The following is a 71,775-nucleotide window of genomic DNA, read 5'->3' as shown; positions in this document are numbered from 1 at the left end:
ATGTGTTTATTTATTTAGTTAGTTAATCATTGATGCATCGCCATTCATCCGTTCACTTACACAACTATCAAACTCGCCGGCAAACAACAAAAAGCGGCGGTTCATGTTCTGGAAGCGAGATACACACACACCACATACACGCCACACACACGCGCCACACACCCGCTGCAAAACACGAAACATTCACTCGAAACAGTTAGCCCCCCCCCTTAAAAAAAAAGTAAAAGCATCAATTACTAAATGCGGCAATCAATTCAGGGTAAAAAAAAAGTCATGTAAAAAATGTTTCAAAATATGTTTAAAAAGAGTGTGCGTATGAAAACTGTAGTTCGGATAAATTGATTCAAACCTGTTGACCATATCTTTTACGAACACAACACCTGTTCCTTCATCTCTTCTTCCCTCTTTTATCGTATCTAACTTGCATTTCCTCTTGTTACGTCTCCTTTTAATACATGTAACCCCAGATAAGTAAATATGAACCTGCTGACCTAACTTTTACAGACTTGATACTTATTTCATTTATTCTTCCCCCTTTTATCCTTTCTCTCGCTTCGTCTCCCTCTATTAACGTTTCTCTATTCCCTCATATCCCATTTTCTTCTGCAATCCTCCTTGTATTTTTTTTTTCGTTTCTTCGTATTTTCTTTTATCCAATCTAAGTTTTATTTTATCTTGTTTCGTCACCCTTTAACGTTTCTGCTCTCCTTCACGCCCCGTTTTCTTCTCCAGTCCTCCTTGTATAGATATTCCTTTATGCCTTTTTTTTTATTTTATCTCCGTTTCATTTCGTTTCTGAGCCTCATTTCCTTTTGTTTCTCCCATTCTTTTCCTTTTCATTCTGTGTCTGATCTAACCTTTACAAACATCCGTATTCATTTTTCTTCTTGTATAGTTTCGTAACGCTACTCCACCATCACCGAGTCTCTCCGTTAAAGTCAAGCGGGTGAGAGAGGCGAAGTATAATAATTCAGACCAGAGCTACCTGCGTGTTCCTCGGGTGCGAAGGTGAACTCGGGAAGGAAAAGTAAGGCCGAACAGGCGACGTAGGAGCAATCTTAATAATGAAGCGGAAGTTGGAGGTAGTGGAGGGAATGTCTGTGTTTCTTGTTTTCTTAGTCTTTTTTTCTCTCGTTATGTTCTCTGTAAAAAAGAAAAAGAAAAGGTAAGACTGAACAGCTGGCAGTAGAGCGGTCGTAAAGAAGCGGGTCGTGGGGGTATAGTGTAGAAAGTGTCAGTGTTTCTTGTTTTCTTAGTCATTATTTTCTCTCATTTTGTTCTCTCTATTAAAAGAAAGTAAATTAAGGCTGACCAGGCGGCGTAGGAACAAAAGTGGAGGTATAGGTGGGAGAACAAAAGTGGAAGTGCCTGTGTTTTCTTCCTCGTTTTCCCAACCGTCATTTTCTCTCGTTTTGTTCTCTCTATTAAAAGAAAGTAAATTAAGGCTGAACAGGCGGCATAGGAACAAATGTGGAGGTATAGGTGGGAGAACAAAAGTGGAAGTGCCTGTGTTTTCTTTCTCGTTTTCCCAGCCTTCGTTTTCTCTCGTTTTGTTCTTTTTCTCTTCCAGTGTTTCTTCATTTCATCTGACCTTCACGAAGCTACCGACACCCTTTGAGTCTGGCTAAGGTTATAAAGGTCAGGTTTCGAGGATTACACATGCCACAGCGCCGTCACGTAAATGGAAAATGTTGTGTAATGAATTGTCATCGTCCATCACGTTTGTCAGATATAAATACCCAAACAGTAAAACGTTAATGCAGTTATTGTGCGCTATAGTAAGTCCCTTCCTGAATTTCACCTGTTAATTCAGCGAAAGAAAGTTATATGTAAAAAAAATGCCTCAAACTTATTTAAAAAAGAGTTTATGCGTATGAAAACTGCACCCTAGATCTATTTATACGGAGCTGCTGACCTAACCTTTACAAACTTTCATATTTAGCTTCCTTCCTCGTATATGGTTTCGTAACTCTACCGTCACCTAGCCTCTCTCCGTGAAGGTCAAGCGGGTGAAGAGTCAAGGTATGATCATCCAGGCCTGAGCTACCTGTGTGATCCTCGGGGTATTAATTAATCTGGGAAGGTGAATTCAGGACGGAAAAGTATGGCCGAACAGGTGAAGGAGGAATTTTAAAGAAGCGGGAGGTGGAGGTATTGGAGGATGTGGCTGTGTTTCTTGGTTTCTTCGAGTCTATGTTTTCTTTCGTTATGTTCTCTGTTAAAAAAAAAGAATGAAAAGTAAGACTGACAAGGTGGCGGAAGAGCGGTCGTAAAGAAGCGGGTCGTTGAGGTATTGGAGGATGTGTCTGTGTTTCTTGGTGTCTTCGAGTCAGTGTTTTCTCTCTTTTTGTTCTCAATTAAAAAAGAAAAGAAAAGTAAGGTTGGAAAGGTGGCGGAAGAGAGGTCGTAGAGAAACGGGTAGTAGAGGCAGAGGAGGAAGTGTCTGTGTTTTTTGTATTCTTAGAGTCTTTGTTTTCTCTCGTTTTGTTCTCCATTAAAAAAAGTTAAGAAAAGTGAGGCTGAACTGGCGGTGGAGGAGTAAAGGTGGAGGTAAAAGTGAGAGAACAGAAGTGGAAGTGAGTACGTTTTCTTTCTTGTTCTCTCCGAGCCTTCGATTTCTCTAGTTTTGTTTTCTATATTAAAAAAAAAGTAAGGTTGAACAGGCGACGGGGAAGCAGAGCTGGAGGTAAAGTAGACAACAGAAATAAAGTGCCTATGTTTCTCTCCTCTCAGCCTTTCTCGATTTCTCTCGTTTCGTTCTCTCTCTTTTCCAGCGTTTCCTAACTTTCTCTGACCTTTGTGTAGTTGCCGGCAGCCCATCACCCCTTGAGTCAGGCTATGCTGCAGTCTGGTTACAAGGATAATATTTGCTACAGCGTCATAAATGGAAAATGTTGTTTGATATGTTTTGATTCATTCTAAAAACAATAACAGAACAAAGATGACCAGAAGTATTTAAAATCGATCACATAAAAGGATAATACACTGCAATAAGTCACTTTTTCTGAAGCACTGTCCGATGTATTTCTTTTACAGTAGAGGAGGCAGCGCAAGCCCTCCCAAAACAAAACAAAACAAAACAAAACAAAACAGAAACAAAGCCCGCTAGCGCTATTCCTTTAAAAGTTTGATAGAGTAACCGAAAAAGGGTTGGAGAGCTTACCTGCCCTGACATGTATACTGCACACGGCCGAAGCCCCGCCCAGCACCATGTACAGCCCGCTTCAGCAGCCAAGGTGATGAACGCTGACCTGCTTGTTTTTCTCCTCTACTACTGCTTCTCGTACTTGTGGAGGCGGACTTCGAGGGTTTTATTTTTCAGTCTTTCTCCTCTTCCTATCATTCATAGTTTTCCCCCCTCTTTCTCCTCCCAGTTCTTCTTTTTTCTTTTTTTTTGAAGCCAAACACTTCTTCTTCAATCGAGTCGTTAACGTTTGGAATTCTCTACCCTGTGATGTTGATAGTACAACAGTTTCAGCCTTCAAAAATAGATTAGACAAGTATTTTGAATCCAACCAGCAACTAAGATATTACTCATTGTCGTAATAACGTTAAGTTTTTTCGAATACTGGTGGCCTTGTCCGTTTTTATCGCCCGGTTAGTGGTAGTAGTAATGGTATTTCTTTCCTCTTTCCTACATAATTTCCATGCAGTTTTTCCATGCTGCATGGTTCTTTTTCCTTTCCTGCCAGCTTTGGCTGGAAGGATGGGGGGGTGGGGAGGACCCTTCGCCTTTGCTGTCCTTCATCTTCCACCTTTGATTAGATAGTTAGTGTAGCTTGTCACAAACAGCCTCGTAAGGACCAGCAGGTCTGCTGTTGTTTGTTCTTCCTTTGTGTTTCTTTGTGTTCCTCCTCCTCCTCCTTTTCCCCGCGCCATCCATCATCGTCCACCCTCAGCATCAATCTCCCTCCATCTCCCTCCATCACACTAGAGGAATATTCCTGCCAAATTCCATCAGCTCCATCATCCATTGGTTGGCTTCGGCGGTCCTCTTTTACCCTCCATTTCTCCGTCTCCTTAACCCCCTCGTCTCTCGGTCTCTGTCTGTGTTTGTATTTGCTCCCCCCCCCCCCCAACCCACCCCTCTCTCTCTCTCTCTCTCTCTCTCTCTCTCTCTCTCTCTCTCTCTCTCTCTCTCTCTCTCTCTCTCTCTCTCTCTCTCTCTCTCTCTCTCTCTCTCTCTCTCTCTCTCTCTCTCTCTCTCTCTCTCTCTCTCTCTCTCTCTCTCTCTCTCTCTCTCTCTCTCTCTCTCTCTCTCTCTCTCTCTCTCTCTCTCTCTCTCTCTCTCTCTCTCTCTCTCTCTCTCTCTCTCTCTCTCTCTCGTTTTGATTGTTTTTTCTACTGCTTCGTCCTCCTTTTCCTCTCCCACTCTCTTCATTTCTTCTCTTCTTCTTCTTCTTTGCTTTACTGTTTCTTCCTTTCCCTTTTTGTTCCTTATACTTTCATTCTCCTTATTTCCTCCTCCTTCAATCTTCTCTTCGTTCTCTTTCTCCTCCTCCTCTTCCTGTCATTGTTTGTTTGTCCTTCATTCCTTCATCTCCTCGTTCTTTTTCTCTTCTTCCTTCTCTTTTCTGTTTTTTTTCCTTCTTTTATCCCAAGCATCTTTCTCCTCGAATTCATTGTCTCTCTATCTCCTATGCCTCCTCCTCCTCCTCCTCCTCCTCCTCCTCCTCCGCAGTCACCCCGGCTTCCTGTCACAGTTATTCTTCATATGTTTACTCCTTCAGTCGCTGTTTCTTGTCGTTTCCATGTTTCTTCTCGACGTGTTTCTCCTGTCTCTCTTCCGGCCCATTTATCTTCGTCCTGCTTGCTACTTCTTGCTCTGTGTGTGTGTGTGTGTGTTTGTGTGTATCTGTTGTTATCTGTCATTGTGTGTGTGTGTGTGTGTGTGTGTGTGTGTGTGTGTGTGTGTGTGTGTGTGTGTGTGTGTGTGTGTGTGTGTGTGTGTGTGTGTGCCCATCTTTCATTTTCTTCCTTTTTTTGTGTGTATTCGAATTTAATCTCCCCTCATCTCTCTCTCTCTCTCTCTCTCTCTCTCTCTCTCTCTCTCTCTCTCTCTCTCTCTCTCTCTCTCTCTCTCTCTCTCTCTCTCTCTCTCTCTCTCTCTCTCTCTCTCGTTTGTTTGTTTGTTTGTTTGTTTGTTTGTTTCTCTCTTTCTTCTCTCTTTCTCTCTCTTTCTCACTTTCTCTCTTTCTTTCTCTTTCTTTCTTTCTCTTCCTTTCTTTTTCTTTTTCTCTTTCCTTCTCTTTCTTTCTTCGTTCCTTCCTTCGTTTTTCATTCATTCATCCATTCTCTCTCTCTCTCTCTCTCTCTCTCTCTCTCTCTCTCTCTCTCTCTCTCTCTCTCTCTCTCTCTCTCTCTCTCTCTCTCTCTCTCTCTCTCTCTCTCTCTCTCTCTCTCTATCTTTCTTTCTTTTCCTTATCTCATTCATTCATCCATTCATCCATTCTGTCTCTCTCTCTCTCTCTCTCTCTCTCTCTCTCTCTCCCCCTCACATCCAACGTCCAGGTGTCGCCAAGAGAGCGTCGCCGGCCCGTCACCTGCCAATTAGGGTGCCCAGGTGGCCGTGCATGAGCCTCGGCGCCGCACACTCGCCGTGACGAAGAGCCGAACTGAGCAGCGCGGGGAAGAGCAGCCTTGAATCCTACCCCCTAGAGAAGACTTTTGTTCAGTTCTTAGTCTTTTCTTATTCTTTGCGTTTTTTTTGTTTTTGTTTCTCTGTGAGTGTGCTTGCGTATGCATCTATTATAACTATCTTTCTATCTATCTGTATCTGTCAATCTATTTAACACTTTAAATATCTCTATTTTTCTATCTCTCCATCTATATTTGTCTATCTGTTCACTTATTTTTTGCATCTAACTTCATTTATCAATCTTATCTGTGTATCTCTATCACTTGCCTGTTTGTGTTTGTCTATCTATCAATCTATCTATCTATTTCTGATTATCTATTTATCTGCCTATTTCTTTGTCTCTGTCTATCTATATATTTATTTACCTATTTTTATCTATGTGTAATTATTTCTCTATACGTTTATTATTATTATACGTTTGCATTGCTGGATGATATTATGAAAGCCATTTTAACGGGATTATTATGATAAAAAGCCTAAATGAGCAGCATTATTTGTAGGAAGGCACGCACTATTAATCATTGTTGTTGTTGTTATTATTATTATTATTATTATTATTATTATTATTATTATTATTATTATTATTATTATTATTATTATTATTATTATTATTATTATTATTATTATTATTATTATTATTATTATCATTGTTGTTGTTGTTGTTGTTGTTGTTTAATATTTTTTGGTGTGTGTTTATTTGTTTGTGTTTCAGTTTGTGTCTTGTTTAGGCTGTCTCTCTCTCTCTCTCTCTCTCTCTCTATATATATATATATATATATATATATATATATATATATATATATATATATATATATATATATATATATATATATATATATATATATATATATATATTTACAACTTCAGTAATATATTTCAGTGATTAAGAGGCACAAAAACAAATATAGGTTTGACCATCTGATATATATTTTTTTTACTTCCAATATATACTGCATACGTTTTGCTGTGGATCGTTGTGAAACTGTTATGCAGATGAAGGGTTCTGAAAAATTGTAATTAATTGATGTGTAGTCGAGGCGGAACGTAATACTTCACACAAACACACACACACACACACACACACACACACTAACACACACACACACACACACACACACACACACACACACACACACACACACACACACACACACACACACACACACAGACAACCAGTCCCCCCCAACCTCAACCCCAACACAAATCCCCCCACCCGCACACACGCGCGCACTGTATGTATGTGTATGTGCTTGTGTGGCCAGGAAGCTTCATTACTATTCATAGAAACTCCACATTAAAGAATTGGAGGCAAATGCAGATGACGCTTATATTTTATGCAATAATTGAGCCGATTCGGTAATGTCTGACAGGGGCGATATTTCTGGCTTGGCTTGGTTTGCTGTTACGCTTATTCTTTTTTTTAATGTATTTTATGTGTTTTATCATCGCATATTTCCCTTATCTTATCCGTTTTATCTTGGAATTCGTGTTTTTTTTAAGGGGGAGGGGTTGAGGAGAGGAATGTTGTGATGGTGATGTAAGATGCTATTTATAAGTTTGATCTGTTTGGTTGTATGTTTTTTTTCATGTTAGTGTGTTTTTGTGTGTCCAGGTGAAGTGGGCGCGTATGTGTATGTATATGTGTGTGTTACCTTTCTGCTTTACATACATAACATTAAACACACACACACACACACACACACACACACACACACACACACACATTCATTCACGGCACCAAAGTGACAATCAGGGGTGGCGCGGGCAGTATGTTGTCTGTTTAGTATGAGACCCCTTTTTTAGGCCCTTTACTCTCATCTCTTTCCCTTCTCCCTCCCTCCTCTCCCCCCCGTGATGTTCCTCATACCCTGGAGGTGTGACGCAAAGAGGTGGAATTATATGGTGAAGGGGTGTAACCGTGGTGGTGTAATTCAGGGAGGGAAACGCTGGTAGAGATGTGGTGTGTCTGGTGCTGTGGTGTGACGATGTGAATATGGTATGAGAAGACGCTGGTATTAACGGCGTGTGTCTGTAGCAACGTTGCCAGATTGTCGTACTCAGCCTCCTATGTTTGCCGATTTACGACCCCAAAACTGCATCCTCGACCCCAATAACTGCCTTCATATAGAGTTATCGTTAAAATAGTTAATTATTGATGTCTTTTGGCAATAGCTATGGCTCAGAAACCGGTAAATACGAGGCTCTGAGTACGATAATCTGGCAACGGTGTATATTGGAGAACATAAACAGGTGATAGAGAGATACACTGACATGAGTAAATAAATGAAATTAGATAAATAGATATAAGTATACAGTTAAATTGACATATAGATTGATGGGAGGCGTTGGTCTTAAGAGTATGACTTCAGGGTGATGTGACGTGACTTGGTGTAAAATGCGGTACGAGGAGACGCTGGTATTGTGTGTGTGTGACTGAACTATGATGTGGTTTGACTCACTTATATTGAGAGTGTGGCTTTAAGGTGAAATATGTGGTCATGGTGGTGTATGCAGGGTGACGATGGTGTAGTGATGATGTGGTATGGTGATGGTGATGTGTCTGGATATAGTGGTACTACTGTGTTATGTGTATGGATAATTTTTTTTTATAATAATCCAGTGTGACGAGTATGAGTTTGTATTTACGTTGCGATGTAAGAGTGTTGTATCATAATAGCTGTGACGCTCTAGTGATGCTGGTGTGTGCTAGTTGTTCTGTAGGAGTATGTGCGTTTTTGTGTTGTGTTGTGTTTTGATCGCACAAGAGTCTGGTTCGGTCAATCCCTTTAAAGAATGTATAGTGCAATTCATCTACAGAACTTGTACACATAACAATTTACACACACACACACACACACACACACACACACACACACACACACACACACACACACACACACACACACACACACACACACACACACACACACACACACACACACACACACACACACACACACACAGAAAGGAAAAAAAAAACCCCGATGCTGTTCATTGTTTTAAGTGCATTCTTTAGCATAAAATTCATCAGCAAAATGACAATGTTAATACACCAATGGAAAGACACTCTTGCCTTTTATGTCTGTCCGACTATCAGTATTTATCTCTCTTTTCATCAATCTATCTATTTATCCACCACTATCTCTCTATATATCTATCTACATTTTTGCCACATCAATTTCCTATCATTTGTTAATACGGAAAAAAACTCACCTATTCTCTCTTTTCTCCCCTCAGGTAAGCCTTGACTTCACTTGCTTCACTGTCGCACCTGAAATACGTGGCGGCCTTATCCATCCAGGTGAGTGGGTCGTGACGGCGTGGCGGGCTGGTAAGAGGCTCGGGTAGACTGTCAAGGGAATCACAGAGCTGGTATTCACGATGAAGGATTATATTTTACTTGCTTTTTCTTCTTTCTCCCTCTCTTTTTTTCTCTCCTTCTCTTCACTTTTCTTTTCTTTCCTTTTCTTACCTTTTCTATTTCTTTTTTTCTTTTTTCTTTTCTTTTCTTCTCCACTTTATTCCTCTTTTTTTCTCTACTCTTTTCCTCTCTTCTCTTCTCCCTCTCTCTTCTCTTTTCTCTTCATAACTCTACTCTACTCTACTCTCTCTCTCTCTCTCTCTCTCTCTCTCTCTCTCTCTCTCTCTCTCTCTCTCTCTCTCTCTCTCTCTCTCTCTCTCTCTCTCTCTCTCTTTTTTTTTTTTTTTAAACCAAGGGTATAGTACGAAGAGGAAGTGGGTTGGTGGTGAGGTACAGGTGGGGAATAGGAAAGACAGTAGGAGTGTACAGTTGTATGGTGTAGGTCCGTTAGTTGTTCTGGTGTAGTTATTGTTTATCGGGCACCTTATTTGTATACCCCCGGCGTGCTGGGGGTGTGTGTGTGTTTGGATTGTTTGTGTGTAGAGAGCTAAGCTAAGCTATGGCGTCACTTGTGTGAAGTGATGTGTGGGCGGTTGTTCTCGTAGTGACTTCAAGCTGCGCGGAAACCAGGGGTGGACCAAGTTCGTGCTGCCGTCAAGCTCCTTGACGTGGGTGTAGTTCACGTCGTCTTGCTGGTCTAGCTTCTCCCATATCTTTCCGGCCGCCTCCCGTAGCCTTGTGCTGACTAGTTGTACTCCGAGTCTGCGGTGTTGTGCTGCTGTGTTTTCCGTGTACGGGTATTTCTGTCCGGTGGCAAATCTCAGCGCTTTGTTCTGCAGCCTCTGAAGCTGTAACATCTTGGTGTGGGAAGCCATGTGTGTCGGGGTGGGTGAGTAATCTAGTATAGGAAGTATCTTAGTCTTTAGTAGATACAGTTTGAGCCGCTCTGTGAAGTGCCAGAATCTGTTTAGTGATGTGAGGGCTGTTTTAACTTTCATGGTTTTGTCGTTGACATGTTTAACGATCAGGCCGGTGGATGTCACTGTGTGGCCTAATATCTGGCATTGTTTTTGGTGGGAGATGGTGTTGCCCTGTATTTGTATGTCATTTAATTTTTTCCTGCCGAGTGCGACCACAGCGAACTTGTCTATGTTTGTTTTGATCTTCCATTTTTTTTCAAATGTGTTGAGTCTGTTCGCCTCCCGCACGACCAGGGCGTCATGGTGGTCTAGGGTACCGTTGGAGGTCACTATTTGTGTCGCGTCGTCAGCATAATATATATCCATACAGCTTCTGTTATCAGACCGGGGCATGTCAGAGGTGTAGGTGATGAAGAGCGTTGGTGATAACACGCTGCCCTGTGGCACGCCGCTGTGCAGGGGGAACGGGGAGGATATTGCTGACTGACTCGAATGGAAGCTGAGCGCTGATCAAGGAAGCTACATAACAGTTTTTCCGTTAGCTCTGGCAGTCCGAGTTGAAGTATTTTGTATTGCAGGCCCTGTAGCCAGACTTTATCAAACGCTTTGCAGATGTCGCGTTGGATAATAGTGCAGTTTAGTCCTTGTCCTTTAGTGAGTGCTACCTTTTCGCTGGCGATGGAGATAGCTGACGTAGTGCGCCTCCCTGCCCTGAAGCCATACTGTGACGGGTTATAAAGGTTGTTTTCCTCCAGGTGACATCTGAGTCGTAAGTTGATTATTCTTTCAAAGATTTTTCCAGGGACTTCTAGGAGCGAGATTGGTCTGTAGTTCTTGGGAGCCGTGGATGGTTTGCCTGGTTTAGGTATCATGGTGAGAGTGGCGACTTTGAATCGTTGAGGGAACTCTCTCTCTCTCTCTCTCTCTCTCTCTCTCTCTCTCTCTCTCTCTCTCTCTCTCTCTCTCTCTCTCTCTCTCTCTCTCTCTCTCTCTCTCTCTCTCTCTCTCTCTCTCTCTCTCTCTCTCTCTCTCTCTCTCTCTCTCCCCTCCCTCTCGTATTGTCTCTTAAAACGTCGATCTCTGTAAGTTGTGCACCGCTCGGGGACGTTGCTGTCGCGTGTTAGGGAAAGTGTGTCAGCATAACGCGGGGTAAGGAGGTCACTGGGTAGGGTTGGCCAGAGAGAGGGAGAGAGAGAGGGAGAGGAAGGGGAAGGTAGAGGGAGAGTGGGGGGGTGAAGTTTGAAGGGGAAAGAGAGAGAATGTGATTGAGAGCGAGGTAAGGGAGATGGAAAACAATGAGAATGAGGAGGAGAATGAGAATGATAAAGAAGGAGAAGGAGAAAGAGGAGGAGAAAGAGAAGAGAAGAAAAGAAGAAAAAGAAAAAAAGTGAAAAAAGATAAGCAAGGAAAAAGAAAAGAAGAAAGGAAAAGATAAGAAAAGATAAGAATATTGAGAAGAGAAGAAGAAATATAAAAGAGGAAGAAAGATAAGATAAGAAGAAAGATAAGAGAGAGAGAGAGAGAGAGAGAGAGAGAGAGAGAGAGAGAGAGAGAGAGAGAGAGAGAGAGAGATGGCGGAAGAGAAAGAGCGATTCGTCTTTTTATGTCCAATATTGGGTGGGTGTAGTGAACCCCCCCTCCTCCCCTCCCTCTTCCCCACCCCGTACCCCCACCTCACCCACTCACCCACATCCACCTCTTGAACGGGCTTGAAAGAGAGAGGGTGGAGGAAAGGAGTAAGAGAAGGGGAAGAGAGGAGCACCTTTAGGGTAGAGAGAGCGAGAGAGAAAGGGAGATAGATGGAGGAGGAGGGAAATTGATAGGAAAAAGAATAGGGGAGGGGAGGAGGGAATGAACTTTGAAATGGTGGGAGGTAGGGAAGGAGGGAAGGAGGGAGGGGAGTAAAGAAAGGAAAGGAGAGGGAAGGAGGGAGCATTATCCACCTGAACTCACTCGAACTCATAAGCAGTTGTTCCCCCTTTAGTATGAGGCCCAGAAATCCTCCAGACAGCCAGCCAGTCAGACAGCCTTTCAACCTGCAATCCATCCATCCATTCAAATAACCACCCAGACAGTCATTCATCCAGCTAGTCGTTCGTTTTACCATTCAGCCATTTACCCAGTCAGCCAGTCAGCCAGTCTTTTAAACACAGAGACATTCGTATTGTCCTTCTGTATCTATCCTGTCTGTTAGATATTTATGCATCCATCTCTTTTTTTTTTCCCTTGAGCTGTAAAAAAAAATGTGTCTCGCTATCTATCTGCCTATCTTTCACTACATTCCACGATTGGATGCCCCCTCTCTCACCCACCTCCATGTCCCTTCCATCCCGTACCTTCATAACTTCTTTGCTTCTACCTTCATCTCCCCTCCTTTCATTCCTCTCTTTTTTCTCTATCTTCATCCCCCTTTCCCATTCCTCCATGCCCCCTTCTTTCCCTTACCTTCATCTCCCTTCCTTCTTCCATCCCTTCTTTTCCCCTACCTTCACCCTCTCTCTTTCTTCCTCCATCTCCCCTTCTTATATCTTCATGCTTTTCCTTACCTTTACTTTCATTCCTCATACTTCTGACTCCATTTATTTTCTCCCCCAAGACCCATCACCTCCTTTTCTACATTCACACCTTTTCCTTTCCTACCGTCATGCTCCTCCTGTCTCCTACTTTCATCCCAAATTCATATAAATTCATTCCTCTTTTTCCTTTAGATATATCACCTCCTTTTCCGCGTTTACACCTCGTTCTTTTCCTACCGTCACGCTCTCTTTCCTCCCGTACGTACCTTCAGCTTCCTTAATATGAAGTCGGAAACAGCCATTAGGTCGTCTTCTCGTGGGAGACAGCTGAGCATATGCTTTTGTATTATTACTTCAACCTGAGAAGCTTACGTCGTCTGCTGCAGCCCGGCAGGATTTGATAAAATGTTTTGTTCGGCGTCTTCATGCTCGGTCCTCTCTGGAACGTATTTTATCTCCTCAGTGTTTTGTGTTGTATATTTTGAAAACTTGTGTGTGAGGGTTTTTCCTCGATGTCTTATACTTACGTCATCTGTTACACGAAAGTATTTATTACCATTATTCTTCTTCCTCCTCCTCCTCCTCCTCTTCTTTTTTTTTCTTCTTCTTCATCGTCTTCGTTCTCTTCTCTTGGATTATTGATTCTTACGGATGCTCTTCAGAGTATTATTTTTCTGTAGCTTACGTGTGTTATTTGTTATTTTAACTTACGTGTTTTGTTCAAGATCTTATCTGGATTTCAGTGTCCTTTCTTATATATATTATGAATCTTTTGCGTCTTTCAAATCATTCTTGAAAATTCAGTATGCTCTCCTCTTGATCTTTTGAGTATTTTCCAAGTCTGAAGTGTGCTCTCATGGTCTTATATTTGTTGTAGCGCGAATGATACTCGCGCTATTTTTTTTTTTGCTAGTTTTCTTGAGAATCTGGTGTTTGTCCTTTTTTTTATCATTCGTGTCATCAAAATCTTACATATAGACGCTACATTTGCCTTTTGAAATCTTAGCACCTTAATTAAATCTAACTCTTCTTTTGAGTCTTAAGTTTTCCTTTTACACCTTTGGCACAGCAAGGCACTTAACTCAACCCACACACTGAGTGGCTTCAGCCTTGGCGAATCGTGCCTCATTAGCGGCGCCAAGTCTTAGAGAAACTGTGCGGTACTTAAGAAAATCTCTCTCTCTCTCTCTCTCTCTCTCTCTCTCTCTCTCTCTCTCTCTCTCTCTCTCACTCTCTCTCTCTTTACTTTTATCTTTTTCTTTTAATTCTCACACACACACACACACACACACACACACACACACACCACACACACACACACACACACACACACACACACACACACACACACACACACACACACACACACACACACACACTCACAGCAAATAAAAAGAAGGAGAAGAGGAAGAAAAGGGGTAATAGGAGAAGGGTGGAAGCGTGGCAAGCTGGATATAGAGAGAGTGGTATTACAAGAGGCGAGGAAGAGGAGAAAGCGATATGAAGAGAGGGAGAGGGTGAGAACGGCCTGGATGAGTGGATGGGGCGAAGGTGGATGCTGGAAGGCTTACGTGAGAGGGCCAGAGCTCAAGAGGAGAAAAGAAGAAGAAGAGGAGGAGGAAGAGGAGGAGGAGGAGGAGATGGTTAGAAAGAGGAAATAAGTGTGTGAAGGTCTGAGGTTGTGAACATATCAGAGAGAGAGAGAGAGAGAGAGAGAGAGAGAGAGAGAGAGAGAGAGAGAGAGAGAGAGAGAGAGAGAGAGAGAGAGAGATAGAGAAAGAAAAAGAGAAGAAAAGAGAGAGAGAGAGAGAGAGAGAGAGAGAGAGAGAGAGAGAGAGAGAGAGAGAGAGAGAGAGAGAGAGAGAGAGAGAGAGAGATAACGAACTAAAAGGAAAGAGGAGTGAAGGTGCGGGGTGGACATGATAAGGGTAGAGAGAGAGAAAGAGAGAGAATGAAAATATGAACACCGAAGAGCCGCGGAGTAAAAGCCGATGAAAGAAAATGAAAAGCTGAGGAAGTACGCGAAGAATGTAGGTAATGAAAGGCGACGAGAGGAAGAATGACGGATAAGCGGCTTCAGAGTTGTGGAGAAAAGAAATTATGAAGAGAAAGATGAAGTGAAGGGCGGAGGGAAAGTCTTAGAGGTTACGAGAAGAAGAAGGGAAAGAGAGAGAGATTGGACCGAAAGTAATATCATAGTGGTTGCGTAAGGACCAAGGGAAACGTGGTGCAATAAAAATGAATTAATCTGATTATATACGTAGGATTATGTTTATGGATGGAAGAAGAAAAAAAATATAATATGCAAGGTTACAGGGGTTGAATGGAGGAATGAAAGGAGAAAAGGAGAGTGTGAAGGAGAGATTCTGTGTTAAGGAAGAAGAGGAAGAAAAGGGGTAATAGGAGAAGGGTGGAAGCGTGGCAAGCTGGATATAGAGGGTTGGAAGAAGCGGAGGAAAACTAGGAGTAGGAGGAGTGAGATAAAAAGCAGTATGGATAGAAGAGGTAAGAAACGTGAGGTTTGGCTGTGGAAAAAAAAAAAAAAATTGAGTACATAAAGAATATAAGATATGACAGCATAAATAAGACCAAAACAACAACAACAAAAAAAAAACAGAAATTGGAAGTAAATAAAATGGAAGAAGAAAAGAAAGATAAAGAAAAATGTGAATAATAAACACATTTATATACTAATACAAAAAAAATATTGGTAAAAAGGAGAGCAAGACGAAAAAGAGAAAGGTTGAGAATAAAAAGTAAGAAAGGAAGAAGGAAAGAAAGAAAGGAAGAAAGAAAAAGAAAGGAAGAAAGAAAGAAAAGAAAGAAACCAGGTTCTATTTTTTAGCTATATAGAAAATTATAGAGAAAAGGGAAATATTCTTTAGCTTTTACTTGGTGAGAAAGTAATAATGTGGAAGACCCAGGAAGTGTTGAAGAGGAGGAGGAGGAGGAGGATGTGATGGGTAGCAAAAGATAAATAGTGTTTTTTGTGGTGTGTGTGTGTGTGTGTGTGTGTGTGTGTGTGTGTGTGTGTGTGTGTGTGTGTACAAAGAGTAAAACACCACAACAATCCCTTCCTGCCTCCCTCTGGCGTGTTGTAGGTCATAGGTGAGACGGGTGACCTCTGACCTGGGTTGTGTTCCCTGTTGCATACTTCACAGCTTGGGTTGACCTTTTCGTCTTATGCTACTCTTCTTATTCTCCATATCCAGTAGCTTATCCTTCTGATCGTTGTTATTCTTCCTCTTTTCTTCCTTTTTCCTCCTCTTCGTCCTCATCTCCCTTTGCTATTCTCCATTTGCAAGAGGTTTATCGTATCCTTTTCTTTTCCTCTTTATGCTTCTTATCCTCCTCTGCACCTAATATTTATTCGTAGCAGTCACGGTTCATAGGGCAACTCCTTCAAGCGTGTTAACCTCTCGACGGCCCACTGTATTCTGCCTCTCTCAGGGCCGGGCCGAGGCGTCTCCGACCCGCCCCCTCCCTCTCGTCTTATCTACCCTTCGCGCCGCGTTATCGATGTACGATGTAAACACGGCTTCGCCACCACCGACGCTCCTCGTTCTCTCTCTCTCTCTCTCTCTCTCTCTCTCTCTCTCTCTCTCTCTCTCTCTCACACGCTGTTAAGCCCCTGCTACACCCTCCTTACACTCACTTTAGCTAAACTTGAAACGTTGTGGTCGTCACTCTCTTCTGCCCTCACTTATTGCTGTAAAACGACCCGTCACATTCATTATTTTTTACACATCTACCGCTATCATGTCCTGTCTCACTATGTTCCACCCTTCCCTTCCCTTCTCTCTCTCTCTCTCTCTCTCTCTCTCTCTCTCTCTCTCTCTCTCTCTCTCTCTCTCTCTCTCTCTCTCTCTCTCTGTGTGTGTGTGTGTTTTAAAACGTTTTTCTTTGATGGTATTGTTTTTACCATCCCCCATCTCGTCCTTCGTCTTTTCCCCTCCTCGCGTTCGTCCCCTGTCCACCCAGCGTCCGCGTCCTTGAATCTGTCATTCCCTCGGACAGCCCAATAATAATCTGCCGTCGTCCATTACCTTTTTGTATGTTAAGGAAAAAGAGTGAGGATAAAAAGCGCTTCAGTTAAGGTTTTGCTCTACACGTTCTGGCCTTCGGTGTATAAAATAAGATAATATCAACATGGCTATAAGAGAGAAAGAGAGAGATAAAAGCTTGAGGAAAGTATAACGTAAGAAAAAGACAAAAATATATTCATGCATTCTGAGGTAAAAATAACAAGGAAGCGACAAACAAGAGAGAAAGGAGAAACGAAAAATATAACAAATAAGAAAACAAAAAAGAAAACAGGTGGAGGAGGAGGAGGAGGAAGAAGAGAGAGGAAAAGAAGACAGAGATAGGAAAATAAGAGGGAAAAGAGGAAAAAGAAAAAAAGAAAAGAAAAGAAAAAGAAGGAAAGAACGAAAATTGAAAAGAAAGAAGATAAAAAAGTTAAAAAGTAATAAAAAAGAAAAGGGAAGAAAAAGGAAAAGAAGAAAAGGAGAATATGAAGAAAACTGAAGTGGGAGGAAAAGAGAAGACAACGAAGAATAAAAGAAGAAAACGTGCTATACTTTCCTTCACGATGAGTATACATAAAGCACAATAGTGACGACAGTACAAAAGAAAAGGGAAAAACACTTACACGATCTCTACAAAGGCGTAACAAAGGCCATTAAGAAACTCGCCTTATAGAGTTCCATTTATATCTTTTTAACAAGCATGACACACTTCTTACAGGGTTTAGAGGTTCACCTTGTTTTGCACTCTTTGAAAAGCTTAATTGAGTTGATATTTCTATAAACGTAACTCCTATCTATCTATCTATCTATCTATCTACCTCTATCTTTCACTCGCTCCCTCCCTCCCTCCTATTCACTCACTTTTCCTTCCCATTCTTTACATACTTTTCTATTCCAAACTCACATTAATTTTGTATGGTGGGAAAAAATATGTCGATACAATATTTTCCCGGCCCGTGTTACCTGTCCAAGGCGCGGCAATTAGTGGGGCCGATGTCCTTGATTGGTCGCGCCCACCTGTTGCTCGCCTCCCTCCCCTTAATGGGCCTGTTTTGCACCTGAGGAGAACGGAGACGATAATGACGGCAGGATGTTTATACAGGAGCGTTGTTTAGAGGAGGAGGAGGGAGGAGGTTAGAGGTTGATAGGGAGGGGGAGAAGGAGGAAGAAAAAAGGAAGGAAAGGAAAAAGAAAAAAAAGGAGTAGGAAACGGAAGAAAATCTATAAAGAAGAAAAAGAAGAAACAGAAGAATATAAGAAAATAGAAAAGAAAAGAAACAGAAAAATATATGTAAGAAATATGAGAGAAAGAATAAATGGAGAAGAAAAAAGAAAATTGAAGAAAGGAAGAAAAGAAAAAAAAAGGAAAATATAAGAAAAATGAGAAAAAGAAGAAATAGGAGAAAATGAAGAAGAAAAGGAAGGAACAAGAAAACAAGAGAGCAGAAGAAAAAGACGCAACATGCTAATGAAGAAGAAGGGAGTATGAAGAAGAAAAAGAAGAAGAAACAAGACAGCAAAAAAAAAAAAGGTTAAGAGGAAGATGAGGAGGAGGAGGAAGAGGAGGAGGAGGAGGAGGAGGAGGAGGAGGAGGAGGAGGAAAGAGTATAATGAGAGAAACTAGGGACGTTGTACTGAAATGAACGAAGAAAATAACATCGAGAGAGAGAGAGAGAGAGAGAGAGAGAGAGAGAGAGAGAGAGAGAGAGAGAGAGAGAGAGAGAGAGAGAGAGAGAGAGAGAGAGAGAGAGAGAAAATTGAAACTAAAGGAGCAGTGGTCTATTCCCCTCTTCTAACACACACACACACACACACACACACACACACACACACACACACACACACACACACACACACACACACACACTCACACACACATTCATAGGATAGTATTGAAAAAGAGTGGAATTAATTTGTTTTCGAAAATGACTTTACCTTTTTCTCATATCAATTTCCTTTGCATTCTCTCTTTTATTTTTAGTGAAATGTAACTAACGGCAATATTTTTTTTAATTTTCTGTATCTCTTAGAATGACGTGGACTGATTAAATACACATAGAATTTCTCTGTCTGTCTGTCTGTCTATGTCGGTCTGTATCTTTCTTTCTTTCTTTATTTTTTTCTTTATTTTTTATTTGTTTGTTGTTCATTTGTTTGTCCGTTTGTGTTTGTTTCATTCTTTCCTCTCAATGGTGGACATTGTGCTGTAGTATTTTTAGTTGATTGGTAGGTTGTGTGAATGACATGGTTGTATTAGGGGTCAGTTTTTGTTGCTCCTTTTGCCTCTGCCCCAGTCCCAAGGCGAGTGTTGCTTTGCTGCAACTTTTGTGTTCCCCATGGGTGGGGGGTGGTGGTATTGGTGTGGTCGAGGGGACGACCGCGAGGAGGAGGGGAGGGCAATGGGGGGAGATGGAAGGAAGAGGTCAGGCCCTCTGCCCCTGGCTGGTGCCTTGGTGCCTTCTCTTTGTGATTGTGATTCATCGTTTGTTTGGGTTAGCCTGCTGTGGGGGGCGGGGTCCACTGCCGGGGTGAGGCAGGTCTGGATAACCGTTAGACTTGGACTAAGAGCTACAGAAGGGTCTGAGCAATGCCAATAGCTGTATTTGCTGATTTCGATCTCAATGCTCTCAATTGGTTTTCTAATGAGCTGGGGGGGGGTAAGTAAGTGTTGTTGTTTACAAGCTACAATACAATTGTTAGGGGTTGCTTTTTTAGCTTGCTGGCATTTACCCTGTTTTAGTGCCTGTTTTCTTTTTCGGGTTTTTCATGTTTCATGGCCATGTGTGAGTGATGCACAGGACACATTTCTGCCCTGCTTTCTCTCTCTCCTTCAATCTGGAATAAATTCTCTGTATGCGTTCAATATCTTGTTTGATATGAAGCACATCATGGTCCGCCAAGCCCTGTACATTCTGATGATAATGCACTTGCGGCATTTGACCTCTGGGGGGGTGTATAGGGTGAAGCCACCATCGACTTTGGTTGTTGTGTTCAGATATATGTGGTCAAATGACTTGTCATCTGCCACCACAAGGAGTACCACCATAGCTCTCCATGTCTGCCACCAAGAAGGCATTCAACATCATTGAGTATTTCACCTTCACCCCTCCTACACAGTCCTAAGCCGGCGGGCCGGATATAGTGTGCCCCAATACGGTGAGAGATTATAGTGCGCTGGGCAGTGTACTGGGTAAGAGGGTAGTGTACAGGCGACTTTATTTTCATCGCCTGGCCAGGCACCCGCCTGGGGCACGTCCTCTCCACTGCTGCCTATCAGAGGCATTATCATCTGATTCCACACGACACGCCTGCTTGTTTGTTATGATGCTCTCAGCCTGGAGGGGTATGGAGGGTGCCGGGGAGGGAGCGTGTGAGGGTAAGGGAGGAAAGGAAGGGAGGAGAATTCAATAGTAGCATGGATAAGTGATGTCTGGAAAAGAGTGGAGAGTAGAGAGAGAGAGAGAGAGAGAGAGAGAGAGAGAGAGAGAGAGAGAGAGAGAGAGAGAGAGAGAGAGAGAGAGAGAGAGAGAGAGAGAGAACCAAAATGCAGAACATGGGTTGAGGTTGAAGAAAGGAACGTTCAGAGGTCATTTCACTGTCTACAGTTAGTTCCCTTAGAGCGCGGGTTGGCACTGATCTTCGACCCTTGATTAACTATTGCTGAGTATAGCCTTGCTAGCAGAGCTGACGTGCTAACAGAAGTCTTCGTTATATTTTAAGATACGTTAGTAATAAAAATGTTGATTAATTCTCAGACTATATCTAATATTTGATTTACATCACTTGGATTATGCAGTTAGTTTTGGTCCTTTACTGCAGAACGGATATGGATTCGTCTGTAGACGCAGTGTAATGAAACATGACAAAAATGATCCGTAGACTGTGAAACAAACTTCGATTAAAATATTTTGTTGGAAACACGAAGACTTCATGGCAACTTGAATCAAGTTAAATGATAAATTGTTTACAGTAAAATATATTTTTACTATTACATGGAAAAAGGTTAAACTTAGCAAGGTTTCTCATAATGAAAGAAACATATGTACTTTACACAGAACCTCCCCCCCAAAAAAAAAACAAAAAAAAACAATTGATAGTAACATAGTAGGTGGGGAAAATTCTCCTTGCTCTCTGAAACAACGCTTAGTAATGATTTACACCGCGAGGGAGTGACGTCAGCTTGGCCTGAATCAATTACGAACGCCTTTAATATTCATGTTCCTTGTGAATCCGCTCACCGTTTCATAACAGTACTTCGGCGGGCGTCACCGTCTTATTGTGATCCCTCGACGCTGTTCACGATTCCCCTTCAACCTTTTCCGGTCTTAAGCCTCACGCGGGACGATCCTTTCAAGGCAAATTAACCTTTCCCGCGAGCAGAAGTCCGCTCTCCCTTGTCCCTTCGCGGTGTATCCCATATTCTCCATAGGGGCGGCTTGCTTCCCTGGTCGTGATATCTAGTGCAGCAGATGTTTCTCTTCCTTACAAGTAATATCATACTCTGCAAAAAAAAAACAAAAAAAAAAACACCTTCATGTATAGGATTCAGTTTCCTCGAGGGTTCCTCATACGCCATCCCTTCCCTTTATTGCTATTTCTTCGTGTGCTGCTTAGAGTAGGGCATCCTTACTTTCCCTCTCCGGCAATATGCATTACGGCCCGACTCAGAGTAGCGAAAAGTGTCATCTCGAGAATGGATATGTTATGTTTGCTCTTACACTCCATGCCCCTTGACTGAGAAGATCCCGGTTGTCACGCAGTGGAGGGCCTCATCGCTAACCTCCTCCAGTGGTAAATATTCCGTGTGTATCGTGTTCTCAGGGAGGATATCGAGTACCTGTCGTTGGGAATCGTTTCTCCTTTTCTGAGTACATACTTGCATGCTTGAGGGCTTTATCGCTATGCTTTTGTTTTCCCTTAGTGTAGGAGTGAATTGAATGTTGCCTCGCCTAATGACGAGACTCACGTTACGGAAGTGGTAGTCTATTTTCAGGGCACAAAAATTAACTGAGATTGAATTACATCCCTTTACGACTTTTCATGTCAGCTCTTCTTCCACGATTTCATGTTTCCTCCTCCTACTCCTTTTTCTCCTCCTACTCCTTTTCTTCGTCCTCGTCCTCTTCATCGTCGTCCTCGTGTTAATCGTCCTCCTCGTCCTCGTCCTCGTCCTCCTCTTCCTCCTCCTCCTCCTCCTCCTCCTCTTCCTCCTCCTCCTCCTCCTCCTTTTTCTCGTGCTCCTCATCTTTGTCCCCGTCCTCCTCCTCCTCCTCCTCCTCCTCCTCCTCCTCCTCGTCCGCACCTCCCTCACCTCTTTTCTCCACATGTTTTCCCAGTACCTGTCTGCCTCCATTAATCTTTCCTCACCTTCCTCCCTCCCATCACCGTCTCCTCTCTCCCTTCTCTTGTCTCCTCCGTGATTTGTCTTCGCTTCCCTCGCCTGGCTTCCCTTTGATTTTTCTGTCGTTCTAAAAGGTCTTGTTGTTCATTTTTTATTTCCTTTTTGTTTGATTTTTTGTATTGTTTTAAAATTCTTGTTGTTCCTGTTTGGTTTATTTTTTTCGTTTAATTTTTGTTTCTTTCTATAAATGTTGTCGTTTCGTTTTTTATTGTATGTTTGTCTGTTTTTTATATATCGTTCTAAAAGTCTTCTCGTTTCCTTTTTACTTTCTTTTCTTTTCACTGAGTCTTCTATCGTTCTTAAGTCCTTGTAGTTTCCTCTTTAATTTATTTTTTTCTTTGATTTTTTCATCGGTTAAGTCTTAGTTTATTTTTTTTACTATTTTTTTTATTGTTCTAAAATCATTGTAGTTTCCGTTATGATTTTCTTTTCTGTTGACCTTCGTACTTTCGTCTTCTTCTTCTTCTTCTTCTTCTTCTTCTTCTTCTTCTTTTTCCTTCATCATTCTTCATTCTTCTTCTTTTTCATTCTTCTTCTTCTTCTTCTTCTTCTTCTTCTTCTTCTTCTTCTTCTTCTTCTTCTTCTTCTTCTTCTTCTTCTTCTTCTTCTTCTTCTTCTTCTTCTTCTTCTTCTTCTTCTTCTTCTTCTTCTTCTTCTTCTTCTTCTTCTTCTTTTTGTGCTCGTGCCTGTGTGTGTGTGTGTGTGTGTGTGTGTGTGTGTGTGTGTGTGTGTGTGTGTGAGAGAGAGAGTGTGTGTGTCATTGCTACTTTTAAAGAACCATATTTTTTCACAACTTGAAGGAGGGCGACAGTATTTTCTTTCCTTAACGCTCTTTTCATTCTCCGTTTTCTCTCCCTCTCTCTCACCTGTTTATCTCTCCCTGTTCTTCATTTACTCCTCCTCTGTCCCTCCCTTTCCCAGTCCTCACTCCGCGACCTTACATCTCTCTCCCTTCTTTTACTCTTTCACCTCTCGTCTCTCTTGTTCCCTCCCTCGTTCCTCCGTGTTTCCCTCCCTTGCTCCCTCACCTAATCATCCTCATGGTCCAGGGTGGGTGATCAATCAGAGGGAGGGAGAGAGGGAGGCGAGGTAAGGAGAGGGGAAGGGAAGGGGTGGGAGAGAACGAAAGAAAGCAAAGGGGAGGAATGAAACGGAAAAAAAGGAAGGAAGTGGTGAGGGAGAAGGGAAAGAAAGCAAAGAGGAGGAAAGAAAAGGGAACGAAATGAATGGGAGAGAGGTGAAGGAAGGGACAGAAGAGAGAGAAGGGAAGCAAAGGGAAGGAAATAAAAGGGATTGAAAAAAGGAAAGGAGGGGAAGGGAGGGATGGGAGGGAAGGGTAAAATAGCACGAGAAAGGAAAGAAAAGGGATTGAAAAAAGGGAAGGAGGTGAAGGAAGGGGTTGGGGAGAAGAGAAAGATTGGCAAAGAGGAAATGAAATGAAATGAAATGAAAGAAAAGGGAAGGAGGTGAAGGAAGGGATGGGAGAGAAGGGAAAGAAAGGGGATGAAAGAAAAGGAGGGGATAGGAGGAAAGGGTGGGAGAGAAAGGAAGTAAAGCAATAGGAAAGTAAATGAAAGGAAATAAAAGAAAAGGGAAGGACAGAGAGAGGAGAAATCAGGGAAGGAGGAAGTAGATGGGGAAAGGAAAGGGAAAGAAAGTGAAGGAGCGGAAGAGTGAAAGGGTAAGAAAAGAACGGAGTGAGTGAGGTAGTTAAATGGGGAGCTAAAGGAATATTTAGTGGAAATGAAGGGAGGGAGTGAGATAGGCAGGTAGGCAGGGATAGAGTAGGAAGAGGAAGGAGATGAGGAAGGGAACGAAGAATGTTAGAAACTCTTCTGAGGCATTGATGGGTGAGAAGAGTAGGATGGGGCGAGTATGTAGCATGGTTATTTTTTTTTGTGTGTTTAGACCGTGTTTGTGGATAAGGAAGGATGACTCTTTACGTTGTTGATGTTGGTAGTTTTGGTTTTGATGTTGTTGCTGGTTATGAAGGTGGTGGTGGTGGTAGTGGTAGAGTTGGTAGTGGCGTTGGGAGTCAAAGCAAATAATAGATTTAGTAATTATCCTTATTCATTTTCTTATTCCTATTCTTATTCTTATTCTCATTTTTATTTATATTCTCATTCTTCTTCTTTTTATTATTAGTGAATTTATGGTCTGAAAATATCTCCATCATTGCTACAACCTCAGAAAATTCACCACCACAACCACCACCACTACCAACAACAATGACAATAACAACAACAACAACAACAACAACAACAAGAGCCGTTCAAGTAATCAAGGAAGTGGCGAGCAGTGCGCGGGTGATAAAGTTAATGATGATGATGATGATAGTGAGAGCAGATGAAATAACCCTACGGCGAGAGAGAGAGAGAGAGAGAGAGAGAGAGAGAGAGAGAGACGAGCTGGATATACGTCTTCATAGTCGTTAATCGTGGCCGTTGAAAAAGTGGGAAAAAGGACAGAAAATGAAGAAACCAAAGAATCTCAAAGGGAAAGGAAATAAAGGAAGAAGGAAAGAGAAAAAAGGGAAGAAAAAGGAATTCGAATGCTTGGAAAATACGAAATGAAAATAAAACATTACTAAGGAAGAAAACAAACTGGCAAAAAGACATCCGCCACCACCACCAGCACCACCACCACCACCACCACCACTACCATTACCGTATACACGCACCCTTGACTTTGTGGCGCCAGAAAACTATAATTGGTGGTGGTCGTGGTGATGGTGATGATGATGATGTTTAGGCCTTTTTTATATTAATTTTTCACACCAAAAAAGTAGGGAAATTAGAGGTTAAACTTTTAGACTTATTTATTTATTTTACTTCACCAAAAAAAAAAAAAGATAGGGAAGGGACGCAAATAGGGGAACGCAAAGTAATACAAAGCAAATGAGTGTTGTTGTCTATGCTGTTGTTGTTGTCGTTGTTGCTGCTGTTGTTGTTAGTGTTGTAGGTGGTTGTGGCGCAGAGAATGCGATCAATTGAGTTGTTGGTAGCTGCGGTTAAGTAATGTCGTAATTGTTGCTGTTGCTGCTGTTGTCGTTGCCAGGCGTGGGCGTGGCGGCGGGGCGTAGCAACAGACCATCCCATCATTGTCATTCCACAGACGAAGAGCGGCCAGAAGTAGCGGGTTGTCATCGGCAGGGGGAGAGGGAGGGAGAAACGAGGGAGAGTAGACAGACAGAAGGATGGGAGGGAGCATGGGAAGAGGTAAGGAGGGAGGGAGGGAGGGTGGGGTTAACGAGGGTATGGTATGGAAGAAGAGGGGGACGAAAGGGAACATGGTATTGAGGGAGGGCGGGAGAAAGGAAAGCAGAATGGGAAGTACTGAAAGATAATAGTGTGCGAGTGAGGGAAATAAGGAAGAAAAGGGAACAGGGAAGGAAATAAAGGGATGTAGGGAAGGAAGGAACAACGGAAGTGAAACAAGGCAGAAACTAGACGTCGAAGTAAATTATAAAAAGGGAACGGAGTAAAGGAGGAACGAAGGGAAAGCGCTGAGTGAGGAAGGAAGGGAACATATGAAGGGAACCAGTGTAATGTGTATATTATAATGTACATGTGAATGTGTGACTGTATGTGTCGCAACATCATGGCAGTGCCGCGCTACAGGATGTTTACTAACACCAGGGAAGGAAAGGAAAGGAGGAAAGTGGAAGAAATTAACGAGACTCCCTAAAAAAACCGAAGGAAAAGAGGGGCAGGGAGGAAGAGGGAGAAAAGGAAGGAGCGAAAAAGTGTAGGAAAATGAAAGAAAGAAACAAGGCAGAGAAAGAACGAAGGAAAGGGAGAACGTAAATATAGGTTGAGAAAATAAGTAAACAGGGTAGGAACTAGACGAAGGAGAAGTAAGAAAGTAACGGGGATGAAGAAGGAACGAAGTGCAGTGACAGACTGAGGTAAGGAAAGAAAAAGGAAGGGTGAGAGGGGACGAAGGAGGAGGAACCAACGTACTTCCATCATCTTCAGTCCATTCTTTTCGCTTGTGTATGGATGAAGGGAGAGCAAGTGAGTGGTGAGGAAAGAGAGGGAGAGGTAGGGAGGACGGGGGAGGAAGAAGAGGAAGAGTAAAGAGGGGTAAAGAGAATGAGATAAGGGTATGTATAGAGAGAGGTCGAGGAAGAGGTGAAGAAACTTGAAAGTGGAAAGAAGAGAGACTTTAAGAGAGCTTCATTAGACAAAGAGGGAGGGAGAGAGAAAGGGAGGAAAAAGTTAAAGGTAGAGAGAAGTGATGAAGGAGTGAGAGAAATGAAGAGAGGGAGTGTATTGTAACTAATGAGCGAAAATGGAGGAAAAAAAAGAAGAGAGAGAGAGAGAGAGAGAGAGAGAGAGAGAGAGAGAGAGAGAGAGAGAGAGAGAGAGAGAGAGAGAGAGAGAGAGCACACAAGGGTTGCAATTTGGAAAAGGGAAAGAGGTGATCTGAGTAAAGACATGATTGGGAGAGCGAAAAAGCTTATGGAGGGAGAGTTTGAGAGGAGAGAAATGGAGGGGGGAGGAATTAAGGGGTGGAGAGTAGAGAAAATTTGTGGAGAGAAAGAGAGAGCAAAAATGGGTGGCGTGAAAGAAGATTGAAGAGGGACAAGGAGAGAGAGAGAGAGAGAGAGAGAGAGAGAGAGAGAGAGAGAGAGAGAGAGAGAGAGAGAGAGAGAGAGAGAGAGAGAGAGAGAGAGAGAGAGAGAGAGAGAGAGAGAGAGAGAGAGAGAGAGAGAGAGAGAATCACTTTGCTGCCTTCCTGACTATTAGCCATATTGTTGCATGCGTTAAGGGGGAGGGGGGGGGATTAGGAGGAGGAAGAAGAGGAGGATGAGGAGGAGGATGAGGAGGAGGATGAGGATGAGGAGGATGAGGAGGTAGTAGATCTGGTAGTGGTATAATGTGTGTGTATGTGTGCGTGTGTGTGTGTTTTTGTACGTGTTTGTTTGTGTGTGTGTGTGTGTGTGTGTGTGTGTGTGTGTGTGTGTGTGTGTGTGTGTGTGTGTGTTGTACTGTTGGTGCGTTACGTGACTGATTTGATTAACGTCGCTCTGTTTTTGTTTTGCTTTTGTTCATGGAGTTTTGTGTTGCGCTGGGGTCCTAGTGTTGCTGTTTTTGCTGCTGCTGTTGTTGTTATTGTTGTTTTTGGTGGTGGTGGTGGTGATAGTGGTGGTGGTTGAGCTGATGGTGATGGTGATTGTTTTGTTCGTGGTAATGAGGGTAGCGGTAGTAGTGGTGGTGATGGTGGTGGTGGTTGTGGTGGTGGTGGTGGTGGTGGTGTTGAGTGATTGTTTCGCTTGATTAATGACGTCGCTATTAACCTTCTCTTTCCCTCGTGACTGGACTAACGAGTGAGCGAGAGAGAGAGAGAGAGAGAGAGAGAGAGAGAGAGAGAGAGAGAGAGAGAGAGAGTTTGTCAGTGCTGAAAAAGAGAGAGAGAGAGAGAGAGAGAGAGAGAGAGAGAGAGAGAGAGAGAGAGAGAGAGAGAGAGAGAGAGAGAGAGAGAGAGGAAGAGAGAGAAGAAAAGAAGTCAAGAGGAAAAAGAGAGAGAAGAGAGAGAGAGAGAGAGAGAGAGAGAGAGAGAGAGAGAGAGAGAGAGAGAGAGAGAGAGAGAGAGAGAGAGAGAGAGAGAGAGAGAGAGAGAGAGAGAGAGAGAAGAGAGAGAGAGAGAGAGAGAGAGAGAGAGAGAGAGAGAGAGAGAGAGAGAGAGAGAGAGAGAGAGAGAGAGAGAGAGAATTTATACATGTCAAGCCAGTCGCTCAGCCACTTCTCTCTCACAGTTTCTTTCTCTTGGCCACCCTTCAAGGAAAGCAATCAAACATTTCCAAATCAATCGAGAACACCTGAGGTACAGAACAGGTGAAGAAGGTGGAAAATATCAGCCAGCTACCCGTGTCTCTAATATTCTCCTGTACAGATTAAGAAACCACACACAAATGGCCATATAAGGGAATGTTCTGAAATTAAACAACAAAAAATGGAGCATAAAAACAATTCACTTCGTATCCAAGAAATGAAAATGCATCAGGAAAACGCGTAATGGTGTCGAGTGGCATTAGTGGCGAGAGGGTCAGACGAGTTGATTGGATTAGAGTTGAGCCAAAAACTCCATTTGATGACGAGACGCAAGGAAGAGGGAGGATAGGGGCTGAGGTGGGGGAAGGAGGACACCGGGTACCTTGTGGGGGGATGAGAAGGATGAAGAAGGGGAGACAGGGAACGAAGTGAGGGATAGGAGAGAGAGAGAGAGAGAGAGAGAGAGAGAGAGAGAGAGAGAGAGAGAGAGAGAGAGAGAGAGAGAGAGAGAGAGAGAGAGAGAGAGAGAGAGAGAGAGAGAGATGGGGTAAAGAAGGGAAAAGGGGTAAATGAAAAAGCAAGGAACGGAAGGGTAAGGACTACTACTACTACTACTACTACTACAACTACTACTACAATCAATCAGAAAGTACTTAACGTTATATCTGTCTACCTATCCTACTTGCTCTACAAACCTAACCTTTCTGCCAACGTATCTACCCTTTTGTCTATCTACCTACCCACTTGCCTACCTGTCTACCCACCTACCTACCTGCCAGAAGACCTCACGTTATCGATTTCCACTAACTGCTCGTCCGCCCGCTGCTCGCTTAAACTCTTACACTACGGTAGTTTTTGTTCCCGTGTATGTTTTTATTCTTTTTCGTCTTTCATCTTGTCATTGACCCTCAGAACTGCTAAAAGGAGAGAGGGATTTTTATTTTTTGGGTAGTGGTGTTGGAGGAGGAGGAGGAGGAGGAGGAGGAGGAGGGGGAGAATACGAGCAACAAGAGATGAAAGAGGAGTGACGAAATACCAAAAAAATAGATAACAAGGGCATAGAGAGAGAGAGAGAGAGAGAGAGAGAGAGAGAGAGAGAGAGAGAGAGAGAGAGAGAGAGAGAGAGAGAGAGAGAGAGAGAGAGAGAGAGAGAGAGACACGAGGGGAAAAATGGAGAAGGGCTTGAGTATGAAGAGGGGAAAACAGGAAGAGGAGACGAGGAGGGCGGGTACGTTAGTGGAGGGAAGGAGGGACGGGAGGGGAGGGGAGGGCAGTGGAGGGAAGGGCGGCATGAGAGGGGATGAAAAGATGTGCTCGTGTGGAGGCGAGGGGAAGCGAGAGGCATGTGAGAGTATTTCCAGTCAACAACAACCTCCTCCTCCTCCTCCTCCTCCTCCTCCTCCTCCTCTTCTTTCGTTCTTTTCTCCTATTCAACTATATATATATATATATATATATATATATATATATATATATATATATATATATATATATATATATATTTTTTTTTTACATAGGTATATAAGAACTAAGAAGAAGGAAAAAAAATACATGTCTCCCAACTGACGAAAGCCGCGTGGTAACACATGATAGCCAACTCTTGGCGGCCGCATGAAGAACTGCTGGAGCGATTCGACCTCCTTACGGTGGGAAATGAGACGACTAATAACATAAGAAATATTTTACAGGTATTCATGTTTATAAAAGAGTTCAATAACGTGAGTCTTTCCTAAATTGTTTTGAGCTTCCAACTAACCTGATAAGGAAGAATATGGGCCTACTGATTCAATCGAGGGGATGCAATACAGAAAGATTATTTATATATTTAATTATCGAGTCATTGCCACAAGAACAAACATCCTGCAAAAGTAATGACTGTGAAAACGATCATCTCTCAAAACAACCGCTCTCATCAATACTCCATTCATCCGTAGTAAAGGACACCAAATGCTTTAGTCTGTCTTGTATGTCTTAAGTTCTTAATGATTCTAGATAACACCACTAAAGGCAACAGGTTTATTTCATGTCAAAGTGCGTTCTCCTGCCTGCCCTTCCATGTTTCTATGCTTCATTCTCCTCTTACTATTCCTCCTCCTCCTCCTCCTCCTCCTCCCAATAATGCACACACGCAACTCTTCGCGGATCACTAAGAGCGTCTCGTAATTTTGATGTATTTCCAAAAGCATTTAGTGGCTCTCTCTACTCATTCCATTATGTCTTGTGTCTCTCCTCCTCCTCCTCCTCCTCCTCCTCCTCCTCCTCCTCCTCCTCCTCCTCCCCGCCAGGATAGGGTTTCAGAGCCATTACTCCACCGCCACGTTAGGATCGGCTCCTTTTCATTCGTCCTCCTCCCCTTCCATTACTCCCGACCGACTCTCCTTCTTCTTACTCCCCATACACACACACATACATACATACATACATACATACATACATACATACATATACATATACATAGAGCTTTTCACTGCCCCTTCAATGCACATACTATCGTCTCTTAAGGACCTTTGAACGTCGATATACGGCAGCGATGGAGGAAAATTTTGACGTGTTCTGGGAAGCGCTAATTCTCAGGTAGGCAGGAAGAAAGTCCGTCTTTCTCTCTATCCCTCCTCTTCTCTCTCTCTCTCTCTCTCTCTCTCTCTCTCTCTCTCTCTCTCTCCTTTTTCATATTTCTTCTCTTTTTTTCTTTTTCTTTTCTTCTCTTTATTCTTGTTCTCTTTTTTTTCAACTATTACTCTCGTACTTTTATATTTCGGTCTTGTTCTTTTTAACTCTTGTTCTTATTTTGATTTTAGTATGTCGGTGAGTGCATGTATTAGACTATCCGATGACGTAGTTAGTTTGCATGTATAATTCATTAACAAACAACAACAACAAAAAAAAAAGCTGAAATCGTCGCTCTTTGGTGTTAGGTATGAATTTTGCGTCTCCTTGGCAACGCTCGACCTCGCAATTACGTAACGTTCAATCGATCAGATCACACAAAGGTAATAAGCTCATCACTGATTAATTAAGTCTATATTCAGTTCAGTAACAATGTATCCACGTTTACTCCAGCAGGTGGTTTTGTTCTGAGCTGCATAACTTTATATTATTTACGGTAAAGAAGTCTGGGTAAAAATATATGGTACTAAAGAGTCCGCTTCTTTTAATTTTATTTTCATCATTCTTTCTTATTTTCATTTGCATCCTCCTCCTCTTCGTCTCTCTAGTCTTCTTAGTCCATGATCGCTGCTTTCTCCGCCTCTACCACCACTACCACGACTACTACTGAGTGCGTAAAACTGACTGCTCAATTTGTAGCAATGAGAGGTCATATATTTTAATTTCCTTCTTTTCGACGACGACCACATCACGACGACATCAGGACGCCACCTATATTCTCCAAGATCTAGTTCTTACTTTTAGTGCAGAGAGGGATGAGTGAGAGGAGACCCCTTATTTGTGTTCACTTCTCCGCTCCTCTTAGTGCAGGCAAAGGTGTGTTGACGATACTAGGCTATCAGAGTAGATGGCTTGACAACACGATAGACTGTTTGTTGTCCATTGCTCTGGTGTCCTGTGTAGCTGTCACCTCCTCCTCCTGCTCTTCCTCTTCCCCTTCTCCTCCTTCTACCTCCTCTCCTCCTCCTCCTCCTGTTTCGGATGACTTATATTTACAAAATCGAGTTATCCCGACCTTGTTGTCCTGGTCGGGATGTTATTAAAGACGAATTATCAGGGGGAAAGGAGACTTGAAAGAGGAGGAGGAGGAGGAGGAGGAGGAGGAGGAGTGTATTTTCAGTATTGAATTCCCAAGGCATTAGTAAGCCAACCTGTCTGTGTGTGAGAGAGAGAGAGAGAGAGAGAGAGAGAGAGAGAGAGAGAGAGAGAGAGAGAGAGAGAGAGAGAGAGAGAGAGAGAGAGAGAGAGAGAGAGAGAGAGAGAGAGAGAGAGAGAATAAATGAAGAAATGTCAGACGAAAAATAATCTTTGTGAAGACTGAACAAATGTACAGTAAAGAACCTAAAGAGTTGAAAGGAGGAGGAGGAGGAGGAAGTGGAGGAGGTGGAGGAGGAGGGAGACAATGATGGTGATAGTGATGGTGGTGCTGATGGTGATGATGGTGGTGCAAGGGGAGGGGTCGTGTTGAAAAAGTGAGAACAGGGTAAGGGGAGGAAAGATTGGCAGAGAGAGAGAGAGAGAGAGAGAGAGAGAGAGAGAGAGAGAGAGAGAGAGAGAGAGAGAGAGAGAGAGAGAGAGAGAGAGAGAGAGAGAGAGAGAGAGAGAATTATATAAAACACCAGAACAGAACCCAATTACATTTTGAAGATTACACTGTACATTGACCACGCGGTGTAGTATTTTCTGGGTGTTTGATTATCTATTAAGGAAGGGGTAAGCATTCCTTTATTTCCCTCACACGTCGCTTTGTTGGACTTGGGCAGTGTGTGGGCTGACCAGGGATTTGTACGAGTAGGTTCTAATGTATGTTTTTCCTGCACTCCATCCTCGACAGACAGACTGGCACAAACACATACTATCACACACACACACATATTTAAAAGCAAGATAAAAAGTTGACCCCGTTAAGTAATTTTCTCTCCCTCTTGTGTAATTGTTTCTGTGTAGAACTCTTGAATTTAATTCTGCCATCGTTTTCATTATCCTGTTTTACCATTTTTCTTTATCATCCTATCTCGGGTCAGCTTAGGTTTTTACTCTCCTTTTTTTAGAATTTATATTTAAAGAGGGGTTTAGCAGCATTTGATAACCTGGTGATTAAGGTTATTTTTATTTCTCATCTTTTCATTAGAGCAACAAATAGAATGAGAGGTAATTAACTTTGTAGGAATGATATATTTTTTCATCGCTTGACTGAAACTATAAATAATATCTCCATTCTGCACTTAATAGGCCTCGTAAAATTCTAGGACTTAAGGATAATTTTGTTTTATCCTGGAAGGGCACTTATTTCCAGGATGTAAGGATAATATGATCTCTCTTTTAGTTCTCAGGAAACTCATTATATATATACGTCAGCTAGTAAACCCAAAGCCTTCCTTCTTACCTTTCCTTCCTCCACATCCTCTTCTCACTCCCCTTTCTCTCGCTTCCCCTTCATTCCCCCTTGAGGAGCTGCGCGGACTGAGTGGTGTAATGTCCGCCTTCTTCTACTGCCACCGAGGTCTCTAGGCTTAGCGACATACGTAAGGGAAAGAAAGGGAGCTAGAAAAAGAGGGTGATGATAGTTCTCTGGGTGACAGTTTCTAGGAAGGCAAAAAAAAGGAGGGGAAGCGAGGGTTGAGGAGGAGGAGGAGGAGGAGGAGGGGAGTGGGGAGCAAAGGAGGAGAAGGAGCAATTTTAAGGACAAGAGGAGGAAGAGGAGAAAGAAAACGGGGTGTAATGATGACCGTGATGGTGGCGATGAAGAGGAAGAAAGGAAGATGGAGAAAGGAGGAGGAGGAGGATGAAGGGGATGAGGAGGAGGAGGAGGAGGAGATGGTGATGATGGTGTGTATAAAAAAGAAAGTGGGAGGAGAGGCGTTATGAGAAACCACAGGAAGGAAGGAACGAAAACTACGAGGAAGAAAGAGGAAGAAGAAGAGGACGGGAAGACTTGGAGAAGACGTCAACACCCCAACCACAACCACCACCACCACCACCACCACCGACAACAACAACAACAACAGAAACACAAATATCACCACCACCACCACAGTCAACAACGACAATAACAACAACAACAACAACAACAACAACACAAACAACAGTCATCACCACCACCATCACCACTACCAACATCAATATCAACACCATCACCACAAACAACACAACATCACCACCACCACACCACCACCACCACAACAACAACAACAACAATAATCCCAGTACTATCACATCCACCACCACAAACGCTACTCCTCTCATGACTTTCACCACCACCACCACCGCCGCCGCCAAAAGGTCAGGTTGCAATGTAAATGATCGTATGTTATATTCACTCTTGCTTCACTCTCTCTGACACACACGTCACATCGGCTAAGTGGTTGTCTTTGGTTATGAATATGACTGACTTCCGTTCACTATTTTTTTTCTTTTTTTTATGTTCTGTTGTTGTTATTATGTGGAGAGAAAGAGTTGCAAGATTGTCTCGTATATTCTCATAACCTTCACATGTCCTAGGGGAGCGTATTACAGCATTACGTAAACTTAACACACACACACACACACACACACACACTTACCCTCCTTTCTTGAAAATACACCATAATATCAGCTCCTCCTCTTTAGCTACATGACGCATAAATAGCAAGATATAAGAGGCATGAGTAAATTCATTATGATTATTATGATTATTATTATTATTGTTATTATCATCATTAAATATTTCTCGTGCAAGTGTTTACATGCGAATAATATCTAGCAAATCCGTTAGTTTCTTTGATATTTCATTTTTTCTCTAATGTGATTCACTTTGATGTAATAGTTTGTATTTACAATCGTGTTTTCTTTCTTTGTGGAAGTAACTTGTGTGAAGTAACTTGAAAGGTGGAGCGTTTTTGTATTACTTCAAAAGATACTCTGTGTGTGTGTGTATGTGTGTGTGTGTGTGTGTGTGTGTGTGTGTGTGTGTGTGTGTGTGTGTGTGTGTGTGTGTGTGTGTGTGTGTGTGTACAAAAGTCTAGCAGAACTGGGCCGTCGTGCTGCAGCCGAAGTTGTCTTGAAGGGGAGCTGGCAGGCCGCGGCAGGGTTGGCAGGCTGGCAGGGGTCCAGGCAGGAGACACACACACACACACACACACACACACACACACACACACACACACACACACACACACACACATACACACGACACACACACACACACGTAAATCTTATAATCTGCCTGAAAGATGAAGCATAAAAAAAAACATAAAAATACCATAATAATATAATTAGATTTGATTGACTTTCTCCTTCCATTTATTTCGATTTTGATTTCTTTTCACTTCTTCCTTTTCCACTACATTTTTTTCATTTTTCTCTTAGTCTGCCTTTACTTATTTTCAACATCCCCAGTCTGTACCTTTCTTTCTTCCCTATAGTTTCTCCTTATCCTTTTTTCCTAACAAACGTCCTCACTTAACATATAACATTCCATTTTTTTTCTTGCTTCAAACATTTTTTTTATATTTTCTTTCCATCTTGTCTTTAATTTTCCATTGTCTTCAATATGCTTTCCACCTGACTTGCCATTTTTTGTTTCTTCTTCTTCTTCTTCTTCTTCTTCTTCTTCTTCTTCTTCTTTTTCTTTTTCTTTTTCTTCTTCGTCTTCGTCTTCTTCTTCTTCAATCTCTTTCCTCTTTTCATTCGTCTTTTTTTTATACGTAACAGCTTATTTCCTTCTCTTCCATCACCTCACTGTCTTATTTTGCCTTTTCCTTTTGCTCTCTCTCTCTCTCTCTCTCTCTCTCTCTCTCTCTCTCTCTCTCATTCTTTCCTTCTTCCTCCCATTATCTTCTCTCTTCATCTCCCTTCGTCTGGTCGAGTCGTTACACAATTTACTGCCTTGTCATAAAAGTGATGAAGATATGAAGGAAGATATTAGCTTGCCACTAGTACGGGATAAAGACGGTGATGATGCTGGTGATGAAGAGGAGGAGGAGGAAGAGGAGGAGGAAAAGGAGGAGGAATGATACTACTAATAATAAGAAGAATAGGAAGAGGAAGAAGAAGATAAAAGTAAAATAAGATAAATAAGAAGAAAAAAGAAAAAGAAATAGAAAAGGAAAATATAAAAAAAGGAAATGAAAAGAAATAGAAAACAAGAAGGAGGAGGAGGAGAAGGCGAAGAAGCAGAAGAAGAAAAAACGGAATTAAAGGACGCTAGGAGGAGAATATCGCAAGGGACATAAAACTCATCAATAAAACTAATAAAAATATAAGATTGGCAAAGGAAGGCAGTAAACAGACATGATGGAAGGGGTAGAGAGATGAAGAAGAGGAGATATGTGAGGAGGAGGAGGCGGAGCAGTATCAGTAGAAGGAGTAGGAGAAAGATAAAAAGCGGAGGAGCGATGTCGAGTATTTGGTCGTGTGCGGGAAAACAGTTTGCTATTGGATAACATAAAAATAACAGAATCTTGCCTCCAGATTTCCTCTCACCTTACAGAGATTGGGTAAAAGAAAATTAATGGTGAGAGGGAGAGGGAGGAGGGAGGGAGGGAAAAGGGTAGGAGAAGATAGAGTTGGGTGGGAGGGAGGTAAAGTGGAGGAAAGGAAAGAGGAGAGAGGATTGCAAAGGGGTAGGAATGGAGAGAGGAGGGAAGGAGAATGAAGAAACAGAGGGATGAGGAAAAAACGGGATATGGAAGGTAATGAAGACACGAAGAAAAGAGGAAAAGAGAAAGTAAGGAAAGAAATCGAGTGAAAGTGAGTCAAGGAAGAGTAAAAGTCAGTTAGTCGAGAGAGAGAGAGAGAGAGAGAGAGAGAGAGAAACAGACAAAAGTGAAGAAAAAGCAATACAGAATAGGAAGATAAGAGTGAAATGGAGAGTGAAAGAGAGATTGCGTAAGAGTGAGAGTGAAAGAGAGAGTGAGTGAGGCGAGTGTAGGTGGTGGCGAGGGCGGTGAAATACAGGAGAGGAAGGTAAGAGTGAAAGGAAGCGAGAGTGAATGGGTGAGTGAGGTGAGTGGAGGCGGTGGAGGCGGTGAAAGGCAGCATTGTGGAGTGTGGTGTTCCCGGCGCCGCCCCACAAAAGCCGCGCACTGCCAGCAAGACTTACCCATTACCCTCGCCAGACCTACCTGCCTACCTACCTTTCCTTACCCTGCTGCTGCTGTTACGACCACTCCTCCTCCTCCTCCTCCTCCTCGTCCTCTCTCTCCTCCTCGTCCTTTTCCTCCTCCTCCTCTTCGTCTTTCTATTCCTCCTTCTCGTCTGTTTGTTCTAGATCTTTTTCTGGCCCTTCTTGTTCTGATTTTTCTTGATTTTTAGCTTCTTTTTCTTGTTCTTCTGCTTCATGTTCTTGTTCTGCGTCATGTTCCTGTTCTTGTTCTTTATTTGTCTCTTCTTGTTCTTGTTATTTATTCTTCAACTTCTTCTTTTGCTTCTTGATTGTCTTATGGTACTACTTCTTCGTCTTCTCTTGCTTCTTCTTTGTATTCTTCCTCTTTTTCTTTCCCTGGTCCTCTTCCTCCTCCTCCTCTTAGCCTCACCCTCATCATAGGCTCAGTGATGCTTGGGTATTACTTAACAAAGCCGGAATGTTCCCTTTTAGTGCCGTAGAAATATATATGGAGCCGGAGAGAATAATGCCCCATGAGTGTCTGTGTTCGGGGCTGGTTGAAGAATACTTTGGGTTCTGTATAGTGGTGGGGGTGGGGGAGGGGGGGGGAGGAGGAAGAGTGCGAATACGATGGAATTTGAGGTGGATTAGTGGTGGATTGTTATTCTTGTGGCACTCAATGCATAAGTCGGGTAGGGGTGATGGGGAAGAGGTGGTGGGGAAGGGAATGATAATGAGGAATGGTAGAGAGTGGAAGGGGATGGGCAGGGAATGGTTGGGAAGGAAGGGGAAGGGTAGGGAGTGGATGGGAATGAAGGAAAACTGTAAGGAGTGGATTGGAAGGAAGGGGAAGGGTAGGGAGTGGATGGGAAGGAAGGGGAAGGGGAGGAAATGGTTGGGAAGGAAGGGGAACGGTAGGGAGTGGACTGGAAGGAAGGGGAATGGTAAGAAATGGATGGGAAGGAAGGGGAAGGGAAATGGTGAGCGGGAAGGGGTTGTATAAGCATTTAGTATAGTGGCGGAACTTATATCCAATGCCCAAGTCTTCTAATGATGGTGATTGGCTATTTAAGTATTATAAGTTAGTCTCCTGTAAGTATTATAAGTTAGTCTCGTGACCTCACTCTGCCAGATTACTTTTTCTCCTTTTGTGCGCGTGTTGCTATTCAGAGGCGCCTTATTCGCAGTTCGCTCCTGCTTTTAGAACTCTCTCTCCTTCCTTTTCCTTCGCCTTTTCCTCTTTACCCCTTTTCCTGTCGGTTCTTTCTCCCTTCATTTGCTATCCCATCTCCTTCCTCCTTCCATTCCTTCTTCTTTTATCTCGTTCTCCCTCCTCCTTCTTCCACCTCCCTCCACTACTACTTTTAAAACTTTCCTTCCTTTTCCTTCGTCTCCTCCTCCTTCCTCTTCCTCTCCTCTCCCAGTATCTTCTTCCTTGTCCTAGCCCTCTCCTCTCCTCCTTTTATCTCACTTTTCCACCTTCCTTCTTCCACTTCCTCCACTCCTTTTAAAATTCTTTCCTTCCGTTTCCTTCGTCTCCTCCTTCTTTCCCTGTCCTTCCCCTCCCATCATCTTCTCTTCCATGTCCTAGCTGCCTCCTCTCCTCCTCCTTTTATCTCACTCTTCCACCTTCCTTCTTCCACTTCCTCCACTCCTTTTAAAATTCCTTCCTTCCTTTTCCTTCGTCTCCTCCTTTTCCTCTTCCGCTTATCTCCCTTCATCTTCTCTTCCATGTCCTAGCTCCCTCCTCTCCTCCTCTTTTTATCTCACTCTTCCACCTTCCTTCTCCCACTTCCTTCCACTCCTTTTAAGATTCTTTCCTTCCTTTTCCTTCGTCTCCTCCTTCTTTCCCTTAATCTCCTCTCCCTTCATCTTCTCTTCCATGTCCTTGCGTCTTCCCCTCCTTCTTTTATCGCTCTTCTTGTATCTCTTTCTCCCTCCACCTCCTTCCACTTCTACCTTTAAATCTCTTTCCTTCCTCTTTCTTTGACTCTCCTTTCCCTTTCCCTCTTTCTTCACCGCTCTTTCATTTTCTTTCTCTTCTATGTACTTACTCCTTCCTGGCCTCCTCCTTTTATCTCTCTCTCTCTCCCTCCTCCTTCCACCTTCTTCCACTTTCTTTGTTTACTCCTTCCTCTTCCCTTCATCTCCCATCATCTTCTTTTGCTCCTTTCAGTCCGTCTTCTTTCATAATCCTCCCTTCTTGTATCTCTATCTCCTTCTTCTACCATCCTCCACTTCTCATTTTAAAACTTACCTTCCTTTTTCCTGTCCTCTTCTTCCTTTTCCTTCGCCTCTCCTCCTTCCCTTTCCTCCTCCTCATGCCCCCTCTCCCTTCATCTTCTCTTCCATAGCCTTGCTCCCTCCCATCATCTTTTTATCCTCTTATCCACAATGTTTCCCTCCTTTCTTTCACTTCCTTTCACACCTGGTTTTAATACTTTCCTTCCTTTTCCTTCATCTCGGTCCTTCTGCCTCTGACCTCTCTCTCTCCCCCTCTCTCTCTCCCTTAATCTTCTGTTCTGTGTTCGTGATCCTTTCCCTCATCCTTCTTTTATCTCATTTCTTCTCTGTTTCCTTCCCTCCTTCATCCCCCTTCCCCCTTCATGCGTTTAAAACTCTTCTCCTCCTTCCTCTTTCTTTTCTCACTTTCCTCCTCTCTCTTCATCTTCTCTTTCATGTCCTTGCTCCTTCCCTTCTTCCTGTTATATCTTTCCCACCATCCTTCCCTCCTTTCTTTCACCTCCCTTTCCTTCCTTGTCCTTCGTCTTTGTCTTCTCACTTTCTCTTTTCCTTCATCTCCTCTTCCTCATCCTTCCTCCTTCCTCTAATTTATTAATCTCCCTCCCTCCTTGTTTCCCTCCCTCCCTTATTCCCTCCCTCCCTCCCTCCCTCTGTCTCTTTCTCCCTCCCCATCGTCTCCTTCCCTCCCTCTGTCTCTTTCTCCCTCCCCATCCTCTCCTTCCCTCCCTCTGTCTCTTTCTCCCTCCCCATCCTCTCCTTCCCTCCCTCTGTCTCTTTCGCCCTCCCCATCCTCTCCTTCCTCCTCCTCTCTCCCTCCCTCCTCTCCTTCCTCCCCCTCCTCATCCTTTCCCTTGTCCTCTCCCCTTCCTCCCTCCCTCCCTCCTCCTCCTCTTTCTCCCTCTCTCTCCCCATCCTCTCCTCCCCTCCTCATCAACTTTCCTAAACATCGCCATAAATTCCAGTCATTTAATTCTTCCTCTTTAGTTCGTGTGTTCGTGTCGTGCTTAGCTGTAATTTTTCGCCGCTTAAACTTTTTTTTCCTGCGTCTTAGTCTCCAATTTTGCGAACACTTGCTCGTGTATTTACTTCCCTCGCTTCGCTTTGGCCTGGCCTGTGTGTGTGTGTGTGTGTGTGTGTGTGTGTGTGTGTGTGTGTGTGTGTGTGTGTGTGTGCGTGTGTGTGTGCGTGTGTGCGGCCATTATGGGCGGCAGAAGGCACGGAATGAAATGGGGAAAAAAATCCTCTTTCGCTGAGATTAACACTGGCGAAACGTATGAAATAATTATTTTGGAAGTGGAGGAAGAAGAGGAGGAGGAAGAGGAAGAAGGAAAACGAAAAAGAAAAGAAGAAGAAGAAAAGGGACAAGGACAAGAACAAAGGAGGAGGAGAAGGAGAAGAAGAGGAGGAGAAGAACGAGGATGAGGAAGAAGAGGAGGAGGAAGAGGAGAAGGAGGTGGTGATGGTAGTGGTGGTGTTGTGTGTGTGTGATGGAGTGTGGTTTTAGTGTGTGTGTGTGTGTGTGTGTGTGTGTGTGTGTGTGTGTGTGTGTGTGTTGCGTCGTGTTACTTCCTCTGCATCAGTACTAAATAGTCGTGCTTCCGCGTCTTGTTAGGCTCGTCCGTCGCGCGCGGCTGTCGGGGAGTCGAGGCCGTCGCGTGCCGCTAACGAGATCAACGATGACAACAGCAGTGACGGCGGGGCGGCGGCGGGGCGGGGCGTGGAGCCGTGAAAGGTTTATTCGCAATTATGGTTCTCTGATGTTAGTCCTGCTCTTGTTACATGCGAAAAGAATGAGCTGAATGTGGGGTTATTGCATTTTTTTTTACAGCAGAGATGACAGTGCAAGGTCGTAAAAAAAAAGAAAACAATATGAAAAAAAAAAGCCCGCTACTTAATGCAATGCTGAGTTATCATGTTCTCCACTGTTCCCTAATGTTCTCTGATGTTAGTCTTGTTCATGTTACGCGCGATAAGTGTGAGCTGAATGTGGGGTTATTGCAATGCTGAGTTCTCATGTTCTCTACTGTTCCCTAATGTTCTCTAATGTTAGTCTTGTTCATGTTACACGGGGTAAGTATGACGTAAATATGGGGTTACTGACCCAGCGAATATGAGTGATTTCTCTCTAAAACAAAATTACTGAATGATCGGTTCGTCCAAAAATGCGGAGCGAAATGTGAACCAGAAATACGTTTACTGTTTTTTTTTTTTTTTTACATATATATGCCAAATGCCTAAGTAGATTAAGAATGTTTGTGTTGGTTCATTGTTAAATATACTGAACTTTTAAATGCGTGATGAAGTCTAAATTGATAATATTTTCAAAGCCTATCAAGAGAAGTAGATTCCACATTTTTATTCATAAAGTAAATATATAAAAGATAAAAAATATAAATCTAAATATACTTAGATATATAACTGATATTTGAAAGATAAAGGGATTCTTTGATGAGACAAATCCAGGACGCTGCACAAGTAAAGAAGTGAGGCGTGGATAACATGAGAGTATCTTTAACCCTTTTCTCACCATTCCGTTCTTACCACTCACAAAAATCTTCTTTATACCTATGGCTCAGACAAGTTCCTACCATGACCCATCTCTCCATACTTCTTGATTTGCGTCGATCCTTTCCCCGTGGACTTTTCTCCCCAACACCATTTCCTTAAACTGCGGAACTGAACGCTTTTAACAGGAAATGCTGGGGCAGGAAACATGATCGAAGGAGTACTGAGGCAATTGTGTGGCGCCACGTGTGCTTGCAGGCCGTGGGAAGATCATCGTTTTACTAGTCTTAAACGTTACATGCAGAGAACAGCAGCACACGAGGAAAAATGTTGAAACTTTCTTTGTGGGGCGGCGCGTCGGGCGGTGTTTTTGGGTGAGCGCCGCGTGCCGGGGAACGGGCAGGCGTGAGCACCGTTGCTGTGGAGACGCCGCAACCACGTGCAACCAACGCCCACTCGTTTATTTATTATTTTTTGATCCCCTGCCTTCTCTTCCGTCAGTCCTTCATTCAGTTGCAGTTTTTCTTATGGACTTCTCTAATTCACTCCACTTCGCTATTGGTTTCTTTTAAGGTCTCATTTTTTGTTTTGTTTCACTGTATATCTCATCAGTGTTGTTGCTACTTTGCTTACAGTGGCTTCTGTCAGTATACTTTTTTTCTGAAGTTTCTATCACCTGTTTTGTGACTTCCTGTATCCCTCTTTTACTGATTCTGTTTTTCTGCATCTTTTTCTCACCAATTTTGTTATTTTCCAGCGTTTCAGTCCATTTTTACTTCTTTCAGCGACTTTATAAATTTCGCTTCATCTTCTACCTTTCTTTCCCGCTTCTGTTTCGTTTCTTCTTGTTCCACTTTGATTTCTCCCTCTGAAGCCCTTATCAATTTTGTTTCTTCTCACACCTTCGTCTCCATTTTTGTATCTCCCTGCGTCTCAAAACTTTCTCTTCATCGTCTCATAAGTTTTGTTTAGTCAGGTGTCCTCCCCCTTCTACGAATTCTCCTTCCTTTCATTTCCTGCTTCTCTTCTTCACTTCCTCATTTTTTTCTCTCTCCTTTTTCTTCCTCTCTTTTATTTCCTCCACCACACACCTTCACATTTCGCTCTTAATTCTCTCTTTCCTTCCTCCCCCTTCCTATCTCTCTTTCTTGCCGCTTCATCTGTTTCTCCTGTGTCTCTCTCTCTCACTCACATCTTCATTTTTGTGTCTAAGTTTGTGCCTCCGTGTCTAGGTTCATGGGTCACTGAGTCGCCCTAGGTTAGCTGATTTCTCTTTGTGTCCGTCTGCGCCTTTCTTCCCATGTCTGTCTGTGTGTTGGTCTGTTTTCTTGTTCCTCTCAGTTTCCTTCCTTCCTTCCACTTCACTTCCTTTACTCTTTCCTCACTGCATCCCTTTCCCCCTCCCTTCTCAATCACCTCCTCGCGCCTTCAAATCTCGCCTTTCTAATTCTTTCTTTTCTTCCTCCCCCCTTCAACGATTTTTCCTTCCTTTAAACTCCTCCTTCCCTTCTTCTTCACTTCCTCTTTTTCCTCTCTCCTCCTTTTTCTTCCTCTCTTTTATATTCTTCACCACACTCCTTCACGCTTCGTTATTATTTCTTTCTTTCCTTTCACCCCCTTTCACTAATTCTCTTTCGTGCATCTCCCCCTCTTCTTTCTCTTTCTCTTTTCTCTCCCTTCTCCTTGCCCTCCCCTTCCTTCTTCCCCTCCCCATTCCTCCCTCCATACTATTACACTTTTTATTTTTTCTATTATTACTTCCATTTTCCTTTGATCTCCCCTTCCTTTCTCTTTTTCTCTTCCCCCCTTCTCCTTTCCGCCCATTCCCTCTCCCACCACACACTATCACATCTTTTCCTTTTAATTATTCCTATCCTTACATCCCCCTTTCATTTCATCTCTCCTATCTCTCTTCTCCCCATCTCCCTCTCTTCACCCCTTCCCTCTTCTCTCTTAATCCTTTACCCCTCACCATCATGTTCTATTCTCCACTTTTCCCTCCTTCCTCTCCCTTCAGTGCATTCATTGTCCTCCTCCTCCTCTTCTGACCCTTTCCTTCCCCTCCTCCCTTCCTCGCCTCGCCGCACGGTCTGTCCTCACCTGCAAAAGTCCTTCCCTTCCTTCCTTCTTCCTTCTCCTTCCTCCGAGTGGTCAGTCACAAGGCACCAAGGAAACAATCAGTCAGAGGGAGGAAGGAAGGAAGGAGCCGAAGAAAAGAGAGAAAGGAGGAGGAGCGAGAGAGAAGAAAGAGGAGGAATTGAACGCGAGGGGAAGCAAGGCGAGGAAGGAGGAAAGGGAAAGCTTGCGACCACTAATTCCACTACTACTACTACTACTACTACTACTACTACTGCTACTGCTACTACTACTACTACTACTACTACTACTACTACGAGAGAGAGAGAGAGAGAGAGAGAGAGAGAGAGAGAGAGAGAGAGAGAGAGAGAGAAGTAGGGGGAGACGAAATCTGTACCACTACCCCCTTACTCATCCCCTTTACCCCTCCCCCCTCTTCCTCCACCACACTCCCCTTACCCCCCTCCCCCCATCATCCACTTCCACTACTATATGGCCCCTCGTATCTCCCACTCCTCAGCCATCAGCGCGCCGGTAAACACGCCGGGATACACTGAGGGTCGTGCTGCATGGCCGGGGAATGAGCAGGTGGGTCGTGAGGGGGGGCAGGTAGGAGTTATATTGGCCGGCCCTTCGCGTATTAAGCCGTAACTCCCTGAAATTAAATCTGCTACTCCACCTTCGCCCGTCATAGCTCAGAATCAAAGGCAATAAGCGAAACGGGCTGCCTGGCTGGTTGGTTGCTGAAGGTTGGGTGCGGGAGGGGGTGGTTGTGGTGGTGGTGGAAGAGGAAGGAGAAGAAGAAGGTGAATAAGAAGAGGAAGAAGAAAAGGGTGTAGCAGGGGGTGGTGTAGGAAAGGAGGAGTAAGAGTAAGAGTAAGGAAAGAAGAAGAAGTAGCAGAAGTAAAAGAAGAAGAGGGGGTGGTGAAGGAGGAGGAAGAGGAAAAAGAGGAATAGGAAAAACAAAATGAAGAATAAGAAGAAGGGAAATCAAAAGCGAAAGAAACAGAGGAAGAAAAAAATAATATAAAAAAATAGGAATAAGAAAATAAAGAATAAGAAAAAGAGGTGGTGGTGGTGGTGGTACAGAGAAAGGAGAAGAGGGTTCAGAAGGAGGAAGCAAACTAGGAGAGGAAGGAGGAGGAGGAGCTAAAGTCATGGAAGGCTAAGTAATGCTAATAGCCATGGATTTGAGGTGTGTGTGTGTGTGTGTGTGTGTGTGTGTGTGTGTGTGTGTGTGTGTGTGTGTGTGTGTGTGTATTTATGTACGTTGAATATATGTAATTAAACTCTTTGCTATTGAAACACACACACACACACACACACACACACACACACACACACACCGGGGTTCACTTAACACTCACATTTACACGCGTCCCCATCCATCGTGTAATTATTGCGACGCCAAGTTACCCGCGCCTGTTTCTGCCTAACTTTCGGCCGCTAAGTTGCGTTCAAGGCCGCGGCTGGTCGGCCCCGGAGCAAGGGACCAAGCAAGCCATAGAGAGAGAGAGAGACGTGGGATAAGCAAGCAAGTGAGTAAGGAACCAAGCAAGGAGGAAGTAAAGCAAACGCAAACAAAAGTAAAGGACTCAAACAACGAAGAATACATGATGAATAAGAAAGTACATAAGTAAATAATGGGAAAGTAAGTGGGGTCAACAATCAAATAAGGAAATAAAGTAAACGAAAAGGAGAAAGAAGAGGGATAAGTACTTACCAACTACCAGGGATCGTACGCCTGGGAGCACGTCACTTCACTCACTTGCAGCCTAAACTTGTCCTAGTGCATCCATATGTAACAACGCACAGCTGATCCTACGTGACGAAACACCTGCACAATACATAGTCCGCGTGGCCTTCGTCTGAGGGACACAATAACAACAGATGGTCCCTCATGAGATAGTGACGCGCATCATGGGGCTCTTGCTGCTCCTTGCAAGTCCCTAAAACACCCCGGATGTCTCACGAAGCATCCACCGAATTGTGTGTCTTCTTGTTCCACTGTTCGGCTACATTGTGGCTTGCAGACAACAAACATGGAGCTTTCCGTTATTGCTTAAAACCTTTATTTGCGGTTAATTCATCTTTGCATCTCCCTTGGCCTGTCCCGTGTCCTCATAATCATTTCGTGTTGTTCTCTGTCTCATCAGCTCTCGTCCTAAATGTTATCGCCGCCCGGTAGTCTCGACCCAGTCTCGTTGAGTCTGTATATACTTAACATTTAATACTTTAAACATTCCCTTTTGAATAACCCAATTACCCACATAATCACCACCACTACAACCAGGTGGAGGAAAGGTGATAGTAGATGTTATTGTGTGCAGTCGTATTAATCGTTATACAGATGGAGGAGGAGAAGGAAGTGTGAATTTGCTGTGCGGAAAGACGAATTTATAGAAACAGTGAGAGAGAAAGTAGAAATACAAGGAATACAATCCCCCAAATAAATACAAACTTTCTCTTTAACAAAAAGTCGGAGTTGGACGAACGTGTGAGGGAATATACTGCCGGATGAAGAGGAGACAGGAGTTCCGCCGTGAGAGGAGGAGGAGCAGGGCAGACACAGAGACGGGAGGGGCTGGGTGCATGCTGTCTCGGGAGTGGGTGTTGACGGCCAGACAGGAGGGCGGGCGGCAGAGGTAGGTGATGGGGCGGGACGAGTGAGATGAAGGGGAGGACAAGCGACAGGTAAGGGAGGCGGGCAGACAGGCGGAAGAGGAGGCGGAGACAATACTAAGCAGATACAGAGGAGGAAGAGGAAAATGGAGAGGGATAGAAAACAGCAGACAGGTTGAGCTACTGCATGGCTTCAGAAAGACTCTCGCTATCCCTCTCACTAATAAGGGGCCTTGGCTAGTGAGACGAGGGACATAGCGAGCGAAAGAAGGGCGGGAAGGCAAAGAGGAGGATGGAAAAAGGCGGTGCGTGATTGAGGAGAAGAAAGAGGACGGGAAGGATAAGAGAAGGACGAGGGAGAGAAGGGGGAACAGAAAAACGGAAAGGCAGACAAGAGGATGGGCGAGGAAAAGAAAGAGGAAGAGAAGGACGAGATAAAAACTAACAAAACGGAGGGGGTGGGGGAACGTGACGAAGGGCAGAAGAAGCAACAGAATGGAGGGAATGGATGTGGGTGCCTGGGGAAGGGACATACAAGAGGGGGGTGGGCTGGTACAGAGGCTGGGCGGTGGGCGGGGTGGCTGGGTCGTCTTCTCTGCTCGTTAAGTAAAATCAAAGTGAAGGCTTCCCCGTCCATTACGCGGCTTACGACGTGCTGTGGTCCGCCAGACGTCGCCAATCAGCCGTCACTCAACCGGGGACGACACGGTAGTTAAAAGAGCATTAAGCCGTCGAGGAGGGGGAGGAGGAGGAGGGGGAGGAAGAGGAGGAGGAAGAGAAGGAGGAAGAGGAGGAGGAAGAGAAAGATGAAGTATACGAGGAAGTTGAAGTGGAACAGGAAGAGGAAGTAAAAGAGGAAGACGAAGAGAAAGAGAGAGGAAATGGAAGTGGAAGGGGAAGAGGAAGTGAAAAAGAAAGAGGAAAGGGGAGAGCAAGAGAAAGAGTAAGAGGAAAATGATGAGAATAAGGAGGAAAAGGAGGGCAGGAATGAAGAATGAAAGGATAAAGAGCTTGTTAGTTTCCAGTATTTTTCTCTTGTTTTCTTTCTTCTTTCACGAGTATTATTTTCTCTCCTCGTCCTTTGTCCTTGGTTTACTAGAAGATGAAGAATGTATTTTTTCTTTGCTCTTATTTTTCTTCTTTTGAGTCATGCTTGGGGTGAGCCAGTGTCAAATAGAAGAGACGGAGATAAACATGTTGTGATGAAACCAGGTGTAATAAAACCAGGTGAGGACAGGTAAAGGTCAAAGGAAAGCAAGGGACAGGTGTGTTATAACCTTTACCTGTCCCAGAATGTGGTGGATAAAAAATATATGAAGCAAGAGAATAAAAAAAAACGTAGAATGTGAGAGAGAGAGAGAGAGAGAGAGAGAGAGAGAGAGAAAATTAGAATGTGCTGTCGCTGTGTACCTCATCATCCTTGCCTGGTCGGAGGTCAACACAGGTGGAAGGTTTACATCACGAAGGACAAACAGCAAACAACGGCGTCCGCGGCACAACAAAGGAAGCAAACAAACAACAAACAACAAACAGCATGCGCGTTCAGCTCTGTCCACCCCCCCCCCCCCCCAGTACACCCCCCCTCCCTTCCATCTTTTCCTTCCTTCCTTCCTCCCGCCTTCCTCCCGTCTCCCGCCCTGCCTTCCCATCCACTGAATATGAAATACGAGTGTGTGTGTGTGTGTGTGTGTGTGTGTGTGTGTGTGTGTGTATGTGCTCTAAATCCTTCCTCTATCCGGGTTTTACTTTGCTGTTTGAAAATGCATCAATATACGTCCCTTTGTTCTCTATTCAACATGCGTCCTTTTATTCTTCTTTTTTTTTTCTCGTGCAAAGGTAAAGCGTTTCTCTCTTTCTGTTGGCTCGGGCACATTTATTTCAGAGTGACGCCAGGCAGTATTGAAATTATTGGTATTTATGTTTTAGTTATTTTTTGTCTCATTTCGGGTTACTAATAATAGTGACCTGAGGCATAGTGACCTGAGTAGCCGCTTTCTATCGTGTATGTTTCTAGTAAAGCCTCGACGTTCTCAGGCATCTTTTTCCATGAAGATGAGATGACGGAGAACTTGTTTGTGTCTGGCTTTGTGTTGCCTGGCGCCGCGGCATCCAGGGCAATACGCCTCGCCGCCAAGGCCACGCAGTGATCCAGGACTGTTTGTCGACGAAAACGACGTCATTTTCCGCCGCATGTCGGACGTCAGTGTTCGGTGGCTGAGCAAACACGCGTCCGTCATGCCGCCCAGCCGCTCCTCCGCCGCTCCCTGACATAATAATCTCCTGCCCCCCGCTGTGCCACAATAATATCTCTCCTCCCGCTGTGCCGTTGTTGTGCACAGACTGCTGTCTTTCTCCTCTCTGCTGTTCCGCCGCTGTGCCATGTTTATTGGTCTACTCCGTCCCTCCTGCTGTTCCCCTGCTGCGGCAATAATATAACTCCTGCTGTGACGCTGCTTTGCACCGTCCTCTATTTTGTTCCTTCCTCCTGTGTCGTCGCTGTGTCGTCGCTGTGCCGTTGTCCCCCCGTGTGGAGTAGCCGTGCTGTGTCCGCCGTCATGTCGCTCCCGAGGCCACATCCGCCCTATAGTGTGCTTGCTTCCTACAACAACTCAGGTGCCCCGAAAACATTACGACCCAGAATGCCCTGAGATTACGACGGTGGCAGACTTTGGCCTCAGCTGACGCCATAGGCAGCATTAAGGTCGCTTACCGCCCGTATACATTAAACAAGCACTTTCTCTAGCACTTTACATTTTAGTTACCCTTTTGAAGAGGCCTTGTCACTTTATAGGTCACCCGCCGCATATATACAATAATAAAATACTTCTCGCAACACTTTTACTATAGCTTTCAGTCAACCATTTGAATAGATGCTATGTTACTATTTGCAGAGGCTTTGCTATTCTATTGGTGGTTACATTACAGGCTCGGCACTGTTGAGTTAGTTGCCAGGGTAACACGACAGCATGACGCAGTGTTCTTCATGTTATCCACTAACAGGAAATTTTACTTATATTACAAACCAAGAATATTTTACAAACAGTTGGCATTGCTCATACGATTACTGTCTTCAATCTTTTCCATCTCCTGTTATCCCCCATGCTCAAGGAAACCACCTTTTACACCTATTCCCTCCTCCATCTCTTCTCTCCTTTGAGTCTCACCTTCCCTTTACCTCTTCTCACCACCCTCATTCTCTTTTCTTCTCCTCTGCCCTCCACACTCTCTCTCTTCATTTACTGTTATAATTTCCTTAGGTTCCCCTTTTTTTTATCTCTCCCTCTACCCCTTCTCCACCATTTCTCCGTTTCCTCATCCCCATTTACCTCAACTCTCCTTGTAAACAGCACCGTGCCAGCAGGATAGCAGAAAGGAGAGACCACGTCGGGGAGCAGTCCTTCGTGGCTCTTCCTGGTCATGGTGGTGGTGGTTGAGGTTGTAGTGGTGTTGGTGGTAGTGGGGATGGTGATGGTAGTGGTGATATCGATTGTTTTAATGCTCTTGGCGGATTATTGAGAGACCTTTTTGTGATTAGATTTTGCTGTTCCTATTTTTTTAATCTTTCTAATCTCTCTTTTGATCACATCGTTCTTATTCTCTCCCTTTCCTTTCCCTTTTCTTAACCAGTAAAATAACAACAACAGCAACAACAGCAACAACAACTCCTCCTCCTCCTCCTACTACTACTACTACTACTACTACTACCACAACCACCACTACCACTACTATCACTACCACTACTATCACTACCACTACCACCACCACCACTACCACCACTACCACTACTTACAACTCGCTTACTCAGCATTACGCCGCACATCCTTTCGCCGAACCCGACACTCAAATTCGTTCTGATCGCCCGAAAAATCCTCGAAACTATTAATGGCGCTTCACCGAGGAGAAAAATCACAGGTCATTCCATTCAGTGTCCAAGTCGCGATACAAAAAATCAGGCGAAAAATGTTTATACGTTCATTTATATTTTTGGGTGCGCATTTTTCGTTGTCTAATTCCTTCCGTTTTATGCAGGTTCCGATTACTTTGACTGTCTGTTTTTCTGTTTGTTTATATGTCTGTGTGTGTCTGTTTACCTTTATATCTCTTCTGTCTGTCAATCTGTAGGTCTGTTTGTATATATGTATGTATGCGTTCTGTGTATTTGTTTGTTTATTTGTCTGTCTGTTAGTGTTTGTCTCCAGTCTGTTTGCTTCTGTCTTTCTCTTTCTCTTTCATCTGTGTTTGTCTGTCTCTGTGTGTCTGTCTGTTTGTCTGTCTATCTACGTGTCTGTATGTATGCCTCTTCTGTCTTTGTTTGTCTGTCTGTACGTATGCCTTTTTCTTTCTCTATTTCTCTGTTTGTGTGTCTGTCTGTCTTTCCGTCTACATGTCTCTCCGTCTCTGACTGTCGTTTTTTGTGTCTGTCTGTGTCTTTTTTTCCCTCACGTCAGTCCTTTGATATGCTACACCCCTTCATTTTTTTTTATTCTTTCCCCTTCAAACTATTTTCCCTCGCATTCATTTCCACTACCGCGTAATTTCCTCTTTTGTGTTTGCCGAACGTGAACCCACAACCAACAGTATACTCGAGCCAGTCTCAGGTGACCGTAATCTTGGCGTGCTCCACTAATTGATTTGCACCTGCATGTGGCAACCAGGTGTGTCTAAACTGAAACAAACAGGTAATGAAAAAACATGTGTGTTGGTATCCAGGCGTTGCTCACCGTGTGTGTGTGTGTGTGTGTGTGTGTGTGTGTGTGTGTTGCAGGTAGTCTAATTGTACCTGAACGGTCAAAGGTGCCAGCGGTGTGTGTGTTTCTGTCTTGTTAACGAGTTGGAGAGGAAAGGGCGGGGAAGGGGAGAGAGAGAGAGAGAGAGAGAGAGAGAGAGAGAGAGAGAGGGCGGGGGGGGGGGGGGGTCCAGGCAGCGTGCGGAGCGGGAAAGGGAGGAAAGCCAGGAAGGAAGGAAGGAAGAATGTAGATAAAAAGGATGGAAGAGCGTGAAAGGGAGGAACGAAGAAAAGGAGAATGTGAAAGGGATGAGGGAAGGAAAAACTTGAAAGGGAGGAAGGAAGAACAGTGGAAGGGAGAGAGGAAGACAGGAGGTAGAAAGAAAGCACTTAAAAGGGAAGGAAGGAAGGAAGGAAGGAAGGAAGGAAGGAAAAAAAGAAAAAGAAAAAGAAAGAAAAAAAGTCATTGAAGTTGGGAAATAGGAAACAAAAGGAAAGGAAGAAAGCAATTAAAAGGGGAATATAAAGAACAACAAAAAAGAAGATATCAGAGAAAAATAAGGAAGAGAGGAACAACAAAAAGCAAAAAAAAAAAAAAAAAACAAGGAAAAGAAAGAGAAGAATATTTATACAATCGACATACCAAATTGACAAAAAAATTACGAAAGAACAGGAAAACACGATTCGTTAAAAAAAATACACGATGACAAGAAAATAGAAATAACGAAACTGATTGAAAGACCAAGCAAAATAGATAAAAAAAACAAAAGGTGACATTCATTCCACTTGCCTTGGACAGCACCTCCGCCACCACCACCACCACCACCACCACCACTACCCTGTAAAGCTCCTTTTGTAACCTACCTTAAGTATGTCTGCTTGTCTGCCTGTCTTTTGCTCCAGAATGAAATAAACGGTTAGAGGTCGGCTGGAGTTGGATTCTTCTCTCATCGTAATTTTTCCTCCTTTTCCTCCGATCTCTGTCTCTTCTTTTTTCTATCCTCGTTATCTTTCTTCTTTTCCATTCTTTACTTCCTCATCTTTCTCCTTTCCGTCCTGATCCTCCTCCTCCTCCTCCTCCTCCTCCTCCTCCTCATTCTCCAAAACAAACAGCAAACAAGGTCGCGTTTCAAAACTTTCGTGGCTCGTGTCGGAGTAAGAAAACTGTAGATTAGAGGAGAGAGAAACGGGTGACAGGTACGCTGGAGCTTTTTGTCTGTGTTTGTCTGTATGTCTGTGTATTTGATGTCTTTGCCTGTCTGTGTCTGTCTCTCTGTCTGTCTGTCTGTTTGCCTGGTTAGATGATTAGGTGGCTGGTTGTACTGTATAATGTATGTTTGTCTCCGTTAATTCTTTCTATTTTTAATTTTTGATTGTGTCTAGTTCTTTGTTATTTTTCATTTTTTCTTCTCACTTTCTTTTTCTCTTTCTTTCTCTCTTATCTTTCGTTGTCTTCTTCTTCTTTCTCTCTCTCTCTCTCTCTCTCTCTCTCTCTCTCTCTCTCTCTCTCTCTCTCTCTCTCTCTCTCTCTCTCTCTCTCTCTCTCTCTCTCCTCCTCTACCTCCTCCTCCTCCTCTTCCTCCTGCCCTCTCCCATTCTCATGTGTAGTGTTTTAAGGTTATGTAATCCCCTTCTTCAACTTTCCGTCTCGGCCGCCTGTTCTTCCCTCCCTCCTCTGATCCTCTTCCCTCATTTGCTGCCTCCCCCACAAGAACCTCTCGGAGTTGAGGGCTCACGGCACACAGAAACTAAGAACTTGAATGAAACGGTTCTTCCCACCCAACCAGCCGCTCTTTCTTTTCACTGCTCCGCCCCCATCTTACCCTCCAACCCTCCACTTTCCCATGCGCCGTCCCAATCTCCCCCGCCCAGTTTCCCCTCCCGCCCCTTCACCAAACTGTTCACTTATATACTAAACCGTCCAGTCTTGTCGCTGACTTATCCTCCCTATCTCAGCCTGCTAACTTGGCTATCCACGGATCTCCTTTTCCTACCTTTCCTATCCTTCCTCTAACCCTCTCTCCATCCTTTCCTTTATTTCTTCCCTTTTTCCTGGTCAGCCTTCTCACCGAACCAAGCACTCACCTAAACCTTCATCCATGCATCCACCCATCCACTGATCTCCTCCTCCTCCCCTTCCCCAACAGTCCTCCTACCCTCCCCCTCCCTCCATCTCTCCCTCTCTTCCTCCCCTTTTTCTGCTCACCCTCTTCACCGAACAACCAAGCAAGCACTCGCCTCTCCCCTTCCACCCATCACTCCCGCCCACCTGCTCACACTTCCCGCCCAGAACTTAGTTACTTTGCGTCAGTCTTGCCAAACTTTGGAAGAAGGCCCTCACGCTGGAAGACTGACGAGGGAGGGAGTGGAGAAGAGGAACTTGAGGAGTGGAGAAGGTTGTTGCTGTGTGTTGATGAATGGAGAGGTGTTTAGTGAATGAGTGAAGAATAGTGAAGAAATGAATGAATGGTTGAGTGAAGGAGAGGTAATGGAGGGGGGGAAGTGGAGGAGTGGAAGGAGGGTGTTGCTGTGTGCTCATGAATAGGGGGAAGAAGGAGTTTAGTAAAGAAGTAAGTGAAAAAAGTATAGGATGGTTGTCGATTTTATAGTAACTCTGCACCAAAGTAAGACGATGTAGAACTGAATACATTTTTGTACTCTTTTTGTTGCCCTTCAGCCGCATCCTTTGATATAAAAAAAAACGTTATGTCGGTAAATCTCTCTCTTCAGGATGCAATATTAGGTCGGTATTCGCAGACACTTCCGCCTCTCCCTTCAACTCTCACCAAAGGCCTCAAAGGAGATTAATCAAGTTCCTATGAGTGTTGTTTCACGTTCATGGTACAGAAGCCTTGTCAAACTACCACCAGGAGTCATAACACTATCAGAGGGAAAGGCACACAACTCCTATACGAAAGCCTTGGCAAATGTGTGTTCTTGGGCGGTGAAGTGTAAGAAAATGGCCCTTAGTATAGTGTTCATGATAAAAAAGGCGCACAAATCGTATGAAAGCCTTGGCAAATGTGTGCTTGGGAGCCGAAATGTTTGAGTATGGCCCTTAGTGTTCACGATAAAAAAGAATAACATACAACTCAACAGTACGCCTCAATAAATATTTTGAACAAGCGGACGAGAAGATCCAAGATATCCTCCTTTGTTTGCCCTTCACAACGGCCGGCCTTTGACCCTTAGAAGAGGGGGGCGGGGATGAGGGTAAGGGCAGGGGCGGGGGTGAGGGGCGGGCGTGCCGGGGCGTGTTTGTTGTTTGTCTGCCTTGTTTGAGGGAGATCATAAACAAACAGCCGGGAAGTGTTTGCTCCCCGTGTTGTCTTAAGAAAGTTGTTACATTTCTTCCGTCTTGTGATGCCCCAGCCTGCCTCCCTTCCTACCCTCCTTCCCAACCCCCCCTTCCGCCCCCCATTTCTGCTCCTCCTTCCTCTCATCCTCCATGCTCCCCTCTACTCTCCTACTTTACCTTTTTTTCTGCCTCCGTCTCATCCTCTCCCTCTATCCTCTTTTTCGTCCTCTTTCCATACCTCCATCGTCCACCCAACCTCAGCCTCCATGCTCCCTTATATCCCCCTACTTGTCCATTTTTCCCCTTCCCCTTCATGTTCTCCCTCCGGTGTCCCTGTCTTTCCCCTTTTACCTTCTCCGTACCATCTGTTATGGCCTCTTCTCTTCTTCCCCGCATGGTCTCACTGCTTTTTCCCTCCTTCCCACTCCTCCTCGACCTCTTTCTTCGCCAACGTTGCCAGATTCTCGTACTCCACCTTACTGTTTGCTGATTTCCAACCTCAAAACCGTCTCCTCCATCCCAATAACTGGCTTGGTATATAGTTAACGTTTAAATGGTCAATTATTGCTGTTTCTGGGCAATAGTTATGGGGCAGAAACCGGTAAATGTGATGCTTCGAGTACGATAATGATGCTCCGAGTACGAGAATGATGCTCCGAGTACGAGAATGATGCTCCGAGTACGAGAATGATGCTCCGAGTACGAGAATGATGCTCCGAGTACGAGAATGATGCTCCGAGTACGAGAATGATGCTCCGAGTACGAGAATGATGCTCCGAGTACGAGAATGATGCTCCGAGTACGAGAATGATGCTCCGAGTACGATAATGATGCTCCGAGTACGATAATGATGCTCCGAGGACGATAATCTGGCATCGCTGTTCCTCGCCCTCCACCTCCCTCTGACTTAATTTCCCGTCCCTCTCTCTCCTGTCCCTCCTTACCTCCCCCAAATCTCCTCCCTTTCCCTCCCCATGGTTGCATCTTTTGTCCCTCCCCCTAATCCTCTTCCACCCCCTTTCTCCCCTTCCACCCCCCCCCACTCAGACTCCATCTCCCCCCCCTTCCCCCTCCCCCCCTGATCTTCTGTCTTCCTCCACCTACCTGTTTGTGTATACATGAAAAAGTTGTTGGCTTGTTCTTGGAAGTAGGTGAAAAAAAAAGGAAAAAAAAACCCACCTCGAATTAATTACTTATGTTAAGCTCAGTTGCAAAGAAAAATACCGTGTGTGGACTCTAACCTTTACAACTTTTCTAATTAACGATGATGCGAGGTAATCAGGTACTAGGAAAATTACACTAAAAATATTATACGTAAAAGGTAGTGTAACTTTTTTTTGGGTGGGGAGGGGGGCTGTGTGTGTGTGTGTGTGTGTGTGTGTGTGTGTGTGTGTGTGTGTGTGTCTTAAGTGTGTCACGATAAAGTTAAAAAAAGAAGACGAAACTTACGCAAACTCGAGTAAGTGGTCAGCAGGTCACATGAAAGAGGACGCGAGAGAGGTCAGGAGGGAGAGTAGGTGGGGTCACTGAACACACCTAGGAGGAGTAACTGTGTCGCCTCGGGTCCACGAACACCATGAAACAGACCCATAACTATAACGTCTTGAAGGAGTACGTCCGGAAAATGGTGGTGGCTCGTGGCTAGATAAGGGAGATAGATGTGGATGAATGTGGTGAGTTAGAGGCCAGTGATAGAAGGGCACAGACGGTAATAAGAATCAGAAGTAAAGAGGAAGGGTATGCCTATGTCGTGCTTTCTCTTAGTTTTCGTGGCAGCCAGTTAAGAGGAGAATGTAGGGCAAAATATAAACTAAGAAAAAAAGTTTCAAGTCTATATGGTAATTAAAAGAGAGCGGCTGTAAGGAAAGTACGAAAGTAGAGGATTATGACCACATGGCTTGTTTTTTCTTGGTGTTATTTTTTTGCAGCCGTCAGTGATGAGGAAAAAAAAGAACGTGCGTCGAAAGAAATAACAGCTAAAAGTAAAGGTGTAACTTGATAGAGGAAGAAAAGTTATTCAAAAATCCCCATTAAACGACGACTTGGGTAATATTTGTCTTCGCAGCAACCAACGAACAGGAGCAAAAGGAGCAAAAAGTCGAGTGTAAGAAATATTTAAAAACAGGTGAAGTTGTTGACGGGGTAGACTATGAGGGGAAGGTTATGACTTAAGGGCTGTATAATATCTCCTTTTGAAGCATCGAGCTAAGAGGGTAATATCGAATAATAAATGAATGGGAAGAAGCATCTGAGACAAGTCCAGATGTTAGCGGTGAAAAATGAAAGAAAAATCACTGAAATATTGAAGAAGGTGAATAATATTGCCTGGTTTGTCTAGTTGGTATTCGCTTCTGCTAACAAGTACGAGGAGAAGAGTCGATGCTAACAGGTAACGGCTTTAAGAAAAACAAGGAAGGAATGAGAGCTTGGAAACAATAAAGAGGATGATTGTGAGTACATGATTTCTTTTATTGTCATTTTTTTTGTTCGAAGTTTCCAGGAAGCAGCATAGCGAAGAAGATAAGCGATTAAAAGGAATGGCAACAGCAGGTTTAGTTGTTAATGGAGCAGAAATATGAATGTCTTGTAAAAGCATGGAAGAGAGTTAGGACTTTACATATATAAAGGATCCGTTTTTCTCCAGTCGCCAGTTTGTGCTCCAGCGGGTGTATTGTTTTGATGGTAGTGTTTGTCCTCGGATGGTCTGATCACCTGAAGAATTTATCGTGGGAGGAAGAGCTGAGGGATAATATGTTGGTAAATTCTTCCACTCAGGGAATGTTGAAAAAGGTTAGCTATTGGTGGACTGGACTCAAAAACTTTAGAATATTCTCTCTCTCTCTCTCTCTCTCTCTCTCTCTCTCTCTCTCTCTCTCTCTCTCTCTCTCTCTCTCTCTCTCTCTCTCTCTCTCTCTCTCTCTCTCTCTCTCTCTCTCTCTCTCTCTCTCTCTCTCTCTCTCTCTCTCTCTCTCTCTCTCTCTCTCTCTCTCTCTCTCTCTCTCTCTCTCTCTCTCTCTCTCTCTCTCTCTCTCTCTCTCTCTCTCTCTCCCCCCCCCGAGGGTTCAAGGAATTATGTAGTTTATTTGGACGGTTGTGTTGTGTTGTGTTGCAGCAAATTATAATCGTGTTGTTTTTGTGTTTCCAGGTACGTGTGTTGGTCCCGAAGGTGCGGAGGGGAGGGCAGGTAAGGTGTGTGTGTGTGTGTGTGTGTGTGTGTGTGTGTGTGTGTGTGTGTGTGTGTGTGTGTGTGTGTGTGTGTGTGTGTGTGTGTGTGTGTGCGGAGGAGCGTGAAGCGGCTTGCTGCAATTAATTTAAAGTTTTCTTCTTAAAATGTTGTCTTTCCAGCCATAAGGTTCTTACAAAATATTAGGAAAGGCCGAGTCAGAATAAGTTTGTGCTCGTGTGTGTGTGTGTGTGTGTGTCAGTGTGTGTGTGTGTAAACAAGCGATACACACATTTCTTCCCAGCGTGAGTTATTGGCAGCCGGAGTGTTGTAGAAACTATGCCGCCCCAACTTTTCACTCCATGTTGCCTCTCCTCTCCTCGGCGCATGATGAAGGAAATAGTTGAGAAATTTATCATGACGCGAGTTGAGAGTGTGTGAGAGCGGGAGTTATGAGGCACGAGAGGAGAAGAGAGAACTTTCATCTTATCTGAAATCGTGAATCTTGAACTTGATATTTTTTTGCATGTATATAAAAATGATGGTAAGGTAACGGTACTGTCACGATTCATTAGTATATGTTTGATTAGGGAGTTATAAGCCTCTATTCTGCTTTCTTTTGGTGTTTAAAATATAAGACGAAGGTAGTTAAGTGTTCAGTAAAATCTGTATATGTTTATTAGGAGTTTTAAACCTCTATTCTGCTTTCCTTTGGTGTTTATAATATACGACGAAGGTAGTTAAGTGTTCAGTAAAATAAATATGTTTATTAGGAGTTTTAAACCTCTATTCTGCCTTCTTTTGGTGTTTAGAATAGAAGACGAAGGTAATTAAGTGTTCTCATTAAAATCAATATCTACCATGTGATGTTACTCGTGTTAGTGAAATGAAAAGAGCAACAATAATGACAGCTTTTAAACCTCCACAGCCATCGAATTTCCCCAAGCGAGCAAAATCAGCAAACAAAAACAGCAAAACTAACCAAAACAGCAATCAAATAAAACACTGTCGTAAGCCGCACCGAATCGCCGCTCTTCCATTCCCTGATAACAAAATGCTCGAGGTTTTTCCCCTTAGACTTAACGTGAAAAAAATAAAGCAAATTAGGTCGCTCTCGTATTTTCCGTGGACGCGGCGGCGCTTTGAACGTGGGGGAAATACTGTAATGTTTGTAGTAATAGTAATAAGCTCGGCGCCGGGCAACGCTCCTCCGGGACACGACTTGGTTCTGTGTGTGTGTGTGTGTGTGTGTGTGTGTGTGTTGTGGCGTGAGGGCTTGTTATTGAGGGTGTTGTGGAGGGTGGTGTGGTGGAGGGGGTGGTAGTTGTATTGTGTTGTGGTGTTGGTGGTTGTTGTGTTGGTGTTTGTTGTGTTGGTGTTTGTGGTGTTGGTGGTGTTTGTGCTTCTTGTTCCTGATATTGATGTTGGTGGTTTTTCTAGTGTTCTATTTCTTGTTTCTGTTCTTGTTCTTCCGTTTCTTCTTCTTCTTCTTGTTCTTTTTATTGCTCTTGGTCTTATTTTTCTTTGTCTTCATCATCATCTTATTCTTGTCATCATCATCATAGTCACCCTAAAAGTAGCATCATTATCAATACTATTTGCAAACACTTCACGGCCACCTCATTAAAAAGGTTTCCTCCTTCTTATTGTGCTCTTCTTATTTTAGGTTGCTGCTTCTTGATGGAAGGTTTTACTTCTCATACTATTGTTATTGTCTTTATTATTGATGATATTTTTATTAATGTTATTTTTATTGCTATTATGACCATTATTATTATAAAATTTCCCATCTTCTGCATGCCCGTCCTTCCTCCATGCGTGTAAATAAAGGAAAATGTTCCCCGTGTAACCGGAACTCGGCGCAGGCGGCGTAACAGGCATTTGCCGTGTGATTACAGCGGGCGGCGGAGCGGAAACTATAGTGTGAGTGCCGCTAATAAAAGTGCCGCTGATAACAAAGAGGTGGCAGGAGCAGCAGCAGTGGCACGGTCATGGACACAACAGCAAAAAGAGAGCGCCAGGGTGCGGGGCGGCCAGGAGCATGACAACAGCAGCAGCAGGGTCGTGGGAGGCGCGGGAAGAAACGTCATATCGTCCTCACACAGCAGTACCGGGATATTACTTATTGCTATTTGCGTTTTATTAGTATTGATTGTAATTTGATGGTAATGGTCATAATAACGATACGAATAATAATGTAATGATAATAATAATAGTAATAATAATAATAATAATAATAATAATAATAATAATAATAATAATAATAATAATAATAATAATAATAATAATAATACTGCCATAATCATTAATAGGATCTAGAATACAATTATGGTGATTCACTGCAGGCCAGTCCACCCCCTTGTGCAGAACATTCGGCTACCGCCCCTTGTCGTTGTCGTTGTTGTTGTTTATGTTTATGTAGTTGTTGTTGCTTTTGATTGTGTTGTTGTTGTTGTTTATATTCTAAAGCTTTATTAATAATGACTGCGAAAGCTGCTTAGGACGATGTTTCCGGACCATCATTTAAGTATTTGCCTTTCCAGTCCTCCAGCGGCTGCTCGGCGTGTTTACCTCTGGAAAACCAACGTGTTAAATATGCCAGCCATTTTCCATCTAGTTATGAGAGCATGGCATTTTTTGGCATTTTATGCATGGTGTTTGTTCCGCCATTCACCAGGAAATAATGTGGTCACTGAATTCACCAATAAACATCGAAAGAAAATCGATATCCTTGGCTGCTGCCTGGTAACGAAAAGTCTCTCTCTCTCTCTCTCTCTCTCTCTCTCTCTCTCTCTCTCTCTCTCTCTCTCTCTCTCTCTCTCCATACGAAAAGAAAATTACTTGTTGTGATCGGGTTTATTATTGTTGTTGTTTTAATTGTTTTTGTGGCTGTTGTATTTATTGTTATTGTCGCTGTTATCATTTATATTATTTGCGATTACCATTATTTTGTGCTTTTATTGCGTGTTTGTGATTATGCTGGTGGTGTTGGAGGTGGAAGAGGAGGTGGAGGTGGTGTTTAAGGTGTTTTTTTATTATGTTTGTAGTCGCGGTGGTGGTTGTGGTGGTGGTGGTTGTGGCAAAATTCGTGGTAGTCTCGGCGATGGCGGTGATGGTAGTGGTGTTGGGTTGTGGAAGAATGTTAGTAATTTTGGTGATTGTAGTTGGTAGGTTATATAGATGCTTTTAGTAGTAGTGGTGGTAGTACAGAAAATGGTGGTGGTGGTAGTAGCGGAGAGGATGCTGGTGTTGGTAGTCGTGGTGGTGGTGGTGTTGCTGTTGGTAGTAATAGTGATGTTAGTGGTGATAGAACTGATGATGTTGGTTATGGTGGTGACAGTGCAGACGATGCTTGCGGTAGTGGTGATGGTGGTGGTGGCGGTGGTGGTCAAGGAGGTTTAATGGGTGCAAGGGCCCTGATCCGTGGAGTTTGAAGTCTCCGCTCGCCCCTGTCGGCCACTAGGTAAGGGACAAGAAGGGTGCTGACGGACGGGAGGGGTTATGGATGCTAAAATTAAACCTCTTTGGGAGTGGCTGGATTGAGAGGTTTTGGGTTTGTTTTTTGGTCGCCTAAATGTTATATTTTCTTATTGAGTGAAGGTGACTGAATTGAACAAACTCCAACATCGAAGTATACATAAAATTGTACTTCAAATTTACTCAGTCAAAACCCATGTCAACAGCATTTTAATAGTTTTAGACTCACCTGACTCGCACCTGACCTCAGTGCACGACCTGCCTATATTAACACCAACATATCACCTGTAATTATGGAATTGAAGCACCACGGGAAGGCTGGGGAATACATACTTCATTTGACCTCATTATTCTCAACTGACCTCGGGCAGAACAGCTTTCCCATCAAATTTTAATACACTTCCAGCTCTTATGGAGTGCACACGGCAGCAAAGCTCGTGTTATTTGCCACTAACAACTAATACATGTGAATGACAAGGTGCATGAACTCTTTGGCCGGGCGGGGAGAGAGAGAGAGAGAGAGAGAGAGAGAGAGAGAAAATAATGATCAAGGAAGTTTGTGTTGTGTCCTCAAGGAAGACTAACCCCTAATTTTGACGATTAGGTCTAAAGATGGTGTTGTGTAGTATTTTTTCTTTGCTTGAGTAAGTCTTATTCACCCCAGATAAGACGCACACATAATGTTGAATTTGTCTGTGGCTAAAGGTGATATGTATCATTATTTTTTTCCTTTCTCCTTGCTGTCTGTTGTTATGATGAGTCTTATTCACCCCAGATAAGACTCATCCATAATTCTGAGGGCGTCAGTCTTCCTCTACGGATAACACAACTTTCATAACATAGTTTTCTTCATTAGCGGAGGGAACATCTTTATCAACAGTCTTCTCTTTTTTCATTCTCTCTTTTAAGGCAGGGTTAGCAACCCTCTCAATTTCTTCGCCCCAACCACGCTAAAGCAACGTGTATATTGTGGAGGGAACATCTTTATCAACAGTCTTCTCTTTAAAATTTTTAGTCTTCTTTCATTCTCTCTTTTAAGGCAGGGTTAGCAACCCTCTCAATTTCTCCGTTCCAACCACGCTAAAGCAACGTGTATGTTGCGGAGGGAACATCTTTATTAACAGTCTTCTCTTTAAAATTTTTAGTCTTCTTTCATTCTCTCTTTTAAGGCAGGGTTAGCAACCCTCTCAATTTCTCCGTTCCAACCACGCTAAAGCAACGTGTATGTTGCGGAGGGATCATCTTTATTAACAGTCTTCTCTTTTTTTAGTCTACTTTCATTCTCTCTTTTAAGGCAGGGTTAGCAACCCTCTCAAATTCTCCGTTTCAACCATGCTAGAGCAACATGTATGTTGCGTGTATTTAGGGTTGAAGGTCTTTCGGAGCGCCTGCAGGGGCCGGGCTCCTCCTTAAGGTACCCCTGTAACCTCGAGGCCGTGAGGGGACCCAAGGCCCCCGGTAACCTCGCTTAGGCCGTGAGGGGGCCCAAGGCTTCCCTCTCGGCCCCCAGCCCCGGCAGGAATATTGTCTGACTTCAAGAAAAGTCTAGACGAATATAAAGTTAATTTTGGGTTGGTGCTGAAAACCAGCTTCATCGGTTCTAGGATGGCGGCTGAGTTGACGCCAGACCGCCGATCCGGCATGGAAAAAATCCTGTCGCGGCGCCTTCCTGCAGAGTCCGTTGTGTTGAGAGAGAGAGAGAGAGAGAGAGAGAGAGAGAGAGAGAGAGAGAGAGAGAGAGAGAGAGAGAGAGAGAGAGAGAGAGAGAGAGAGAGAGAGAGAGAGGCAATATAAACGGTTAAATGATTGAAGGAAAAAACAAGAATAACGAAATTAAAAGAGAAAGAAGGAGAGGAAATTTAAAAAAAAAAAAATAGAAGCCCAGAGATGATTGGTGAGAAAGGAAAGTAAAGACCGAAAGTAAAAGTGTTAAAGATGGAAAAGGAAAAAAGTTTTAAACAATGAATGAGGCGGAAAGAAAGAGAAGCAAAGAAAGACAATGACGGAGAGAGAAAAGAAATGAACGAGAATAGAAAGACACCACCACCACCACCACAACCAACACCAAGGTTATTAAGGGGATGGTGATGGTGGTAGATCTAATGATGTTGGTTAGTAGTACAGTGGATGGTGGTGGTGGTAGTGATAGAAGAGAGAAGAATGGTGGTTGCGGAGGTGATGCTGATGGTGGTAATAGTGGTGGTGATGGCATCGGCCGTCCCCCTCCTCCCTCTGCTCCACAACAATCATCTGGTCCTTATAATATTGCCCCGCCGAGGATCACGACAGGAGGCCAATAAACAACCCTCTTTCTCTCCCCTTCACTTCCCTTCTGCCAGCATGTTTTTCCTCATTGTCGAGCTATATTCTCTTTCTTTCCCCTTTACGTCTTTCCTATTATGCTATTTTTTTCTTATTGTTGGTCCATATTTTCTTTCTTCTCACTTCACCTTTCTTCTACCTCTCATATAATACTGTTTTTCTTACTCTTTGTTGACCTTTCCTCTTTCTACCTCGATATTTCCTTTATTCAACCTTCCTTATTTCCTTCTATTTGTTGACCTTTATTCTCTTTCTTTCTCACCATCCTTTGTCTTCTACCATCCTCTACCTTTATTGTCCACCTTTATTCTCTCACTTTCCCATTTACTTCTCTTCTACGTTGCTGTTTCTCCTTATCGTTGACCTTCATTCTCTTCTGCTCTCCTGCTATACTGTTTTTCCTTCCCTTTTTCAACCTTTATTCTTTTTCAACCTCTTCTTTTTTACTCTTGTTTATCTTCCGCCTTGTTCACCGATACGTTTACTCCTTTCTTTCCGCCTTTTGTCTTTCTCTCTCTCTCTCTCTCTCTCTCTCTCTCTCTCTCTCTCTCTCTCTCTCTCTCTCTCTCTCTCTCTCTCTCTCTCCACTCACGCTGTTTTTCTCTTCTTTATGGACCCTATAACCTTTCTCTCCATACCTTTTCCCTCCCACTACTGTTCTCATTTTTCATTCCTCTTCATTCTTCCTTTCTTCTCACCTAATTCGAATGTTCCTCTTTTCTTCTACACAATTTTTTCTTTTGTGTTACTTTGTATTTTCTTCTCTTCACTTTTACTCCATTTTCCGACACTTTTCCTTTCTTTTCATTATTTTTCTTTCTTCCCTCTTCATATTCCACATAAATATTCCCTCCTCCCTTCTCTTCTACCTCCACCTCTTCCTTCTTATCTAATTCATCTCTAATCCCGCACTGTTCTCTCTTCTCCTCTCTTCATCAACCTTTTACCCCATCCCCTCCTTTCTTCTTCCTCCCTATTCTTCTACTTTATCTGTTCTTTTATGCGTTTGACTCTGCTTCCTCTGTTCATATCCATCTTCTATCCCAACGCCCATCTCTCTTTTTTTAATCCCTTTTTTTATTCCTTACCCAACAGCATTTTTTTTCTTCCACCTTTTCTGTCTTGTCTATTTCACTTTTCCCCCTATCCAGTTTTTTCTTCTCTCTTCTACCTCTCTCCCACTATCCTTTCTCTTTTCCCTACTTACCCCTCCGCCGTCATCCTTCGCCTCTTCATGTTTATATCTCTTCCTTCACTGTTTTTCGTCTTCATCGCCCTTACGTCTTCCCTCCTCTCTTCTATATCCACGTCTCTTACCTTCTTTTCTTTTTCATGTCTCGTTCTATACACTGATTTTTCTCCTCTTCGTCAACATTCTACACCTCATCGCCATATTTGTCTCTCCTTCTCTTGTATCTCACTCAACGACCCTTTTTTCCCCCTTCCTCTTCCCTTCCACTTCAACTGTCCTTTTATTTTGCTTTCTTTCCTCTTCATCGACTTGTTTTCCTACTCATCAGCTTCCTACCCATCCCCTCATCCTTCCTCTTCCCCCCTTTTTCTTTACTTCTACCTCTCCCCGTATGTAGCATCCCTTCTCCCTCATCTACACCACCACCACTACCACCATTACCACCATCACCACCACTACCACCACCACCACCACGACTCCTCAGCTTCTTCACCCTTGCCCTTTACTTCACCCTCGCTTCGAACACTTTAACCGCGCTGGAGAGTCTCAACAACTTTCTGCAAGCACTTATAAGTCGTCCTCTTCCTCTTCATCCTCCTCCTCTCGTCCTCTTCCTTCCCCTCCTTCTGTTTCTCCTCCTCCTCCTCCTCCTCCTCCTCCTCTTCCTCCTTCTCCTCGATCTCCTCCTGTTCTTCCAGCTCCTCCTTTTTGCTGCCTTAGGATCCTTTATTACTCGGGAAGAAGGGAGAGACGAGACTTGGCGTACTGTATATTTGTATGCTCCCGATTTTTATGTATTGTTTCCTTTGTTTTCGGGTACTTCTCTAAGGGTCGAGATTTTATTTTATAACCTAACTGTTGACTTGCCTATACCCTCCTTGGGGCTTACAGACGCGTATACCTGGCGATTTCTTCAATTAAGGTTATACGTATTGACAGTAGGTGTGTTGGTTAGTCAAACATGGCTGGTAACATCCTAAGACTTAATCTTGTTGGGCAATGTTCCAGTATTTCCCTTCGTTTTAAAATGTGTTGTTTGGTGTAATACTTTTGTGGGAGCTGACCTGCAAAACTACCGTGTAAAAGTCGTTCTGAATTCGTCTACTTAAACGAAAATCATGAATGTATACTTTTGAGGGAGAGACTTGACATGTGAAACCACTGTGTATTATGCTACTTAAAAACATCATGACACGTCGTTTGTTACTCTTATTGTATGTTTTAGCTTCAAATGGAGACAGGTGAAGGGCAGAACAGAATGATGATGTGAGGATGCCCGTAACTCACTATTCCATTTATATATTACTTTGCGGTTCAGTCTCTGCTCGCTGCGTGTCGCCATTACTTCACGTCTGACTCTTGTCCCGTCTCGCAGTTCGTAATAAGCGTCATGAGCTGAACTGAACTCGTATGCGAAGGCTGAAGTTGTGTGCTGAAACTTTTCTCGTTATATTCACACACACACAAAAAAAACACATCGTAATTAGTCACAGTGGTGCAATGAGAGAAGAGAAGAGAAGAGAAGAGAAGAGAGGAGAAGAGAAGAAAGGAGAAGAGAAGAAAGGAGAAGAGAAGAAAGGAGAAGAGAAGAAAGGAAAATAAAATAAATGATGGAAAAGAAAAGAGGAGAAAAAAAGGAGAAAATATAAGATAAGATAAGAGAGAGAGAGAGAGAGAGAGAGAGAGAGAGAGAGAGAGAGAGAGAGAGAGAGAGAGAGAGAGAGAGAGAGAGAGAGAGAGAGAGAGAGAGAGAGAGAGAGAGAGAATATACATCTGTTTTGTGCCCGGCGAAGTGTTTTTATCAGTATTGAGTCAGAGCCTCGCCGCGCCTGCCTGTAGCTACCTGTGATTGAATGGGCGGCGTGTGCAACCCTGAATGTAGGTCCGTCTAATGGTGTGTGTGTGTGTGTGTGTGTGTGTGTGTGTGTGTGTGTGTGTGTGTGTGTGTGTGTGTTGCGTATTACAGAACGTCAAACACAAGCAAACAAACAAATCTGGTGGGCGATAAAGGGTGTATAGAATGTATATAGTTTTGTGTGTGTGTGTTTGTGTGTGTGTGTGTGTAAGTAAAGCTACACGAGTATACGGGAAATGTTTGTTGTAAAATATAGAAAAGCAATGTCATGGGGAATACTTATTTATTATTGGATTGATATTGTTTATAAATATTTTCATCTAGTTTAACATACTATTGCACCTTTTCTTTTCGTCCAATTCCACCTGATTGTGGTGTATGTTTGATTACACACACACACACACACACACACACACACACACACACACACACACACACACACACACACACACACACACACACACACACACAGACAAACAAACCATTCAGGAAGCAGGAAATGGAAGACTGAAGACGAGTTTATAGATGGAAACGTCTGCACTACAAGGAATTCATTCTCCTCCGTTCAGCCGCCGCGTTGTGAGAGCAAGAGCGCTGAGGAATGCCTTGGGGCGGGAATGTGATTTGCTTGTGAGTAACGATGGATGTTTGCTGCTGCGAGGCGGCACACGGCATGCGTAAATAGTTCCCTGATGCCTCGTAGTGTGTGGAGGCAGCCGAATGCATGTTACTGTCAGGCTGATGGGGCGACGGTGGGCTGGGGACGGGGAGGGGAGTAGAACAGCTGCGGGAGAGGTATAATGTTGTGGCCGCCTTGACTGATGACCATTCACTTGTGTTACCATAAAATAAAAGAAAGTGTGGGTACTTCTATTTATGGTATATGGGAATGATTTCATTTAAAGGTCCCAATAGGTATGAAATAGGTGTTTTCTTTCTAAACACAAATACATCTAATTATCTGTCTGACTTTCTAACCATCTTATCTATCTATCTTTCTTATCTATTTGTCTCTCTAATCTGTCTAATGTATGTATGGAGAGAAAGGGAAGGACAGAGAAAAGACAGGAGTAAATAGATGAGACAAAAATAGCAATAATAATAAAAAAAGACATTAAGATAAAGATAGATTGATATATAGATAGATAGACAGACCGATCGATGGAGACAGAGACAGAGAGAAAGGATTAACCCTCCCCAATTACCCTCCGTGACTGTCTCCGCGGCGGGCGTTGGCGGAGGATGATCAGCGGGGATGCGGTCAGTGCTTGGGGGAAGGAAGCCGCAGGATGATTGGCACTGTGTGGGACTGGGGGTGGGGGGTGGGGGGGGGCAGGGGTGTATGTTGGTGTGGTGGTGTGTGATGGGGGATATGTGTGTGTGTGTTGGGGAGTGATGGTCCATGCGTAGGTGTGTAGTGAGTGTGTTGAGGTGTATGAAGGTGTACCAGGGAATGTATGGGGTGTATTTAGGTGTGTGTAAGGGTATGTGTGTAGGTGGTATGGTGTGCTAGGAGTGTATGGTGTGTGTGTGTGTGTGTGTGTGTGTGTGTGTGTGTGTGTGTGTGTGTGCATGTAGGGGTGCGTTGGTGGATGTGATGCTTGTAGAGTTTGGGATGTAGGTTGGTGTGTGTTCGGTGTTTGGAAGAGGGCTTGATGGTATGCTTTGATGGTATGAGGTGGATGCGGGTGTGTGACAGGTGTGTGTGTGTGTGTGTGTGTGTGTGTGTGTGTGTGTGTGTGTGTGTGTGTTTGTGTGTTTGTGTATGTCTCTGGGTGGGTGGATGGGTGTGTACAGGTGAGTGAGTGGAGGTATAATCAGGTGAGCAGCGGCAACTTTATTTAATTTCCATTCATCCAGGTGGTTGCGGGGAACAGCAGGTGCAAAAAAAAAAAAAAGAACCCTGCAATATTGTAATTAATGCATATTTATAAAAGTCAACCCGTGGCCGTTGTAGAGAATTTTCCCCCTTCAGGCAGGCAGACAGGCAGACGCGTCGCGCACATCACGGGGAATATGAGAGAGAAAAAAAAATGCCCCGTGCTGCAAAGTTTTCGTGGCGCACATTTAATATAGCGCGCCAGGCCCCCTCTGGAGAGCCGCTAAATCCCCGGAGTTGTAATTAAATTCTACTCAGTTACATCAGTCTAAATCCCTTGCCTCCCCTCCTCGCCGCCTCCTCCCCGAGCGTGACCCTGAGAGAGAGAGAGAGAGAGAGAGAGAGAGAGAGAGAGAGAGAGAGAGAGAGAGAGAGAGAGAGAGAGAGAGAGAGAGAGAGAGAGAGAGAGAGAGAGAGAGAGAGAGATAAAGAGAAGTGGAAAGGTATGTGAAGGGTAAGGTGCACTGGGATTGGTAGAGAGGAGGAGGACGGGAAGAGAGGAGGGAGAGGAGAGGAGAGGTATGTATATGAAGAGAATGGAGGGTGGCAGGGACAAAGACTAAGGGAATAACATGTATGGGAGAGGGATGCAAGTAAATCTGAGGGATGTAATGACTATGTATAAGCGAGATTGACGGCGAGGGGGAGGAAGGGAAGGGAGGGGAAAAGGAGAGGGTATTTAAAAGGAGGATTAAAAAGAGGAGGAAAACGTTGGGAGGGTACAGTGGAATGAGAGAAGAGTGTGTGAGGAAAATGGGGTTATGAAGGGGCTGGAGAGCAAGAGGGAGACAGGGAAGGGACGGGCGAGGAAGAGAGAGGAGGTAGGGGAGGTGAAAGACACGTATTGAAGAGAGAGCATGGAAGAGCAGCTTAGGACAGTGTGGGAAAGAGATGGGAGGGAAGGGTCATGCAGTGAAGGAAAAGCAGATAACGATAGGGGCAGGGGAAGGCGGGGTGAGGGAGAGAGAAGAGGAAGAAGAGATAGGATGAGGTGAGGAAGAAAGAGGAGAGAGGGGAGGAAAGAGAAATGAAGGGGAAGATATGGCGAGCTAGACAGGGCAGGAAAGGGCGGGGTGAGGAAAAGAGTAGGGGGGGTAGGTGAGAGGGAAGAGTGAGGAAGAGATGACGAGAAGAACGGGTTTGAGAGCAATGCAGGGATAGGGATGGAAGGGTGAAGAAGAGAAGGGAGAAAGAAGACGACAGAGGGTTGGATGAGAAAGAGAGAGGGAGAAAAAAAGAGGAGATTAAGAGGAGGGAATAAAGAGGAGAGGAGAGGAAAGAGTGCGAGATGAGGAAGAGAGAGAAGAGGAGAGGAGAGAAGGCTGGGTGACAAGGGAGGAGGGGAGAGAGAAGAGAGAGAGAGCAGGGTTAAGGGGGGGAGGGAGAGTAAGTAATGCCGCTGCGTTTCATAGGAAGCAGAGATGAAGGGCCTTTGTGCTGCCCTTACCCCATCCGGTGGGACCTCGCTCCCCAGGGTGTGCGACGGTGGCTGGAGGTGGATGAGGGTGACTAAGGGTGACTGAGAATGGCCGAGAATGGACTAGAGTTTATGAGGGTGAGTGGGAACTGACGAGTGTGTATGAGAGTGGCTGAGAATGAATGAGGGTGACAGAGAATGGACGAGGGTTTATGAGGGTGGCTGAGAGTTGGATGACAGTTTATGAGGGTGACTGAGAATGGACAAGGGTGGCTGAGGATAACTGAAGGGAACTAAGGGTGACGGAGTGGACGAGGATTGACATGAGTCGACGAGGATTGACAGTGGTGAATGAGGGTGGCTGAGTGGATTAGTGTGTGTGTGTGTGTGTGTGTGTGTGTGTGTGTGTGTGTGTGTGTGTGTGTGTGTGTGTGTGTGTGTGTGTGTGTGTGTGTGTGTGTGTGTGGTAGTTTGTTTGTGTCCAGTTCTCTATTTCAATACAAAGGGTAAGTCAATTTATATAGCACTGTTTATCTACTTTTGTGTAATGATATGTCCCTTCCTGGCTCATTAACCTGTCCAATAGTACTCACCTGTCTATATATCAGCCTCCCTGTTTATCCGGCCAAATAATTCCATCAACCAAGCTACCTATCGCACTATATCTCTTTTTATCTTATTATCTGTCCACCTGTACATCAGCGCCACTCACCCACTCACCCTCACATCCATCACGCTGCCCCCCACCTCCCAACCCAGACCCTCACCCCCCAACCCACCTCCACCTCCACCCACAACCCCATCTTACCCTCAATCACCTCAGCCCACTCCCCCAACCCGCTCCTCACCCCCCCAACCCGCCCCCCACCCCCCATCCCGTACCCCATCTCCCAACCCAATACGCGGCGGGCAGGTTGCGTGCATGGACGTATGGCGTGCAGGCGTGGAGCATAAAATTATATAGAATAACACGCTGATCGGCGCTGCAACAGCATCCCTTGAAGATAAATCCCTCGCACGGGTGTTATCCGCCATCAAAGGGCGCGCGGCGGCGCGGCGGTCCGCTCGTGTACCCGGCCGGCGGTATTTCATCATTTCCTTTATGTGCTGCGGGGAACAGGAAGGGACAGCGGCGCGGTACAGGTGAAGGCCGCGGAAGTGTGAGGGGAGCTGATGCGAAAGAACTGGGGATAATGTTAGGAAACAATGGTGGTGCAAAAACAACTCTTCTGATTATACAATATTTATCGGCAAAAAAATATTCTTGATGCCCCCCAAAATACAGCTCATTACATATATTCATCCATGTTTCCATGTAATGGCTTAAAGTGCTATTCCAAATTGGTGCCAGTCTGCAGCCATTCGATTTAATGGACTTTTACAATAAATTCACTTGCGTAAACTTTTATAGCACGATATGTTTAGCAAGAGCAAAGGGGGCGTGAGCTTCATAAATTTGATCATCATGATATAAACAATATATGTATTTCCATTATTTAATTTCATAGGATAACAACATATGAGGTCCTCTTTAAACGAGTAATGTGACAAAGTCCAACGTACCCGGTGTCAAACATTATTTACAACTGTAATGATAATATATTCATTTCGGTTTTATTCTTTCACAAATGATTTAATTATTTTGTGAAGGGAAGCATGTAAATGTATGTCGCTTAACTTGTTTCTATAATTACACAGGTATAATAGATGCTAGTTGTATGATGAACGTTAAGTGTAATACAAGGACAAAGGGAGGGAGGAGGGCGAGTCAAGGCGAGACTGTGGAACGAGGGAAACGTTAACGAAGAAGTGAAAGATGGAAAGGGAGGTTAGACAAGGTTAGACTATGGACCACTTGAATGTTACGATATGGTGGGGGTTAAGCGTGGAGGGGGGTGAGGCAGTATGGAACCAAATGACCCTAGAAAATTCTAAGAAAAGTGTGGCCATCCAGCGGAGGTAATGTCAGGGGTGTAGGGGTGTCGATAATGCGTCTGGGATGTAGGGGAAGAGCCGACTGGGGTGAGTGTATAAGGCAGAGAGAGGTGAAAGGGTGCGATTTAGAGCGAGGTGTTAAGGCTATGGGAATGTTACTGGAAATTTATGAGGTGCTTCAGACGGCGAGAAGGGGGTGAGGTAATGGAATGGGCGTCGACGGAAAATGAAAATGAGGTTAGAGGGATGACATTAGGAGAGGGAATGGGAAGGGGAGAAGGGCGGCTCATGACCAAGTGCAAGGGAATGGAGTTAATAGTGTATTTCGGTGACAGTTAGAGTAAGGGAACGTATGAGAAGTGGGAGTTAGGGTGAAATGACGAAATAAAGACAAGGAGGAAAGCAAAGGGGGTGGTAAAGGGGGAATGAAAGATAACAAGAATAAGTCGTTACGTGAAGCAGTAGAGAGGGATTACAAGAAGAGAAGTAGAAGAGAAAATGGAAGGGAGAAGGGAGACGACGATTCATGATAAAGAGTTAATAGAGCCGAATGGAATAGAGAAAAGGGGGAGGAAACGGAAGAATATAATAAAATAGGAAATAGGAAAGTAAGAAAAGAGAAAGTGAAGGAAACGGAGAGAGGAGGGAAGAGTCAAAGCCCCGATACAAGG

Source organism: Eriocheir sinensis, chromosome 46 (assembly GCF_024679095.1).
Source record: "Eriocheir sinensis breed Jianghai 21 chromosome 46, ASM2467909v1, whole genome shotgun sequence".
Lineage (NCBI taxonomy): Eukaryota > Metazoa > Arthropoda > Malacostraca > Decapoda > Varunidae > Eriocheir > Eriocheir sinensis.
The sequence above is the reverse complement of the archived record's forward strand: the minus strand, read 5'-3'. Positions refer to the sequence as shown.